The following is a 72,089-nucleotide window of genomic DNA, read 5'->3' on the forward strand; positions in this document are numbered from 1 at the left end:
ACATCAACAGAAGCAAAACGAGGATAATGGAATGTAGTCGAATTAAGTCGAGTGATGCTGAGGGAATTAGATTAGGAAATGAGACATCTAAAGTAGTAAAGGAGTTTTGCTATTTGGGGAGCAAAATAACTGATGATGGTCGAAGTAGAGCGGATATAAAATGTAGACTGGCAATGGCAAGGAAAGCGTTTCTGAAGAAGAGAAATTTGTTAACATCGAGTATAGATTTAAGTGTTAGGAAGTTGTTTTTGAAAGTTTTTGTATGGAGCGTAGCCATGTATGGAAGTGAAACATGGACGACAAATAGTTTGGACAAGAAGAGAATAGAAGATTTCGAAATGTGGTGCTACAGAAGAATACTGAAGGTTAGATGGGTAGATCACATAACTAATGAGGAGGTATTGAATAGAATTGGGGAGAAGACGAGTTTGTGGCACAAGTTGACAAGAGGAAGGGACCGGTTGGTAGGACATGTTCTGAGACATCAAGGGATCACAAATTTAGCATTGGAGGGCAGCGTGGAGGGTAAAAATCGTAGAGGGAGACCAAGAGATGACTACACTAAGCAGATTCAGAAGGACGTAGGTTGCAGTAAGTACGGGGAGATGAAGAAGCTTGCACAGGATAGATTAGCATGGAGAGCTGCATCAAACCAGTCTCAGGACTGAAGACCACAACAACAACAACAACATGGTATTAACAAAGTGCCGTTTTGACTCGAATCTTAGGCTCAGTTAGCTGATCGCCCCAGCGAAAGAGGACCGTGTTCGTATTTCAGTTCAGGAATTTTTTTTAATTTTTCAGGATGTTCCAGCAAACGCGTGGTTTGTGGTCTTCTCTCGATTCAGAAAGTTATTAGACTGAGAGAGCTGGTGCAGTAGTAACACATGCGTCTCATATTCGGCAGCGCGATAGTTCAAATGTAGCTTAAGGTCTTCCGTTCGTCTGTAGATAAAAACTGAATTTGTCGCTGAATAGTCTACATCATCATTCTGTAGACGAACGTGTCAACTGCGCACAATAGAAGCAGCACCGCGCGCTCCAAAGTAGAGTGTTAATGTGAGGCGACATATGAGATAAGGCGATAACGGGTGCTTTTCTGGAAAAGGCCTTCAGCTCCAGTGGCAGACGCTGCAGAGACGTTCTCATCACGGTATGATCTACTGTGAGAATTCCAAGAGCTTATGTTCCTAGAAGAGTCAACCAATATGTTGCTTCCTCCCAGGTATATCTCGCGAAAGGATCATTAGAGAGATTCGAGCCCACGTGGAGGCTTACCGGTAATCGCTCTTCTTGCGAATCATTCGCCACGGGTACAGGAAAAAGGGGGAAGAGACAGTGGAGCACAAAGTATCCTCTACCTCACACCATAAGGTGACTTGCGGAATACAAATGTAGATGTAGGTTATCGAGGCAGGCTTACACACCGATGGTGACAACAAGACTCCTGGATGGCAATGAATTTTATGTGCTTGGCTAACGATAACATTTGGTATACGCCAGTATTTCCAGCTCACTCACCCTGTTCCCAGCACAGATGCAGGGGGCCTTAAAGACGGCTCTTTCTTCGAAATGACCACCCAGCCTCCCTCATTCTGACGTTACAGTCTCTCACGTTTTCTCCTATTTGTCCCAAACGAAATCTAAAGAGTTTTTATGGTGCTCTGCGCGAATTCGCAGCCTTTCTTTGCCCGCTTTAGCAGTATGTGTGAAATTATGGAGCCACACACGCGGCAGTGAAGCTGCGAACTCGCGGCGAGAAAGTTGTGCTCGTCAGCCACTGCTGCTTCTCAACGATCTCGCCAATCGCCGCGGAGCAGCAGTAGTTGTGAGAGAATTGCACACATATTCGTAACCCTGGCAACAGCCAATGTCAGTCTGCCATGCATTCAGTCGGTTTGGATAATGATCTTGAGTTGAGAAGGTGAATAAATACCCTGAAATATAGGTCACATCTTGCAAGGAGTGTCCTCATTAGATTAAGAAAAGAGCCGGCTGGTTTTTAAGTGTGTGGAGACTTTTGTGATCGTTTTGTTTCAAAACCGGAAAAAGAAAGGTATGATATGGGCAAGTGCCGCTGTTAAACTATTCTGTGTTTGTTTTCTGGACGCGGTGTTTTTGCTCGATTGTGGCCATTCAACACTTAAAATAGCCCCTCACCCCGAGAAGACACTGAGAAGACAGCGTTATAGATTCTGCCCAAGTCTCTGACATCCATTGTTGTTGGTGATGGTTCTAGCAACCAAACCGTCGAAACTGAAACGTAAACAAAATAACTTTAATCTGGCCCAGCGAGCAATGTGTGTGGAGATGATGGCGGTAACGTGTAGCGTTGGATTCGGAGGCAAACTGACGAAGATTTTCTCGTAGCCATGGTAATTAAAACCAAAGCATGAGTCTGTTTTGCTCTTCTCGTAGGAGAAGGCATACAAAAGAAGATTTAACAAATACACTCTCATAGTGCTCTTATACTTGTTCCAGAATTTGTAAAATTGACAGTTAGTTCCAAGACGCCCTGTTCTCATTCCAGCCCACACGTCTTTTGGTTAAGACACAGGAAGAGAGACGGAAGTACTCGTAAGAAGTACTCCTGAGCTGAAGCAACAGAAATTGTTCAAACGAAGAATACTGGAGTAGACTACAATGATAAAATTATAATACCGCTGCTTTACAAGAATCACAATACTGTCAGTGGGGAGTCCAAGATTTTAAAAGGAGTCAGACAAGGACGGGGCTGGTCTCCACTATTACTTAATTTGCACATCGAAAATGCAGTGATCAAATTCTCAGCACATTGAGATAACAATTAATGGAGAATGTTTCAAAACGATCAATTTTGCAAATGGCAGCAGCTTACTGGGTAGAAACGAAGACGAAGTAGAGAGTGGCGGGGATGACTCCAAATGAACCGAGTCTTAATAGAGAAGTGCGAGATGAAGATCATCAGCAGCAAAATAAAAACCTCCGAACAACAAGAGAGAGGGAAAACAAAATCCAGCCATGGAGCTTCAAGGCGAAAAGCTGGTGTAAGTGACTATGATCAGGTACCTCGTAAGTTGTATCACAATGGATGGTACAAGTACGGCGGATGTATCCAGCAAAGAACGCTACTTACCCCACACATTGTCAGGAAACGATTTTTAAAGAGCACACGTATGTGTGGGCAGAAATCTGACGCTGAGGAATTCGGAAAAACTGCAAGCTTTCGAGATGAGGTGTTGAAGTAGAATGTTGTAGATAGCACAGATCTACATTGTGAAACGAAGTGATTAGAAGAGCAAGAGGGATAAGTGGCCTACCCAAAACAGTCATCATCGGGAGGAGGAACATGATTAGCCACTTATTCCGCTAATCATCCCCCTTCAATTTTTATCGAGACAGTGATGAATTGTAACGGTGTCGGCGGTTCAGGCACCGACACCAGGTATAGAAGTATTAAACCGGAATTTGGTTCCAATAATTACTCGTCTGTTGTTTGAAATTGATAAACAATATTTTATTCAAAATGATCTCCATCGCTATTTATATATTTCTCCCACCTCTCCGGCAGACTATGAACGCCACGCCAAAAAACAGTTCTTCTTTTGAAGCGAACCAGTCAGCGAGCCATTTTCGTACATTTTCATACGAATTGAAGCGTCATTCAGCGAGAACGTGTCCCAGTGTTGCAAATAGATAACAATCGGATGGAGCCAAGTCTATTATTTCCCAAGTGAACGCCTCGATCGTCTCCCCGACTCGTTTTGCTGTGTGTGTGATGGGGTCATCATGGAGCGATATGACTTCGTGTTGCCTTTTTCCATATTCCAGTCGCTTTTCACGTAATGCTCTATTGAAATCGATCATCTGCTGTTGGTAGCGATCAGTGTTAACGGTTTCACCAGGTTTTAGCAGCTGATAGTTGATGACACCCTTCTGATCCCACCAAACACAGAGCATTGTCTTCGTTCCAAAGCGATTTGGTCTTGCAGCGGTTGTCACTGTTTTGCTTCGATTCACCCATGACTTACGAAGCTTAGGGTTCTCAAAATAAATCCATTTTTCCTCTCCTGTCACTATTTGATGGTGAAACGACTTTCTTTTGTATCTGGCGAGCAGCATTCCACAAGTAGTCTTTAGATGTGCTTTTTGTCTTTCATTCAGTTCATGCGGAAGCCATTTTACCACTTTGTGCACTTTTCCCATGGCCTTCAACCGAAGAGAAACGGCTTTCTGCGTCACAGTCAATTGTTCTGCGAGTTCCTATTGAGTTTGAGTATCATCTTCATCCAATAAGGCCTGCAATTCGTTGTCTTCGAAATTTTCGGTGTTTTCCCGCGCTCGTCGTATCTCACTTCAAAATCACTACTTTAGAAGTTTAACTACTCGAAACACTGTATTTGCCCAAGAGCATGTTCGCCGAAAGCCTCGACAAGCATTCTATCCGATTCTGCAGCAGTTTCCTTCAAATGATAACAGAAAGCCAATGCTGTCCGCATATCGTAGTTCGTAAGCACAAAACTCGACATGCTGACGGGTTTGAAATAGATACCGATGTATGGAACTTGGGTTACGACATTCGTCGTCAGCCGTTACAGGAAGCAGATGGCATTGCAGACGCAGCCTCATGGGCCCTGCACTGACGGCTAGCACCATCTATACGGAAATTTTGGTTTCGTACTTCTACACCTGGTATTAGCCAGCAAGGCTTCTTCTTCCCAGAATGGTGTGTGTGAGAGCTGTGGACTGCATACCACCAGTACCACGGCGAGTGCGGAGTCAGGAGAGCTCATTAAATATATATATTTTGTATTCGTCATGACTTCCATACAAAACGTTGAAGTCGGCATCCCATCGGAGCGAGAGGTCATCCAGGGGGCAGGCACAACTCGCCTGCGGCGTTTGTGACCTCCAGGAAGCGTGTGTACATATTAGACAGTGGGTTGCTGCCTCAGTGGAAGAGCAGCAGCTGGAGAAGAGGCTTCACTGACGCAGAGAAGGCGTCACCCTGCAGCTAGACTAATGATGAAAAAGTCAAATTTAGTAAGCGACAAACTTCTTTCCTGTTATTATTTTGTGGAGTTGTAAGCGAAAAAATTTTTTGAAAACGTGGAAGTCTCTCATTATCAAATGCTGGATGAGTATTGTCTGGGTAATTTGTGCTCCATTTGAAGCAAAAGTAGTTTTTCAAACGTTTCAGCATTTATGATGTCATATCTCTTGAAGTGTGCGTCATGCAGTGACATAATTTTGCAAGCACATTCTACGGTGTACACAGTCCAGTCACATTAATGTGACCGCAGCCTGTGTTCGGCGTCAAAGTGAAGTAACCACTAACAGACGAGAGGTGACTGCATTAGCAGTGGATGGCATACGAAGCGTGTCGGAGGGACGCGGAAAATAGTGCAGTCTTTGTCATAAAGCGGAAACTGTGCGATTCATCTGACATCCCAAAAGAGCGTGATTATTGGCTTTCGGGCCAAGGGTAGAAGCATTTCCGAAACGGCCAAGACTAAACATTTCTCGTGCACCCGGAGTTAAAGTAAACCGTGCATGGCAAAATGCCGCTATCCAAAACTGGCACCGAGGCGAGTGTGGTGCATCAGGGGCCATAGATTGGAGGGAGATGTGGAGATGTGTGCGAATGGACGTGCGACTGTTGAGCAACTGACCGCCGATATGAACTAAAGAGCTGCCAGCAGTGTCTCCTCAACAACCTTTCACCGAACGTTGCTGCTTATGGGTCTCAGCAACAGGCGCCTGGTTCATGCACCCATGCTTACTGTTATTCATAGACGACGAAGGCTGGAATTTGCACGGCATTACCGCAGCTGGGCGTCCGTTGACAAGTCAGCGGCAGCAGTTGGCCTTTTCAGATGAATCATGTTTTATGCTCCAGCAGACAGATGGCCTTTGAATTGGTAGAAGGGTCCAAACTGGAAGAGGGATTGTTGTGATCTGGGGAAGGTTTTGTTTGCATTCCACGGGTAGTCTCGCCATTCTGGAAGGCACAGTGGATCATCACAAGTAATAATCTCTTCCTGGAGGCCATGTCCACCTCTACATGCAGTTTGTTCTTCCTCGGCACGATGGCATCTACCAGCAGGACAATGCACCGCGTCACACAGCTCGTAGTGTGCGTGCGTGGTTCCAAGAGCAGCAGGGTGAGTTTACCGTACTCCAGTGGTCACCGAAAGCTCCAGATTTAAATCAAATCGAGAATCTGGGACCACCTCGGTCACGCTGTTCGCGCCCAGGATCCTCAGCCGAGTAACTTAGTATGGTGGCGACCTGGGGATCGGTCCTATTTTGGAGAGGCACAGCAGAGTTACTTCTGGCTTTGTGGTGTGAGGAGCCATATAGTATGATTTCAGGCAACGACTGGTAGTGATTGGGGGAACTCTGACGCCACGTTGGTTATATCATTGGCATCCTGTGTCCTCACGTGTTACCTCTCATGCGACAGTATCGTGGTGCCATTGTCGAACACGATGGTGCCCTTTTCCAACACGACAAAGCTCGTCCACACATTGCGTATATCCCTACGAACTGTCTGTGTTATGTTGAGGCACTGCCGTGGCCAGCAGGATTCCCTTTCTCCCTGATAGACCATGAATCGGACCAGCTTGTAAATCGACTCTGTTCCACTGCCAGTATCTATATCAATGACCAATTAAACAGTTGTGGGCCAACGACCTTCTGGAGCGCTTGCAACGAGTTTGACACTCCAGCTGGATCAGTGCATGCATCCAGGCCAGAGGGGCACAAAGCCATAACTAATGAGTGGGCTCACACTGCTAAGTGCTTTGTAAATTTGACTCGATATTGTAATCTATGAAGTAACTTCACATACCGTCCCACCCTGTCAAGTTTCATTTCGTCTCCTCCTTTTCTTCTGGTTGCTTCACTTTTTTGGTCAGGCAGTCTATAATTTGCTGTCATTCCCACTTTCAACATAACACAGTTGCCTGGGATTTAATAATAACAACAATCAATTATTGCTGTAATAATTATAATAACTGACATACGCTAAAGCTTAGTACATCACTTTAGCATCACTTACGTCCGCAGCTCGTGGTCTAGTGGCTCGCGTTGCTGCCTCTGAATCACAGGGTCCCGGGTTCGATTCCCGGCCGGGTTGATGATTTTTCTCTGCCTGGTGTTGTTTGTGTCGTCCTCATCATTTCATCATCATCATCATCATCCTCGTTCGTGTCATTGGCTAGATTGGACTGTGTAAAAAAATTGGACTGTGTAAAAACTGGGACTTTGTACGTTAGCTGATGACCGCACAGTTGAGCGCCCCACAAACCAGACATCATCATCATTAGCATCACTTATGAAAATAATAATTTACACATTGGGTTCGTCCATCAAGACGGTAATGCAAGAGCACACTGCGCCCAGCTCGAGAACATCCTCATGGAGGAGGCAGAAATCAACCGAACAGAATGGCCTATCTATAGTACCTGCTACATGAACCCAATTTGCACGTTATATTAATAAAACCGAAGTGTGCCCGCTGTTATAAGTATTTCACTTAGCACTACAGCTGTGAACACGTGTCCGCGTACTTTGGAGACTGTCGTTCAGGAAGTCAGTCTCTTTCACTTTTTTTTATTAAATATAGTTGCTTTCCTTTCTGTCTTGCCTCCCTCAACTACCTGTGGTTTGCTAGGTCTATCGGTGGACTCAAGTACCGTGACCTATTTGTTGTTGACAGCAGGTGCGGCCAGCCTGTGCATGTGTGCCTTTATGGGGCTAGAATGTTCTCTGTAGCCAACCAGTCTGCAAGCCCATCCAAGTGGGTTAGCCCGCAAGCGAGCAACATGAAAAGTGTCGTGTGCTAAACAAAGATTGTAATTTTCTAGAATTCCTTGCCATTTTTAGATTGTTTTCATGGTACTTTATTTTGCGAATATTTATAAGAAACTTGGAAACTGATGTACTGAAAATTATAAACTCTTTTGGTAAAATGATTTCTATTCCCCACATTGGATCTGCGAATGAAAAGCGCGCACTCGTACTTGTTTTCGGGGTCAGAAGCTATCGTCCCACACTCGATTTGAGGTCGCACGGGACCCGTAGCAATGGTGCACTGTCGGGAACCTATTCAGCAATATGTTATGTTATTTTTAGGGTTCCGTACTACAATCGGTAAAACGGAACCCTTGTACATTCACTTTGTTATCCGTCTGTTTGTCTATTGAACATCCATTTTCCCAGCAACGGACAGACATATCAAGCTGAAATTTATGTCACGTGCTAATGTCTACGGTCCCTTGGTGGTGTAAAATCTGATGCTTCTAAGTCAGTACAATCACAAGATACGGCCATTTATATCATTATTTTCATACTCGGAAACCCAGTCATCAAAATCCAGAGGTTACTTCCCGTTCACGTAGAAGCAAGATATTTGACAAGAAGCAAAGTTTCACGGTACAACCTAAGGGGAAAAAATCTGAAAATTGTTAACTTCGAATTATATCACACGTAAAAAAGTTTCGTCATTTGTTTTCAGACGAATTGTTTGTCTGTCCGTCCTCCTGCCAAGACCACTTTCTCTCAGGAACGGGTATCGAGTTGAAATTTATGCCACATATAAAATCCCTTGGTGGTAGAGTAACGGTAAGCTTCTAAGTCCATGCTATCAAGAGATACGGCCGTCTGTGTCACATATTTTGATTCTCGGAAACTCTTTCTTCGAAAGCTATAGGGTACTTCCCGTTGACGTAGAATCATGAAATTTGGCAATATGCATCGTTTCACAGTACAAGCAACGGAAAAAATGAGAAAATTGTTAATTTTTAATTATACCACACGACAAAAATATTTCTTTTGGCATTTGTTATCCGACTTCAAACTTGAAATTAACACATCCACACATCCCAGGGACAGATGCTTGCGAGTGTCAATGTCGATAACAGGCAAAAATCGTCGATATTCTCGAATTCCGGAATGGATGAACTGCCTACACATGTAAGTAAGTCTGTATGGAAACTTCAGTGAGCGAGTCCTACTCGCACCTGGCCAGTTTTTTGAAGAATATTTTATTTCCTTATATTACTTGAAGAATATATCAAGTAATGATTTATTTAATTATTTAAAACACTAACAAATGCAAAGAACTTTGATATCTGGACCATTATTTGACTTTCATAATTAATATCAGTCAAGGCACTGAGACATACTGTCATAGGTGGCTACCAGAGACTTTTTGGCCGGCCGGAGTGGCCGAGCGGTTCTAGGCGCTTCAGTCTGGAACCGCGCGACCGCTGCGGTCGCAGGTTCGAATCCTGCCTCAGGCATGGATGTGTGTGATGTCCTTAGGTTAGTTAGGCTTAAGTAGTTCTAAGTTCTAGGGGACTGATGACCTCAGATGTTAAGTGCCATAGTGCTCAGAGCCATTTGAGCCAGAGGCGTTTTATCCACATGGCATATGTACAAAACTAATAAAGGCTAGTAGTGGGGCAACAGAGGCATCAGCACACATTACAGGTTACCTACATCAGGTCAAGTATACATTCAGTGGCAAACCTAATGTTCTTTTTTGATTGACAGGTGCTTAACCTATTGTTCTGCTAAGTGGATTATGACCTCCTGTGGATAATCTGTCCTCCCAAGAAATCCTCCCCCTTCTCCTACCCCACCCCTCTGGGAACTCCCCTCGCCGATACAAGCACACTTTTGAAATCGATTTGACTGACTAATTAATTAAATCAATCAATTAATTAACCCCTCTCCAACTGGGAACCCCCCCCCAGACCTTCCCCTCCCCTCCTCTTATCCACCTGGAAATTGGCAGGAAAAGGACTCAGTTGATTGGCCATTTGGCGGGATATCGATTGCAGTGTATGGAATATTGTTTAAACAATATAGACAATCTGAGAAACATTGTTTATTTAAATAATTTATGGGATTCAAGGTGTGTATGGAATATAGTTTATTTATTTGTAGGGTTTGGCGGGAAATCGATTGCAGTGTACGGAATATTGTTTAAACAATTTATGGGATACAAGGCAGTGTTAGAAATATAGCTTATTTATGTCGTTAAAGAATTTGTTGGGAAATTAACTGCAGTGTACGTAATACTGTTTATTCAAAGAATTTGTGAGTGATAAGACAGTATGGAATATTTAAACAGTTGTGGCACTTTTCGATTCTGATGTGCATGGAAACTCTGTATGGACTTACTTTATTTTTGATGCTAGAGTCAGGAATATTAAGGCTCTTATAATTTATTTCTCTCACTTTTCGAAGCACACAGGTGTCTAAGCACAGATGGGAAAGTTGGAACAATTACATATCTAAAAGTTCATGACATATTTCGAAACCCACAACAAATTGTTAGGAAGAAACACAAACAGAATTCGAATCACTCCTGTACATACGAGAAAAATAGCTGGAATTTTCGGTGAATTTTCGATGTCTTACAAATTCTGGTCATAAGATGCTCTAAAGCCACAATGGCGATTGAAAGGACATCATCTCGCCTGCCTGAACCAGAGGAGGCTGGTTTGCTTGGACTCATCTTTGAACAAAGAAGACATCATATGACTGTCTGACGTCACATAACTTTCTGTAGATACATTGCTCTGTCCCCGTCTCGTTTGAAACAGTCTGTAGAGACTCCTATGCCGCCCCCACAAGGGATGTCTTGTGATTCTATGACATAATGGAACTTCCTGTGAATGGAGCAGTCTGATTGGTTCTTATTGAATTTACCCGCCAATTTGCTGCTGCTGGTGTGGGAACATTGTCCACCTACAGATGCACAAATTACGAGAATTTCAGCGGCAAACTATTTTTTACAGATAGAGAAACATATAGCAGTCATACTTCACTGACAGTTAAAGCTTACAAAAGTAGTCTACAGATCATGAATGGAATGAAGTGCAGTATAGTAGCCACCATTTGGGATCTCTACATTTGCGTCTATCGCCAGGGCGCCACCCAGGAAGTCAAAACAGTCCAATGTCCTAATTACAGATCACGATACTACATACCAACGACCAAGGACCAAATATACGTCTCTTTTGATCTCACAGCCCCCAAACAAAACATCAAGTGGTGGTTTCCGCTGATGGAGAAATTCCAGACTCGCTTCCTGTCTCTGTCTTCCTAAAGAGCCCACTCCCTGTTTGTCTGTGTGAACCAACATCTCGAAACACGCAGACGGAGATTTTCGTTTCTTCTCAGAATACAGTATTCCAGTTCGCTAATGCCGGAGACAAAGGGAGAGCTGATGCAATTTCGATATCAAAGAGAGGGCGAAATAATCCATTTGCATTGCGCTATCAAATGAATTGTTTAACAATTTACAGGAGTCAAGTAGATCGCTTAGAACGCTTACCTTCACTTTACGATGACCCTTCTCCATAATGAAACATATTTTCAGCGTTTGAGTATCACACACAAACGTTATGTAACTCAAGTAAAGAAATTTGCATCACATACTGATTGTAGTACTAAATATATCTGAGGTCTTGTATGCACTGATGTTTGAGAGCACAAACACCCTTCCCTAACACAAAATTTCCACTAACTATATGAGGTGAAAGAATCCAATCAGTCACATAAACTCGCAATCGCAAAGTGCGCGGACTGCCAGGATCCGTAGTTAGTGTTAGGTTAGTGTTGTTTTTTAACGTCCCGTCGACAACGAGGTCATTAGAGACGGAGCGCAAGCTCGGGTTAGGGAAGGATGGGGAAGGAAATCGGCCGTGCCCTTTCAAAGGAACCATCCTGGCATTTGCCTGAAACGATTTAGGGAAATCACGGAAAACCTAAATCAGGATGGCTGGAGACGGGATTGAACCGTCGTCCTCCCGAAAGCGAGTCCAGTGTGCTAACCACTGCGCCACCTCGCTCGGTGCCAGGATCCGTATGTGGACCATTGGTGAGAGGGCAAGTCTTAGGATTTTTTAGGAGGTTGGAGTATAAGATGCGTAAATACTGTAGTAGAAAATCAAACAGCACATGGTTATGTCAGCAATATGACCATACACATATGAAAAACTGTGGAAAAGTATGAAAAATGACATAAAATCGACAAAATTCGAGGAAAACCTGGTATATCACGAAACATTGATGTGAGATATGTAAAAATTTAAGGTAATACCATAAAATATGTAATATCGCGAAGACCTAGTAAAATTATGAAAACTGACTGAGAATCCATAAAATTAGAGAAAAATGCCATGACATGATGGAGGAGAGCAGACTGATGCTACAGATACACACCTTAATAGTGGAAAGAGGAGGCATTCTAGACATCTGGCATCAAGGCGAAACAGCAATATTATCCCGCACATGAGCCAACCTAACATCGGACCATGGCTTCTGTGTGCAAGAGGAAAGTTACCAGCGGCAGTGGTGAACTGCGATAAGACTGTTACGTCTCCTCTGGCTACTGTTGCGAAAAGACCATAATTTCTTACCCATAATTGGGCTTGAACTTCATAAACAGCCCTTGGCATACACCTCTGAAAATCTATGTAGTGTTTGTATTATAAAACATTGTTGTTTTCTATGGTGCGCGAGGTAATAGTTTTATCACTTTACAGATAGTCACCATAGTTTATCGTAAAGAAACTTGCGTGGAGAATGTATGTCATGTGCTGGAAATATATTTCTTATATTGGAATATTGAGAGCATTGCATTCCACATTTAGCCATTGGAATTTGTTTATCTTCCACGATCATTTCTCTCTTTCTGATATCTTCTTGGTGTGGGCACCAGGCACTGGAACAATACTTCAGAATCGATAGCACAGTTGATTTGGGTAAAATGTTTCAAACTACAGCCGTCTGGAGCTCCATCATGCATAAATCACATGTTTCTTCTTAACTGTCTGTTGTATCATCACAGCATTCTTATATCTACTGAACACTGATAAGGGGTGCTAACCTCCTTAACATGCACAAATCTGGAGAGATCTTGTGCACTTGGATGGGCACTGTGAGTAAGATTGGTGGAGAACAGTCTTTCTGAATAGCAGTTAAGGACTCAGCTCACTGTTCATTGACAAGATGTGGAATGTAGCATTTATTGTGCCTTCCCACTTCTGATCAACTGAAAATCAAGTCGGTGACAGTGTTATAGGGAGGGCTGGTCAAAGTCAATGTGGGGAGATCTCCTAATACCCAACTTTATCCTAAGAAAGCGAGAATGCTCTGTGACTCCCATCCACATAGGGAAATATGGGCAGTCATAATCTTAAATTGTGTACTATGGTCGAAGTGCTAGAAATATGTAGATAACTAACTGCATTGGTATAGGGCGCTGTCTGGTATACTTTTAGTGCAGATGTTCGAGAATTAACAATGAATGGTCATATTGCACATTCATCTATCTACATTCGCAGTCTAGTGTATGGTACTCGCAGAGTAGTGGACAGGTGGTTTAGCGATGATACAGAAATTGTGAAGAACGTTGTCGTGTCATTCCTCAGTGCTGAAATTACGGAAAACTGGTAAAATTGCTAAAATTGATCGCGCTTTCAACTGTGGTCCTCATTAAAGTACATTGCACCGTAACGATAGTGTCTTTTCCATCCCATCCCTCCACTGGTATGCTGTTGAATAACACATTATGATTGACTGGTGCCATTTGTTAGAGATGGAGAGAGTCTTGGTGGGAGCAGCACCTTCCGAGTATGGCCTGCATGAAACAGTGATCGCGTACATGACTGCAATATGAGGAATCTATCGAAGCAGAACACCGAGACATCTACTATCCCATGACTGTAGAAGATGAGTTTAAATGTTGAGGTTATCAATCACATTTGGACAGCTGTTTGGATTGGATTGGATTGATTTGGGGGAAAAGACGTAACAGAGAGGTCATCAGTCTCATTGGATTAGGGAAGGATGGGGAAGGAATTCAACCGCGCCCTATCAAAGGAACCATCCCGGCATTTGCCTGAAATGATTTGGGGAAATCATGGAAAACGTAAACCAGGATGACTGGACGCGGAATTGAACCGTCTTCCTCCCGAATGCGAGTCCAGTGTGTTAATAATCACTGCGCCACCTCGCTTAGTTCAGCTGTTTGGAATCGCCCCACAACGCCACAAACTCATCCAGTTTCCATATGTTGTGATGTCTTCCACATTTTTTTGTCAATAAGAAACACAGCTTCTGTCTTTTTTTTCTTTCAATTATCCTATGTGTTGTGAGAGCAGCAGCAGCAGCAGAATTTACACTGTGAAATGTCCAACTTTCAATTAGAGCCAGTTGATCGAAATGTGTTAATGTCAGTTTAGCAAATGACACAGACCTCAATCATGTTAGAAAAACAAAATGTATGGCTGCATACATAGTTGCAGTCATACACTGCTTCGATGTGTTACTGCAAAAAATGCAAATGTATCAGACAACAACACAAGGATAGTCTGTAGGATATGGTCCTCCTACAGTACGGTCGACAAAACTTGACACTGGTCTGTGGAAGCAATTTCGATCACTGGTCGCCTGTTCGAGTGGACCAGGCCAGTACATGTATATTTAATGGGATCATCACATACCTTCAATGCCAGCACACAGATAGTATATTTTTTTCGATATCTCAGAAGACAGGGACGTGGTAATATCTTACCGAGTTCTGTACCGGGTGACAGTAGCGGCGTCTTTATAGTTTTTCTGTGTTAGATGGTACAAAATAATGAGGATAGAGAGAATGTTTAGCTGACCCTGAGAGATACAGATCTTCGAACTGCAGTACCAGTATTTAGTTTGGAGATGCACCACAATGCAGTAGCAAAATGCTCGTCATTCTTCCAGTTCATGTAGGATGTAGAGTCTTCATAATTTTCCCGATAAGAAACTCCACCGTAATTGCTTGTGTACTGTCTTTTCTACTATCTTCCATGACAGGAGAAAGCTTCGCTTGGCGCCATACACAGTTGGCAGAACTATGAAACGTGTTCCCATTTCTACCGAGTGGTCGAGATCCTGTCGCATTAATTCAGCCCACACTGTGTCTCCATTGGATGCAGAAGGTGTTAAATATAGCACTCTCCAGCTTCCGTTCAGTTCTGAGTTAAATTAGAACGATCACATGGACAAAGCTTCATGGGAGGTGGGACAGAGACTGGGGAACGGTTACAAGGTGCAGAGGGACTGTCTAAAATATAAAAAAAACCATGCTGGAGACTTGCTCTATGGAATTGCTTGGCAGATAGATTCGAAAAAGGTGACTCCTTATTGAAATATGAGAGTGGCAGGAATATGATCCATCAATGGCTGTAATCATTAAAAGACATCTCCGTAGGATCCAGCACAAGTAATTAGTTGAATGATAGACTTGACTCCAAATCGCAGGCAGCATTTCTAACCAAAAAGCGTAACTCTTGTGTACGCCTGTGGAACCAAGACGACTTTTTATGCAGGGTGACGGTAAGATAGTAGTTGTGATCGTGTTTTTAAAAGCGTGTTGCTTACGTGAAATGTGTGTTGCCGGCGGTAGAGTCCTCCTGCGGTCAGCTTCAGTTGTCGGTTCTCGACAGTGTTCCTCAAAAAGAGCGTCATCTTCCCTCTAGGGATTGAGCTACCTGGTGAGTGTGATCCTACTGCTGAAAAAGAAAGATAACTCGCCATGTGAAGTGACTCTCATGATCAGTTTAATTAATTTGTCTATCAGTTTGATACCAATGACAGGGTGGAAGCGATGGCTAGGGTACCACAGATATGATTCTTGAGTTCGAGCGGAAACCTGGCGTATCATTTAACGAAATTTTCATCTCCCACCTTCACAGGGAGAAACGACCATCGTAATAAAATGAGATGTGTTGCCGAATTCATGAAGTGAGTGATACGTAGTATAAGCCTGATATTTACAGCTTGCCTGTGCTGTTACCTTAAGAGACTTCGTATATGACATGGCATTTGGTTACTTTAAGAGAGAGTTCGAAAGTGAGGAGGCATCCTGTGACGGAGGTACAGCATGCTCCGTCATGAGCCAAAAATGATAATATTCTAGCCCTGTTATGCAGGACATAACAGATAAGAAAAGAAATTTTTGTAGCTGAATATAGAATACTTAGAGAAAACTAGTGTATGCCATTGTTACGATACTTTAGCGATGTGAAAAAGTGTGTAAGTCCAGAGTTCTTCTCTCTTCGAAAATAACTTGTATAAAAGTGAGAAATCTAAAATTACATGTGAAAAATTTGAGAGTATGATAAACAATGCTATTTTCTTGGATTAGGTAAAATGAATTTTTTAAACTAAGGGTTTATGTTGGGGTGGAATTTGTTAGAACTACAGTATACATCTAAGCCACAAGCTGATTTTTTCGCACTGCACCGCAGCTGTCTGCAGGGGTGGTCAGGAAGAGTCAGCAACCGGAAGTAACGGATTAGCTCAGTCTGTGACTAGTAGATAGGTACAAAGAATGCACCGACCTTTGTGGTGTTGGTCGCAGAAGCGGATGCTAGCAAAATGACCAGTGTGCTGGGTGAGTGGCGATAGAAGCAGATGTGTGTGTTTGTGCGAGAAGGTTAAAATGATGGGTGTTTACACTGGATGATTATTCCATCCATGTAAATTGATTGATTGACTGCTTGATGACAGTGTATCTCTGACCTCTGAGCATTTGGTAAGGTAGGTGAGTCGACGCTGGGGGATGGGCATGGAGCTGCTGGCATGGCGGCTGTGTGTGTAAATCTCTTCACACCGGCGCTCGTGAGAGGGTGCGATGTCCCTGCTGGCGGCGGATGGCTCGCCCATAGCTCCTGGTAGTGGGTGCAGTGGTGGCGAGGGATGTTTGTGATCTCAAACATCGGTGCATACAAGATCTCCGATATATTTATCACTGCGATCTATTTCTGGCAGCAATTTCATTACTTGATTGACAAATAAAGTCTACGTGTGATATGCAAACGTTGGAAATAGGTTTAATTTTGAAGAAGGATCATCATAAGGTAAAGGTGAGTCCAGTGTAAACAGATTATTTCACTCTATTTTTGATATCGAAATTGCAGCAGCTCCCCCTTTGTCTCCAGCATTAGTCAACAAAAACACAGTGTTCTGAGGAGATATGAAAACCTATTTCTGTGTGTTTCAAGACATTGGCTCCCAGAGACTAACAGGTAGTGGCCTCTTGAGAAAGACGGAAACAAGAGGCGAGTCTGGAATTTCCCGAACAATGGATGCTTTATGTTGGGGCTGAGCGATCAGAGGAGACTGATATCCAGTTCTTGGATGGTGGTAGTTAGTAACGTGATCTTTAATTGGCACATTGGACGGTTTTGACTTTGGTGGCCGCGTTCTCACGGTAGACACGCATGCGGGAGACCCAAAAAGGGTGCGTAATATACCACACTTCATTCCGTTAATGATCTATAGATTGCTTTTGTAGGCTTTAACTGGCAGTGCAACATGACTGCTGTATGTTTCTCGATCTCTGCAAAATGGTTTGCCGCTAAAATTCTCGTAATTTTACATCTGCAGAAAGTGGTAGACAGTGCTCAGACACCAACAGCAACAATTTGGCGGGTAAATCCAGTAAGAACCAATCAGAATGCTCCATTCGCAGGAAGTTCCAGGATGTCATGGTGTCACAAGATATCCTTTGTGGGGGGCGGCATAGGAGTCTCTACACACTGGTTTGAATAAGACGGGCGCAGAGCAATGTAACTAAAGAAAGTTCCATGATGTCAGAGTGTCACATGACATCTTATTCAAGTGTTCAGAGACAAGTCCAAGCGAATCAGCCTCCTCAGGTTCAGGTCGGTGGGATGCTGTCCCCTCAACCGCCATTGTAGCTTTAGAGCGTCTCCAGATCAGTGTATGTAGGACATCGAAAGTTCACCGAAAATTCCAGCCAATTTTTTCGTCTGTAGGCAAGTGACTCGAATTGTATTTGTGTTTTTTTCTTCTTAACGATCTGTCGGTGGTTTCGAAATATGTCATGTACTTTTAGATATGTAATTCCTCTGATTTTTCCCGTTTGTGCTTATACACCTGTGTGCTTAGAAAAGTGAAGAAAATAAAAAATATGAGCCTTAACATCCCGGACTCCAGCGTCAAGTATAAACTAAGACCACTCATCCTTTCCACGCATGATCAGAATAAAAAAGCGCCGCAATTGTTTAAATATTCGCTACTGACTTGTCAGCCACAAATTGTTTAAACAATCTACACTAAGTGATCAAAAGAATCCAGACATCTGGCTGAAAATGACATACAAATTTGTGGCGTCCTCTATCAGTAATGCTGGAATTCAATGTGGTATTGGCCCACCCTCGCCTAGATGACAGCTTCCACTCTCGCAGGCATACGTTCTGTCAGGTGCTGTAAGGAATGACAGCCCATTCTTCATGGAGTGCTGCACCGAGGAGAGGTATCGATGTCGGTCGGTGAGGCCTGGCACGAAGTCCGCGTTCCAAAACATCCCAAAGATATTCTATAGGTTTCAGGTCAGGACTCTGTTCAGGCAAGTCCATTACAGGGATGTTATTGTCGTGTGACCACTCCGCCACCGGCCGTGCATTATGAACAGGTGCTCGATCGTGTTGAAAGATGCAATCGCCATCCCCGAATTGCTCTTCAACAGTGGGAACCAAGAAGGTGCTTAAAATATCAATGTGGGCCTGTGCTGTGATAGTGACATGCAAAACAACAAGGGGTGCAAGCCCCCTCCGTGTAAAACACAACCACACCATAACACCACCGCCTCCGAATTTCACTGTTGGCACTACACAGTGTCAGATAACGTGCATCGGGCATTCGTCATCGGATTACCACATTGTGTACCATGATTCGTCACTCAGCACGTTTTTCCACTGTTCAGTCGTCCAATATTTATGCTCCTTACACTAAGCGAGGCGTCGTTTGGCATTTACCAGCCTGATGTGTGGCATATGAGGAGCCGCTCGACCATGATATCCGTTTTCTCACCTCCCGCCTAACTGTCGTAGGACCTGCAGTGGATCCTGATGCAGTTTAGAATTCTTGTGTGATGATCTGGATAGATGTCTGCCTATTAGACATTACAACCCTATTCAACTGTCAGTGGTCTCTGTCAGTTAACAGACAAGATCTGCCTGTACCCTTTTGTGCTGTACGTGTCCCTTCACGTTTCTACTTCACCATCACATTGGAAACAGTGGACCTAGGGATGTTTTGGAGTGTGGAAATCTTGCGTACAGACGTATGACACGAGTGACACCCAATCACCTGACCATAATCGAAGTCCGTGAGTTCCGCGGAGCGCCCCATTCAGCTCTCTCATGATGTATAATGAATACCGAGGTTGCTGATATGGAGTACGTGGCAGTAGGAGGCAGCACAGTGCACCTAATATGAAAAAAGTATGTTTTTGATGGTGTCCGGATACTTTTGATCTCATAGTGTATATTTCAAACACTGCCTTGTATCCCATAAATTGTTTAAATAAACTATTCTCCATACATAGCCTTGTGTACCAGAAATTGTTTAAACAATATTACATATACTACAATCGATTTCTCACCACATTCTTTAAATAAATAAATACATAAACAACATTCCATACATTGCAATCGACTTCCCTATGGCCAATAACTCAGTCTTTTTCCCACCAATTTCCAGGCTGGTGAAGGGAAGGGGAGGTCTGGCGGTTTCCCACAGGAGGAGGAGTTAATTAATTGAAGGAGTTAATTAATTGATTGATTTAATCAATTACTCAATTAAATTTATATTGAAAGTTGCTCATGTAGGCGAGGGGAGTTTCCAGAGGAGTGCTGGATGAGGTGGGTGGGACAGGAGAAGTGGATGTTTGTTGGCTGGAAGGATTATCCCTAGGGGCTCATAATTCACTTAGCAGAACAGGTTCAGGACTTGTCAGTCAAAAGGGAACAAGAGCTTTGTACCTGAATGTATACCTGCCCCTGACATAGGCAACCCACAATGTGCGCTGATGCTCCTGTTGGCCCACTACTGAGGCTGACCTCGAGAAAGGTCATGCGAGGCAATACTGACCATGTGATTCATCTCACAAAGCAGTCTAAAGGAAGGACAACTTCCGTTTGTAGCATTTGTATATTTGAAGAAGCATCTGACACTGTTGATTGGATTACACTCTTGAAACTTTGAGGGTAGCAGGTAGCAGATAAAATACAGAGAGTGAAAGTTTATTTACGGCTTGTACAGAAACTAGAATGCAGCTATTAAAGTCGAAAGATAAGAAAGTCGAAAAAGGAGTGAGCCATGGCTGTAGTCTACAGCCGATGTTATTCAATCTGTTCACTGAGCAAGCAGTGAATGAAACCAAAGAAACATTTGGAGTAGCAATTAAATTCAGGGAGAAGAAATAAAAACACTGAGACTTGCCGATGTGCTTGTAATTCTGCCACGGATTACCAAATATATAGAAATGCAGATGAAAGGAGTGGGTAATGTCTTGAAAAGGTATTATGTGATGAATATCAAGAGAAGTAAAGAAGGGTACTGGAATGTAGTGGATTTAAATCAGGCGATGTTGAAGAAATTGGATTAGGAAATGAAATACAAGGGTGGTTTGTAAGTCCGGCAAAAAAGCAAGAAAAAATATTTATTTTGTAAACAATGCACCTTACTTCTCAACATTGTCTCCTTTGCGGGATATACACTTGCTCCAGCGATCCTCCAGCTTTTTCATGCCGCTGGAAAAATAGGTTCTGTCAAATTCTGCAAAATACTCGTTGACTGTGACTACTACTACCTCATTTGACGAAAATTTTTTCTCAGCAAGCCAAAGTTTCAAGTTATGGAACAGAAAGAAGTCACTTGGTGCTAAGTCTGGGAAATAGCGTGGATGAGAAACCAGTTCAAAGCCCAGAACTTTCGCCCTTCTTATCACTGATGTGTGGGATGGTGCATTATCTTGGTGAAAGTTGGTCTTTTTTAGCCAATGCAAGTTTCAAACGATTCATCAGTGAAGCATAATAGGGTACAGTTATGGTTCTGCCTTTTTCCAAATAATGTCTGAGGATCATTCGTTGGGAACCTCAAAAAAGTGGCCATCACCTTACCAGCTGAAAAAAATTATCATTATCTTCTTCAGTGCACTTTCAACAGTCTTTGTCCATTCGTTTGACTGCTGTTTTGACTCTGGTGTGTAATGATGAATTTCATCAAAAGTCACAAATTGGCTCAAAAAATTTGCAGATTCAGATGAAACATCACCAAACATCCTGTTGAAATGTTGTTCCGTATGCGCTTTTGATCGACTGTGAGAAATCGCGGCATTCCCTTCAAACGAAAATGTTTGGGAACATCACAAAACCCAGTTTTCTCCATTTTCAGTAGCAGCGGACACAATGGCCAATTCATACGGCTGTCAACAACGAACAGTACACTGTACGTTGCTGTAATTCTTTATACGATCCTTGGAATAATCGAGCTTACCAACCGTGGAGGCGCTACAGAAATGTACAATTCTTTCCTGGAAATTTACCAGACTTATAAAACCACTCTCGTACTAAAAGTAGTCGACGGGTGTGCTATCTGGGCAACAAAAGAACTGGTGATGGCTGAAGTGGGGAGCATCTAAAATGAAGACAGGCAATAGCAAGAAAAGCGTGTTTCAGAAAAAGAGAAATTTATTAACAGCAAAACGTAACTTTAAATGCTATGAAGTCTTTCCTGTAGGTAACTGCCTATAGTGCTGATTTGTTTGGAAATGAAACATTGAAAATAAATAGTTTGGAGAATAAAAGCTTTTGAAATATGATGCTACCGAAGAATTCCGAACATTAGATGGGTACATCGAATAATCAGTGGAGGAGGTACTGAATGGAATTGGTGAAAAGATAAATTTGTGGCACATCTTAACTAAAAAGAAGGGGTCAGTTGATAGGAAGCATCCTGAGGCATCAGGCTGTCGTTAGTTTCGTAATGGAAAGAAGGGTGCGGGATAAAAGTTCTGGATGGATACCAAGGCTCGAATACAGTTGGCAAATTGAAAGGGATGTAGGTTGCAGTAATTACGCATGAAATGAATAGGATTGTGCTGGATAGAGTAGCCTGGAGAACTGCATAAAAGCAGCCTTTTGACTGAAGAACACAACAGGCGCCTGACAGCACATACAGAACACATCGCAGGCCACGTGCTGCACTGCTCAGTTTATCAAAATGTTCAAATGTGTATGAAATCTTATGGGACTTAACTGCCAAGGTCAGCAGTCCCTAAGCTAACACACTACTTAACCTAAATTATCCTAAGGACAAACACCCATGCCCGAGGGAGGACTCGAACCTCCGCCGGGACCACCCAGTTTATCGTGCAGCACTTTGTAAGAAAAAACATTAATACTATTTAAGATAATGTAACAATCCTCATGCAGTTCAGTAAATTAGGAAACATTTGGTTACAATATTGTTGGGCTGCCGGTGGTCGGCAGTGAAATGAATGACAGTTTGGCACTATGGGCCGATACTGCCAGTACACGTACTTTCTGAAAACAGAAGAATGTTGTTGGCCAGCAAGTGGTTTCGTTTTGAGGGATAAAGCAGCAAATTACGTTTGTACACTTCAAGAAAAAAGAAAAAAAACTGTCCAGGTGAGTAGGACTCGCGCAGTGAATGTTCTGTACGAACTTGACTATGTATATAGACTTTTATCCATTCCGGAAGTCGAGGATATTGTCGTTTTTTGCTTGTTATCGACATTGATACTGACAAGATATTGGTCCCAGAGATTTCAAGACTTTCGAGAACTTTTTAATTTCCAGTAGGAAGTCGGATAACAAATGACAAAAGAAATAGTTTTTTAAAAATAAATTGACACAGTTTCAGAGACTTTATTGGTTCATACAGATATGATTTTATGTAGATAGACTGAAGCGGCGAGTGTTAATTTGTACCGAAGCCAGGAATCATATCCGAATTTCTTGCTTACCAGGGAGGTGCATTAGCCACTAGACCACGTTGACACAGCGATGCACACAACTGCACGCATTACCCTGGTCCGCCTCCCTCCTCGATCAACTTTCTCACTGCTGCCCCAGTCTACTTTAAATTCCCCCTTACACACGAACAGAATTGCCGAGGCTCTCTATCTTCTCGAATAGTATCAAGAGCCTAGATGAATAAATGAAATGGATGTTGTGGGGAAAACTGATCAAAGACTGATTTATTGGTGGAACATTTAGAAGATGTAACAGAACAGTTTGGACAAGAAGAGAATAGAAGCTTTCGAAATGTGGTGCTACAGAAGAATGTTGAAGATTAGATGGGTAGATCACATAACTAATGAGGAGGTATTGAATAAAATTGGGGAGAGGAGGAGTTTGTGGCACAACTTGACTAGAAAAGGGATCGGTTGATAGGACATGTTCTGAGGCATCAAGGGATCACCAATTTAGTATTGGAGGGCAGCGTGGAGGGTAAAAATCGTAGAGGGAGACCAAGAGGTGAATACACTAAGCAGATTCAGAAGGATGTAGGTTGCAGTAGGTACTGGGAGATGAAGAAGCTTGCACAGGATAGAGTAGCATGGAGAGCTGCGTCAAACCAGTCTCAGGACTGAAGACCACAACAACAACAACAACAGTATCTCAGCATCGACCGTACATAGGGATACAGCCTGAAACCCTGGAGCGGATACTTATATAAATGAAATGAGACGGCAGTGAAAATTTTGATCGAGAATGGAGGCGCACCAATCTAATCCATGCAGTTGGGTCAACTGCTGTGCCAAGGTGGCTTAGTGGCTAATGCACGTGCCTAGAAAGCAGGAGACCTGGGTTTGATTCCCGGCGTTGGTACAAATTTTCACTCTCCTCATCAGTCTTTATACATGAAAAATTTGTTTTTCTTGTGATATTAGTTAAAATCAACAATTTCGGATTTTTTTTCTTTCCTTGTACTGTGAAACCCTGCTACTTGCCGAATTTCATGATTCTCAGGTAACGGGAAGTGCCCTATAGCTTTCGATGAGTGAGTTTTCGTGTACCAAAATACATGACATAGGGGACTATCTTTTCATTTCATTGACTTACATGCTTAAAATTTCTGCACCGTCAAGGGAACATAGACCTTAGTATGTGATATGAATTAGAACTTCACGTACTCGTTCCTGAGAAAAAGGATTCATAACAGTCGGATGGACGGATAACAAAGTGATCCTATAATGGCTCCATTCTTACAGACGGAGTTGTTGGATGTCCTGAAGAACATCGTGCCAGTTGACGCGTTAGATCGTCAAAATCCCGAAATGGTTGGAGAGCCCCGTCCATAATGCTCCAAACGTTCTTAATCGGGGAGAGATCAGATGACCTTGCTATGGCGAGGGTTTAGCAAACACGAAGACAAGCAATAGAAACTCTCGCCATGTGCGAGCGGGCATTATCTTGCTGAAATATAAATCTAGGATGACTTTATATGAAGGACAACAAAATGGGGCGTAGAATATTGTCGACATAACGCTGTGTTGTAAGCGTGCGCCAATTGGCAACCAAAGTGATCCTGCTGTGAAATGATATGGCATCCCAAACCCTGATTGTCGGGACATACGGCGGGCGACAATCAGGTCGGCATCCCACCGCTGTCTAAGGCATCTCCAGACAAGTCTTCGCTGGTCATCGGGGCTTAATTCAAGCGGGACTCATTGCTGAAGACAATTCTACCCCAGTCAATGAGATTCCAAGGCGAATGTGCCAGATACCAATGCAAATGGGCCTGTTGGTGTACGGAGCTAAATGTTAGTTGGTGGTAAGCTCAGAGCATCTTCTGTGACCCGGTTATTAATGGTACTTGTAGACACTGAAGCATCAATTGCACGATGGATCGATGATAATGCTAAATCGAGGACTCTGTTTCTCTGACGACTGCTCGGCCCTCTCCTTCTGTCGTCCCTCTAGGTCGACTGCTTCGTTCTTGACGCCGTGTTCGGCCACAGTTCCCCCATTCCTGCCAACATCGTCGAATAGTGACGTGTCGTATTCAAATGTCAAGCTATTCAGCAGTTACTCCAACCGACTTCTTTGAATCCAACTATACGCCCACCCACTTTTAGATGCTGGCATCTGTGTATATTGCTCACGCTCCTGTCTGGGAGGCATAGTTACTGTCCAACTGAATACACGGGAATGAAATTCGTAAAGATTTTATGCCCTGGTATCGACATGTCCCCTGCGCGGTGAATTCGCGCTGCAGCATCATACATTCCTTCATCGGCTGCCGAAGTTTACAATTTTGCATTTTTCGTGGATACCTGTACGAATATTAGTTTGTGACCAGTTTACATAGCTCCTTCGCGGTGCGTCGCTTTTTTGTTTTAGCGTGTATTATTTGCATACGGAGGAGCTCAGAAAAATGTCGACTGTCTTAGATAGTTATTATCTTTGGAACGAAATGACATATTGTTTCAATTTTATGCGGTAGCATATTTCATCGTTGGTAATTTCCAAAAATGATTGCTAATAAGTCTCGGGGTGCAAACGATACATATCGAACGTGCAATCGTAAATCGATCATGCGACTCCGGTGGCCGGTGTTGTGACAAATTATTTGTGATCGTCGTTTTTGTGTTTTCCGTCGTTCCCTTAGTTGCTCCAAATTACATACCTCCGCGAATTGTGAGTTGCTAGGGAATCCCAGACATTTAAGGTCGTTAGTGAGTGGGATGTCTGGTGTTCTTGACGTTTCTTCGGCGTCTTCTCTCACATGGATAAACCTAATCCCATGTTTATCCAGCGTAGAAAATTATTAGACTTTTTGTCGCAAATATGGAGTACTACCGGACGAGGAAAGAAGGGACTGTGTAGACTGTGGTGGTGCGAAGTGTGTAAAAGTTTCGATGCTGAAATATCGTTAAAATTTATTGCGTTGAGTGCGGAAAACTAACGAGTATCAGGAAGAATAAATGGTTCTACTCTTCCAAATTATCCATCCAGACGACCGTAATGGACTTTCACATCAAGACAACACCGACTATGAGTAAGGTAAGTTGTCTCCTTTGCAATTACAAGTATTTTTGTAACGCTCTTGTTTTGTTGTTGCTGCAGTGACCACTGTAAACATACAATACCCGCCACCGAAGTCGCACGATCGATTTACGATAGCACGTTTGATGTGTATCGTTTGGACACCGCGACGTCGATTTTACCCCATTGTTTTCTCAACATATCTTGGCGCGCGTTTTCCAGCAGATGGCAGTGCAGCGATGACTGAAGTAAGATTGTCGTTTCAGCAACGCAACGCCATATTGAAGTGGAACTAGAGGTACGTAAACATCACGGGGTACAACTGTACGGAACTCAACCACCATCGCTAACAACAATTTATCATATTCGAGATAAATTTGAAGTCAATGGCACTTTTCAGGATGTGCGTAAAGAAAGGTCTGGCCGACCAAAAACATCATCAAGTCCATCTTTCAGTGCTGCTGTGCTGCAACATTGTACTGCGTCACCTCAAAAATCTCTAAAGCAGGGTGCATGTGAAAGCATGGTAAGCCGATCAAGCTTATGACGAATTCTAAAGACTGCGAAGTGGGAACTGTACATTCCAAGATCTTTGCACGCTATGAACAGGGATGACCCAGATGGAAAGATGGAGTGGTTTGAACATATGTTTCGTGAGGCTGACCGGTTTGCAGGTATGGTTATTTGGTCTCCAGAGGCGCAATTCAAACTGAACGGCACTGTAAACCACCATAACTGCGTGTACTGGGCTCCTGAAAATCCTCACATTCACGTGGACAAACATGTTAATATATCGGTTCTTAATGTGTAGTGTGATTGGTCCATTCTTCTTTAAAGGTACCGTAACTGGTGAGGCGTATTTTCATATGCTGCAATCATCGATTTTTCCTGCCATCCGAGAGATATTTGGAAACAAAATATTTTTTCTACAACAATATGGGGCTCAGTCCCACTACTACAGAGACGTAATAGCCTACATGGATGAAAATCTACCTTGACGGTGGATAGGTCGAAGAGGAGCTGTTGAGTTTACACCAAGGTCTGCAGACTTTACACCTCTTGACTTCTGTCTAAGGAGGACGTTGAAAAAGAAGTTTATCAACAGAAACTAGATACACTGAACGAGCTACGAGAAACCATCGAGGAGTCCTGTGCGGCTATCACACCAGTAACACTGACAGCCGTAATTCGGTAAAGATTTCAGCGGCATCGACGTTGTTTGGCTGCGTATGGGGGTAACTTTGAACACATAAAATAACCTTTCCCTGTACAATAATTGTAGCGGTGTAACATTTTGTTCCATTAAAATTGACTATCGAAGGGTGTCTACATTTTTCTGGATCCCTTTGTACATGTTGGGCTAGCCCGTGCAATTGAGAGGACCAATGTGTCCGGATGCTTAGTTGTCAGAGCATCTGCCTACCAAGCAGAAGACCTGGGTTCGAATCCCGTTCCGGCACAAATTTTGAAGTTGCCAAATTGATTTCAGTTAATGTCCAGTTGCAGCCAATGTCTGTAATTTCTTTGTGTCTGAGTGTATTATTTGCCTAAGAAACAAGTAACGATCCGTTTCCTGAGTCGCCCTAATAATTTTCCATTTCATATCGATTATCATAAGTATGAAATGGAGGCTTGTTGAATATTGTCGTGATCTTCGGTCGGAAGAATGGTGTGATGGAGCTCTCTACGCTAGTCTTTACTATCTAAGCCTTCACATCTTTTTAGTCTCCCTTTACGACTTTTACCTCCTACCGCCCCCCCCCTCCCCCCCCCCCCCCCACACACACACACACTCTTCCCTCCATTGTAGACTGCTGACCGCTTGATACCTCAGCAACCGACCCCCTCTTTTAGTCGGGTTGTATCATAAATCTCTTTTCTCCCAGATTTAATTCAGTACCTCTCCATTAGTTAACCGATCTACCCACCTAATCTTCAGTATTCCTTTGTGGCACTGCTATACAAAACCTTCTATTTGCTTCTTGTTTAAATTGCTTATCGTCCACTTTTCAGTTGAGCACTAGGCTACACTCCAAACAAATACCTACAAAAAAGGCTTTTTGACACACAAATTTATATTCGATGTTAACAAACTCCTGTTTTCAGAAATCCTTTTATTGCTGTAGCCACATTGCATTTTATATGCTATGACTCTGAAAGGTTAAAGGTTAATTTCAGGGACGAATTTGGGAGAGGACGCAGAATATGGTTTTGCATAAAGTGAGGTAGTAATAATTTATGAATCAGATGAGACACATGAAAACAGATTTCAGAGATCCCTATCATTATTCCATTTCTTTTTTATGGATGTCCTGAGCATGTTTCATCTAAACAGAATCACTAATAGTTAAATATATCCCTGGGGGGTCAGGGATTTTCTCTGCCTCGTGATGACTGGGTGTTGTGTGATGTCCCTAGGTTAGTTAGGTTTAAGTAGTTCTAAGTGCTAGGGGACTGATGACCATAGCTGTTAAGTCCCATAGTGCTCAGAGCCATTAGAACCATTAGTTAAATATACACATTGATGTATGAGTGTTGAAATCTATCTGCGTATTACTGAAAGGGCGTATTACTGTAAAGGCGTATTTTTTCAAACGCCTCCAGTTTGTGTAAAGTGTAACTGTGTAAGAAACGCTTATATAGCCCACGAATGCCTAGACGAGGAGAGGTAACAGCATGAAAACCACACTGGAACTGACCTGTTGAATCGTCTCATAACGACCTAGAGTTTATTTAACATTTATTTCATGTGATTCGCCCAGATAGCCGCTTCTGTTAGCACACTACATCCGGGACTTATAGAGGTGCGCCGGTTCCGGAGTGAATCTGCACGGTGGATTGACGAGAGCCTGTTTCTGGCCAGCCTGGTTGACGTTTTTAGGCGTTTTCCCACGTTCTACTAGATGAATACCGTGCTCGTACCACGCCCTGGCTCAGTTACACGATACGCAAACATTTTGAAATCGTTCGCGCACTTTCACGTGGGATAAAACTGGACGAAGACAGTAGGAGTACACAAATTCCGCCCCCTGTGGGAGGGGATGGCGACAGGAAGGGCATCCGGCCTCCCCTCCCACTAACATTGCCAAACCCTTCCCCCACCCCAGGGGGTCCACAACTCTTTTGTGGATACGTGCGTGGCGAGCACGGGGCCCCGAGCCATTGCAGCCTTCTTTCTCTCCCGGGCTGCATTTCCTTTCCCTTTCCCTCCTTTCCCCTCCATGCTCCTTTCCCCTCGCCCTCTCCTCTCCCTCTATTGGTGTCCTTGCTTATGTTGGCCCCTGCTATCCTCCTGGTTCTGTTGTTTTTACACTCTGGCTTTGTTGCGTACTCATCTCCTCCTTTTGGCATTCCTTGGTCCCCCTCTGGGGTTTGACCTCCATTACAAAATTTCTCCTCCGTAGTGTGAGCCATCTGGGGAAGAGCACCCTACCTAGTGTCTCCGACGTGCGCCCTCCTAGTACATTCCACCTTCCTTTCATGTCGTCGTCTGATGCTAGGGTGCATAGCCAGCACGGTAGCCAGCCCGTGTGGTGGGGTCGCTATGTACCCTTTTGGTTGAGCCCCCTGAACACACAGGGATCACACTTCTGATACCTGAGCTGTGACCTCCTCATGCATGCCTTGGAGTGGTTGCTCGTCATCCTGGAGCATGGAACTCCCGACAATGGCCGCCGTGCCAGACGGCCCTTGCTGTGGCTGGGTGGCGCCCGTGAGGAGAGCCCCTGATCGGAGTGGGTGGTATCAGGGCGGACGCTATGCAGGTGAAACGCATGCGGGTCCAAAACTCTGGCCGTTCTTCTGCGGCCGTCTCTCTGTGTGGAACTGATTCCTCAAGTGCTGCTTCTCTTGCCCCTTCGGCCTTCCCTTCCATGGCTACCCCCTGGGAAGAGGGTCAGGCCCGTCGTCTAGGGGCAAAACCTTTCCCCCATCATCTAGTTTGCACCAGGACTGATGGAGATACTTTCACCAGTGTCAAACCTTTATTCTTTGTGGGACACATTGAAGACAAGTTTGGCGAAGTGGACTCCCTGAGCAAGATGCGGTCGGGTTCGTTGCTGATAAAAACTGCTTCAGCTGCCCAATCTGCGGCCCTTCATGCCTGTACCCATCTTGGCACAATTCCTGTGTCCATTACCCCTCACCAGTCTCTAAATATGGTACAAGATGTGATTTTTCACAGGGACCTCATCCTTCAAACTGATGAGGAACTTCGGGACAATCTCGGACGGCGGGGTGTTCACTTTGTTCGGCGTGTTCAGAAGGGTCCTAAAGATAATCGTATTGATACTGGTGCCTTTATCTTGGCCTTTGAAGGGGATACCCTCCCTGAGAAAGTTAAGATTATGATTTATCGCTGTGATGTGAAGCCGTACATCCCACCTCCTATGAGGTGTTTTAAGTGCTTGCGTTTTGGCCACATGTCTTCTCGCTGTTCCCAGGCCCCTCTCTGTGGTGACTGTGGACGTCCACTCCATGAGGGAAGTCCCTGTGTTCCCCCTCCTGTATGTGTAAATTGTCATGGTAGTCATTCTCCACGTTCACCAGATTGCCCAGTGTATAAGAAAGAAAAAAAGATACAGGAGTATAAGTGTCTCGATCGTTTAACCTACACAGAGGCCCGTAAGAAATTTGCACAACTGCACCCTGTCCATGACATCTAGTTACACCTTGGTTACATCTTCACCCCTTCCTCCCCCTTCCTTACCCCCATCCCGGACCCCTCTCCTCCCCCCCTCCCCTGCGGCTACCACACCTTCTCCTATGGGCGCTGCTCCCCCTCCCCAGCCGGAGAAGTGTCCCACTCCTTCGGCGTCTGCCGGTCAAGGGCGCCTCTCCCGGGATGCCCCTTCCCGGCACCTTCCAGGTCAAAGGTCTGCTGCCGCGCGACGACCGCGAGAGCCGCGGTCTGTCGGCCCCCAGGTCGCCCGGTCTCTTTCTGTTCCTGATCTTGCTGCAGCTGGCTCCTTTATGCCACACAGCCCTCCTCGATCTCAGCCTGAAAAGAAGAAGAAACATAAGTCCCGGGACAAAGAGCCTCTGGTGTCACCAGAGGTCCCTTCCCCGACTTCACAACGGATTCTGACCTGTTGTTCATGGATGTCGCCCCCTCCTTGTCGGTGACGGGTGGGGATCCGGCGGTATGACTGGATTTAACGTGTTCAGCCCTCATTTAAACCATCGTTCTGTGGTTCTCCAATGGAATTGTAACGGATACTATCGTCACCTTCCGGAATTGAAATCCCTTCTTTCGTCCTACTCTGCAGCTTGTGTGGTTCTCCAGGAATCTCGTTTTACTGATGCTCACTCACCGACCCTCCGTGGGTTCCGTGTTGTCTGTCGAAATTGGGTCGGACCCTTGCGGGCTTCTGGTGGCGTTTGTACGTTGGTCCGTACAGACATTGCTAGCACGTGGATTCCTCTCCTAACTACATTGGAAGCGGTTGCTGTTAGGGTCCACTTAGACTCTGCAGTCACAGTTTGCAATCTTTATCTCCCTCCTGACAGGACTCTTACACCTGCTGCCTTAACCACCCTTCTTCAGCAACTTCCTCCTCCCTTCCTCCTCCTTGGGGATTTTAATGCTCATCATCCTTTGTGGGGCAGTGCCTTTCCATCTAGACGAGGTCTTCTTATAGACCAATTTATTGCAGACCACGACCTGTGCCTTCTTAATGATGGCTCCCCTACTCATTTCAGTGCCGGTCATGGTACCTTTTGTGCCATTGATCTTTCTCTTTCTTCTCCCTCTCTCCTCCCTTCATTACACTGGTCGCCACACGACGACCTTTGTGATAGTGACCATTTCCCGTTGATTATCACGCTCCCTTCCCGCTTCCCGATGGACAGGTTACCTCGTTGGTCTTTCCACCGCGCCGATTGGCCTCTATACACTGCACAGGTCGTGTTTTCTCCCTCTTTGTCGGGATGTATTGATGACGTCCTACATGACGTGTCTGACGCGATTGTTCGCGCTGCTAGCCTTGCTGTCCCGCGCTCATCTGGACCATTTTGTCGTCGGCAAGTCCCGTGGTGGAGTACGGCCATTGCCATTGCCATCCGTGATCGCCGTCGACCTTTGCAACACTTTAAGAGGCACCCATCCGTAGCCAGCCTTACTACCTTTAAACGCCTCCGTGCTAAAGCCCGTTATTTAATCAAACAGGGTAAGCGGATATGTTGGGAACGATTCGTTTCTTCCCTTGGGTCTAGTGTCCCTCTGTCACGGGTATGGGCTACACTTCGTTCTCTCCAAGGTTGCCATCGGCAGTCCACCTTCCCAGGCCTTCACCTCCCAGATGACATTTGTACGGACCCATTAGTTCTTGTAGAACATCTTGCGACTCATTTTGCAGTGGCGTCAGCGTCAGCCTCCTATCCAGCTGCTTTCCTTCATCAAAAACAGCTGGCTGAAGCTTCCACGTTATGTTTCACCCCTTGTGAGTCAGAATCTTACAACGAACCTTTTACTGAATGGGAATTTCTTTCTGCTCTATCTTCTTGTCATGATACGGCCCCTGGCCCAGATTCCATTCGTAACCAACTGCTTCAACATCTCAGTGCTCCACAACGGCAACGTCTTCTTCGGGTGTTTAACCGTATCTGGCTCCAGGGTGACTTCCCTTCTCAGTGGAGGGATAGCATTGTGGTTCCTGTCCTTAAGCCTGGTAAGAACCCCCTATTGTTGACAGCTATCGGCCAATTAGTTTGACCAATGTCGTTTGTAAGTTACTTGAACGGATGGTAGCCCGTTGGCTCAATTGGGTCCTCGAATCTCGGGATCTATTGTCGCCTTACCAGTGTGGTTTCGAGAGGGACGGTCTTCAATCGATCATTTACTACGCTTGGAATCCGCAGTTCGGCAGGCTTTTTCCCAGCGCCGCCATTTGGTTGCAGTGTTTTTTGACCTTCGCAAGGCCTATGACACGGCCTGGCGCCATCACGTCTTACTTACCCTTCATCAGTGGGGTCTTCGGGGCCCACTCCCGATTTTTATCCGCCAGTTCCTGATCCATCGGTCATTCAGAGTTCGCGTTGGTACTGCTTTTAGTTCTCCACGGACCCAGGAGACGGGCATCCCACAGGGTTCTGTCTTGATTGTCCTTCTTTTCCTCATTGCTATCGATGGACTTGTAGCCTCTGTCGGTCCCTTGGTCGCCCCTGCCCTGTATGTGGATGATTTCTGCATTTGGGTTAGTTCCTCCTCGATGGCATCTGCAGAGCGGCAGCTCCAGGTAGCTATACGGCGTGCCTCTGCATGGACCCTCTCACACGGGTTTCAGTTCTCTCCTTTAAAATCGCGAGTGGTCCACTTCTGTCGCTGTACTACGATCCACCTTGATCCAGAGCTCTATCTCGCTGCACAACGATTGCCTGTGGTCCCACAGTTTCGTTTCCTGAGTCTTCTTTTCGACAACAAGCTCACTTGGCTGCCCCATATCAGACTCCTGAAGGTAGGATGTTTCCGTAAACTCAATGTCCTTCGCTTCCTTGCCCACTCCTCTTGGGGTGCGGACCGTTCCCTCCTCCTCCGTCTTTATCGTGCTCTAGTTCTGTCTCGCTTGGACTATGGTTGTCAAGTTTATGGTTCAGCTGCTCCTTCCACACTGCACGTGCTGGATCCAGTCCACCATCGTGGTATCCGTTTGGCCACCGGTGCCTTCCCTACTAGCCCTGTTGATAGTCTCCTGGTTAAAGCTGGGATCCCCCCTCTTTCTGTTCGGCGGTCCCAGCTTCTGGTGTCTTATGCACTCACTATCCGTTCCTCTCCCACTCATCCTTCCTATTCTACCCTGTTCCCACACCATGGACGTCGCCCACCCGACTCCCGCCCTCGGGCGGGTTTACTGGTTGGGCTGCGCATTGCGTCTCTTTGCCGTGATTTTCAGCTTCCTTCTTTGTCCTGTCTTCCTTGCTCCCTCCCCTCCACCCCTCCTTGGTTAGTTCCTTGGCCTCGACTTCGGATGGATCTCCGCCGCGGTCCGAAAGATTCCATCCCCCCGGTGGTGTTCCGTTCCTTTTTCCGCCAAATTTTATGGGAGTTTCGGGATGCTGTTGTTTTTTACACTGATGGCTCTAAATCTGCTGACCGTGTTGGGTATGCCTTCACGTCCTCTGTTGGAACGGAAAGTCATCTGCTGCCACCTACATGTGGGGTGTTTACTGCGAAATTGATGTCAATTTCCCAGGCCCTTACCTTTATTAAACAGTCTCAACACAACCGCGTTTTGTTATGCACGGACTCGATGAGTGGCCTTCTTGCTATTGACCGGTGTTTTTCGCGCCATCCCTTGGTCTCTGCCATCCATGACCATCTCGCTGATATTCACCGTGCTGCTTGTTCTATTGACTTCCTTTGGGTCCCTGCCCATGTGGGTATCCCGGGTAATGAGCTCGCTGATCGTTTGGCTGGGGGAGCAGTTACTTACCCCCCGTTTTCTGTAGCGCCTCCTGCAGCGGATTTACGGCTTCACATCAAATCCCACTTCGCACAGTCATGGGCCAATTCTTGGGAGGCTACTCCCCTGTCTAATAAACTTCGTGCAATTAAGGTGACACCAGGCCCGTGGCATTCTTCCTTTCGCATCTCCCGAAAGGACTCAACCACACTGTGTCGTCTCCGCATTGGCCATACTCGGTTGACCCATGGTTTTCTTTTGCGTGATGAGCCACCCCCACTATGTGGTTGTGGAGCCTTCCAGTCAGTAGCCCACATTTTGGTTGAATGCCCCCTTCTTTTGGCTCTACGTGCTAAGTACAGGCTCCCCCACACTTTACCTTTGATGGTGGCTGACGATTCCCGGATGGTCTCTCTGGTTCTCGGTTTCCTCCGGGAAAGTGGTTTTTATTCTCAGTTTTAAGGTTTTTAATCTCTCTCTGGTGTTGGGGCAGGGTGGTGAGTGTTTGGGTGTCTCCCACTGTAAGCAGTGTTCGGAGATTCCTGATTCACCTCCCTGACCGAATTCCTCTTTTCTTCCCCTTTTACTCTGTTTCTACCCTTTTTTTTTTTTTTAAGGCTTGGTTAGTCTTTCTATTCCCATACGTAGTTTCTACATTATAGCAGTTGTACCTTTTAAGTCACAAGTGGTCTTGCCTATGCTGCTTCAGCATAGTGTTGGGTTCGTTCTCTTACCGACTTCCTCATTTTGTTTTTTACCAATGACAACATGACTGCCTTTTTACGTTTTTTTCTCTTTTTCCGTTTTATTGTTCTGACTTTACTGAGTTGTCCCGTTAGCGGAATGGCGCATATTTGAAACAAGGGACTGATGACCTTGCTGTTTGGTCCCTTAAACCTCAACCAACCAAACCCTTCCCACTAACATTGCCAAATCCATTAATTGACATGCCGAACCAGCGAAGATACGAGATAAAGAACAGAAGAAAGAAGAAGATGGCGAGATTAGGGGCTTCAGAGTCTATTACACACCTAAGCAGACTTCCTCCGGGAATAAGCGTTACGGACTGTATGGTGCATGATTAATGTTTGATCATAGCGATGATGATAAGAATGACAGTATTTCTTTCTTTCTTTGGGCCTGTATTCCGCTGCCACGCGGGGTCGGCCGTGTTAGTACCGATTTGGCAGTGTTAGTTGCAGAGGGTGGCCGTATGCCCTTCCTGTCGCCACCTGTAAACCCCCGGGACGTAAGTAGTGTACCCCAACTGTCTGAAACTAGTGTAAGCCATGAAATAGTGCGAACGTTTTCAAATGTCTGTGAGTTGTATAACTGCGGCGGAACGTGGGGATCAGCCCGGTATCCACCTAGCGCGATGTGGAAAACCGCCTAAAAACCACATCCAGGTTGGCCGGCATACCGACACTCGTCGTTAATCCGCCGGGCGGATTCGATCCGGGGCCGGCGCGCCTACCCGAGTCCAGGAAGCAGCGTATGGCGCTCTCGGCTACCCTGGCGGGTGTAAGAATGACAGCATGTGTCGTAATAAATACACTCCTGGAAATGGAAAAAAGAACACATTGACACCGGTGTGTCAGACCCACCATACTTGCTCCTGACACTGCGAGAGGGCTGTACAAGCAATGATCACACGCACGGCACAGCGGACACACCAGGAACCGCGGTGTTGGCCGTCGAATGGCGCTAGCTGCGCAGCATTTGTGCACCGCCGCCGTCAGTGTCAGCCAGTTTGCCGTGGCATACGGAGCTCCATCGCAGTCTTTAACACTGGTAGCATGCCGCGACAGCGTGGACGTGAACCGTATGTGCAGTTGACGGACTTTGAGCGAGGGCGTATAGTGGGCATGCGGGAGGCCGGGTGGACGTACCGCCGAATTGTTCAACACGTGGGGCGTGAGGTCTCCACAGTACATCGATGTTGTCGCCAGTGGTCGGCGGAAGGTGCACGTGCCCGTCGACCTGGGACCGGACCGCAGCGACGCACGGATGCACGCCAAGACCGTAGGATCCTACGCAGTGCCGTAGGGGACCGCACCGCCACTTCCCAGCAAATTAGGGACACTGTTGCTCCTGGGGTATCGGCGAGGACCATTCGCAACCGTCTCCATGAAGCTGGGCTACGGTCCCGCACACCTTTAGGCCGTCTTCCGCTCACGCCCCAACATCGTGCAGCCCGCCTCCAGTGGTGTCGCGACAGGCGTGAATGGAGGGACGAATGGAGACGTGTCGTCTTCAGCGACGAGAGTCGCTTCTGCCTTGGTGCCAATGATGGTCGTATGCGTGTTTGGCGCCGTGCAGGTGAGCGCCACAATCAGGACTGCATACGACCGAGGCACACAGGGCCAACACCCGGCATCATGGTGTGGGGAGCGATCTCCTACACTGGCCGTACACCACTGGTGATCGTCGAGGGGACACTGAATAGTGCACGGTACATCGAAACCGTCATCGAACCGATCGTTCTACCATTCCTAGACCGGCAAGGGAACTTGCTGTTCCAACAGGACAATGCACGTCCGCATGTATCCCGTGCCACCCAACGTGCTCTAGAAGGTGTAAGTCAACTACCCTGGCCAGCAAGATCTCCGGATCTGTCCCCCATTGAGCATGTTTGGGACTGGATGAAGCGTCGTCTCACGCGGTCTGCACGTCCAGCACGAACGCTGGTCCAACTGAGGCGCCAGGTGGAAATGGCATGGCAAGCCGTTCCACAGGACTACATCCAGCATCTCTACGATCGTCTCCATGGGAGAATAGCAGCCTGCATTGCTGCGAAAGGTGGATATACACTGTACTAGTGCCGACATTGTGCATGCTCTGTTGCCTGTTTCTATGTGCCTGTGGTTCTGTCAGTGTGATCATGTGATGTATCTGACCCCAGGAATGTGTCAATAAAGTTTCCCCTTCCTGGGACAATGAATTCACGGTGTTCTTATTTCAGTTTCCAGGAGTGTATATGGACTGTAATCAATGTCTTCCCTTTTAAAAATAAGCAATTTCCTCATTACTTTCTCATCGAACGTGTGTAGTTACAACTAAAAGAAATGTATGACAACAGTAGAGAAGGCGTAAATGCAGTGAAGTTGAATGGTCAGAGGAAGAGCGAGATATAGTAACGTAAGATGAAACAGGAAGAAGAAATAAATAGAAACGGATGAGAAAATCGTAGATAGCTGTGGTGGCTACACAGTAACGTGTCAAGCCTGTCAAATAGTGGAGGTAAGTGCTCTCTCGATCTGTGCTTTCGTGAGCGCGATAAGCCTGAGTTACCCTTTGCACAAACAGGAAGAATGCGAAAAAATACTTTTGTATCCCGCCTGGATAGACGGCGCGTGGGTCTGCTCCTAAAAACTGAAGTGTAGGCCGAATGTAGGAAGCTAGGAGGAGCAAAAATGGTTCAAATGGCTCTGAGCACTATAGTACTTATCTTCTAAGGTCATCAGTCCCCTAGAACTTAGAACTACTTAAACCTAACCTAAGGACATCACACACATCCATACCCGAGGCAGGATTCGAACCTGCGACCGTAGTGGTCTCGCGGTTCCAGACTGAAGCGCCTAGAACCGCTCGGCCACCTGCGGCCGGCTAGGAGGAGCAGGTGAGGTAGAACATTTGGTAATGCAACTAAAATTGGTTTTACTATGTACTTAACTTTGGCTGAGGTGAGCACGTAAGTGCGAAGCCGTACAGATATCAACGCTAACAGCTACTAGTAGTTGGACAAGATATCATTGAAGTAACAAAGTCTGTAATGGCTAGCCCCCTATGAAGCAGAATCTAAGTTGCTTGGTCGTCGGCTCGGAATCAAATGGGCTGAATCTGGAGCGGCGCTCGTAGAGCTGCACAGCGCCGGCTAGGGGGCTCTGTCGTCGGTGTCGGTGTCGTAGTGCCAACCTAAGAACTTGCAACTACGCCATGGCATCGTAGCTATCGATACCACAAATACCTCTACATTAAAACACTAATACGTAGATAAATTTCACGAGCTCGTACGTAGAATCCTTTTAACCAGATCACATCGTTTTAAGCAAAACGCACAAAGGAGTCTGTACAAAACAAAAAGGAATAAATCAGATTATGGCTATCTGCATTTCGTGTTATGTTTCTGCGCGCTCTGATGAGGAATTAACCCTCCTCGCCCATGCATTGTCATATTCTACTTCTGCTCTTCGAAATTCCTACCAGAAACTAACTTTTTAAATTTTGAAGTCATTTGTTGAACAAGCTTCTGCGTCATTTATCACACAACTGATATTAAGCGAAAATCCACAAAGCAAGCTAAATTATCACTCACCTTATTTCAAAGTGGATAGCTGTCAGACGTTGGGAGTATTCTGGAACTCCTAATGTTTCGAATAGTTGGCTACTTCGTTTGGTGCGAGAGTCTATCAGCAAACGATTTTAGACAAGCTTTGCCAACAATGTAAAGCAAACCATCTCTCTAGAAAATATTTTAGCCCTAGTTTGTAACAATGCTCAGCCGACCACAGCGGAACAGAAAGATGTAAATGAAACTCTTATGCCAAATTATAATACATAAAATGTGGTTTAATGAATTAAAATGCGATGAATGTATTCATAAGTGTGAAAATATGCACAATTTTGTCTCTGTCCATTTTCGATATTTTAAAAATACTGATTAGTCGTGCGCCCATATTCCAAAACAATGTTATTATTATTATTATTATTATTATAGGTATCATTGAAGTTCGGGCTCTAGTAGACCACGCGATGCACAACAAACGTCATTTTTAAAGTTTTGTATTCGCTTTTCAGTGTGGCCTTAGTACTTCCATTCGTCAGAATGTTCTCTTTTTAGTCTCGTCAGACCAAGTTGTTCTGGTCTTTTTGGGTTTTTCTGCCAGGTCATATGTCCAGTCGTGAATTTTCTGCCAGAAATGTATCCTTCTGCTGTATCAAGTTTCATCTTTTATTGCATCGATCCATTTAATTGGTTCAATTTCAGCTTTGCTGCGACTTCTGTAGACTTCCACTGTCTAATAATATAATTGGTTCTATTCTTTTACTATGGCCATAGAATTTTACCTTCGTTTTTTCATATCTGAATTAATGTTGGAATACTTTTCAATTTCCTTACTTGCTTTTAGTCTTTGTGTTCCTTCATCAATATAATTTGGACCTAAAATTTTTTGTTTACTTTCCGTTGTCTTTTGGACTTCTTCAGTTTTTCTCTATTGAAAAGGTACGTATCGGACCCATAAAGATACTCTGGAGTGATGACGTTGTTTTAGTGTCTCAGCCATGTTTATTTTGATATACACTTTTTGTTATAGATACTTTTGTAAGACTGAAAGCGGCTTCCATTTTGTGGCAACAATTTTTTTAACGTATCTCTTCCAGGCCAGACTCCTAAAACTTTTCGTCGAAATATTTGAACTATGAAACTCTCTCAGTTATCCCATAATTTATTTTTGGAATTTTGGGCGCCAGGTTGTTGCTAGACGTGTATTTCTTTTTTTTTTCTTTTGTTTCAAATGCTACTTAGAGATAGACTTTTTTGCTATTTCTTTCAGAATATCTATTTGTTTTTGTGCTGTTCGAAAGTCCCAACATCTAACGGTAGGTCGTCTGCAAAGGATAAACAGTATATCCTAATACTGGTTCAGCCTAATTTGGGTGGTTCGTCAATTTTAAGCTCCGATTTTAGTTTTCTTGTAAGACACTGTTGAAAAGTAATGGAGAAAGTCCATCCCCTGTCCCACTCTTCTCAAAATGTTCCGAAACTTCTCCCTGAATTTTACCTTTTATTGTGTATCATTCAGTATTTTGCTCATAACTGCAGTGGTTTTAAGGTCTAGATCTCGTGCTTTCAGTATTTGAGAGAGAGATTTTCTTTCCAGTACATCATAAGTTTTTTTTCGAAAAGCAACAAAGGTAAAAGCGTATTTCTTTTCACAAAGTTCTTTTTTTTGTCTGAGAATAAGTATGTGTTCAGTGAAGATCTATATGGTCTGAAACCTGCATGATGTTCGCCAATTTCGCGTTCAATTTGTTGTTTTATTCGGTCCAGGACACCCTGAAATACACTGATGTAAAAAAAATTACAGCACCAAAAGATAATTAATGTAGATTTTGAAATTTCGGGAATGCATTTGTTTAGGTAGCATATTTAAGCGATTAACATTGCAAGTTAACGTAAGCGCGAGGTAAGCCATTGCAAATCCGAAATTCTGGTACGTTATAAACCGGTGTAACCGCCAGAATGTTGAAGTATGCAAACGTGCGTGCATTGTGTTGTACAGGTGCCGGGTGTCAGTCTGTGGGATGGAGTTCCATGCGTGTTGCACTCGGTCGGTCAATACAGGGACGATTAATGCTGTTTGCGGATAACTCTGGAGTTGTCCTATAATGTCCCATATGTGATCGAGCAGACCAAGGCAACATGTCGACACTCTGTAGAGCATGTTACGGTACAACAGCGGTATGTGGGCCTGTGTTATCCTGCTGTATAGCACCTCCTGGACTGCTGTTCGTGAATGGCAGCACAACATAACGAATCACCAGATTGACGCATAGTTTTGCAGTGAGGTAACCAAGAGGGTGTTCCTGCTGTCATACGAAATCGCGCAACATACCATAACTCTAGGTGTCCAGCAAGCAGACAGGTTGATTGTGGGCCAACAACTGGCCTCCTCGCCGGCCGTGGTGGCCAAGCGGTTAAAGGCGCTACAGTCTGGAACCTACGGTCGCAGGTTCGAATCCTGCCTCGGGCATGGATGTGTGTGATGTCCTTAGGTTAGTTAGGTTTAAGTAGCTCTAAGTTCTAGGGGATTGATGACCTTAGAAGTTAAGTCCGATAGTGCTCAGAGCCATTTTTTTTAAATATTAAAATTCATATAATATTGTGGGGTGTACTCATCCGTTCCTTTTTGTCGATCCGGTGCTGCAACAGTCACTGAGTTACTGTATGTCCACTGTAACTTGTTTTTTATGCCAAGAATGACTAAATCGAACATTATGTTTCAGAACTTCTTTTTATTATATCACCTAGCTTTTAACCTTTTTATGTACACTGCTGTAATGATAGATCAGTCTTCTTACATATTCCATAGAATTTGGCAAGTCCGACGTGCCTACTGCACGAATTTACATAAAGTACTCACGTAAGCAATTACATGCTTCTAGCACAAAATCTCATAAGACACTGACGTACACCTTACTCCACTGAATGATCGTAAAGTACTGACCTCTTGTGCCAACATGGCTGCCCCTTTCATATACAATTCCGAACAATCCTCTTTATTATTATAAAGTGCTTTTTATTCAAATTACAATTAAAACTGTTACCACAAAATTAATGACTCATTTAAACAGTTGCACTAGCTCTTATAGAGCAAATACATAGATGAATTTTCAAACGTATAACATTTTAAGAGTGTACGAATGCTCAAAATATAAAGTATTAATAATATTTTTACTATTTTTATTAAATACAAAAGATACATGGTTCCGAAAACATTCCTACCAATGTATATGTTTCAAAGCCTCCCATTGAATGTGGCAAAATAGGTCTTTTATCTATCGTTGACGAAACACCTAAAGAACTGCCTATGTTTACACGCCACTTATAACATTTTCGCTAATTACATTTTAATTTTCTTATCAATTTTGATTCTCTCAGTTGGTTTTTCCCATAAATACCACAGACTTTAATTTAGATACTGTTTTAACACAAATCCATCTCAGTTGCAAAGAATTTACTTTGACCATTGTACTCGATCATTTGTTCCAGATTTCACCTAATTACGTTAATCCTAAATATTCCTACCAATTACGGGACCTATATACCTCATTACAATTATAATTTAGTAACCAGTTTCATTGTACCAATTTTATAAGTATAGGTTTACCTACACCACTATCTTTTGTTTACATCAGTGATTCGTGTTTATTTCAAATTGGATCGAAAAATACTTGTTTTCAATGGGTTTCAATGGACTGTTACGTCTCACGCCGAGGCAGAAACAGCTTCCATCAGAAAACACACCGGACACCCACCTTTCCGTACAGTGAGCTCTCGCTTGACACCACAGAAATCGCAAACGACAGTGGTTTGGAGTCAGTGGAAGGCACAATAGAAGGCATCTGTCTAGGGCCTCTCCTTGATTTGTAACATTTTGCGTTGGCACAGTGGTGCCAACTGGTGCTCAAATTGTTGCTCCAGATGCAATACGATGGTCCAGAGCCGTACACCCAACGCAATGGTCTTCGCTCTCGGTAGTGCCACATGACCGTCCGGAGTCTGATCTCCTGATCACCGCTTCCAGCAATCGTGTTCAGTGGATACATTCCTGCCAAGCCTTTCGGCAGTATCGCAGCTTGTCGAAGCCCTGTTACACGACCTGGTTCAAACACAATGAGCTGTTGACAATGGCGACTTTGTTTCGTTATAGGCATTCTTGACTAACATCAACTCACCACGCCCAGTTTCAAAGGTATCTAACGCTCACGACCATTACAGCGTTTATTTAAAGCAAACCTGATTTGCATCCTCCATAGTGGCCACTCTTATGCGACTGCGAGAATATTTGAATAGACATAATCTTTTAGATGTACAAACACACCTATCAACTTTCGTTTATGTGCAAAATTTCTTTTTGGTATTGCGATTCTTTTCCGTCAGTGTATAATTTCGTGTGGGACAGGAAGAACGGAGATCCATGTATGATTATTAACACAGTTCTATCTCCCTTAGCGGATCGTGGATGCCGTTTACATTCATTCGTAATTTCTCAGTTTTGCATGCAAATACAGCGGAATTTCTTTCAAGCTTTTTGCGCCAACTCATATCAGGACTCCTCAATAATTTCGACTTCACCAGATGCTTTGTTGTTTTTTAGCCTTTTGTCCAGCAGTTTCCTCTTAATTTGGTACTTGTGAATCAGGATTGCTTTTCTCCGGGAATTTCTTGTGAAACCTTTCTTAGTTAAGTATCAGTTCTCCATTTTACTTCTTGAAGCAGAGATTTTGTAACTGATGCCCACTTGTCTTCGTTTTAGACATTTTATAAAAAGTCCTGGTGTTGTTTTGTGGAAATCATCTTTTGTTTCAGACATCTGACTGAAGAATATTATTATTTTCGATGCTGCTATCCCTTAAAATCTTCCCCAAAAATATTTCAGTGAGAGTTCAAAAATGGTTCAAATGGCTCTGAGCACTATGGGACTCAACTGCTGAGGTCATCAGTCCCCTAGAACTTAGAACTAGTTAAACCTAACTAACCTAAGGACATCACAAACATCCATGCCCGAGGCAGGATTCGAACCTGCGACCGTAGCGGTCTTGCGGTTCCAGACTGCAGCGCCTTTAACCGCACGGCCACTTCGGCCGGCCTTCAGTGAGAGTGCGGGGCTTCCTGACAGCGCGGAGCCCCGTACTATGTGTACGTGGACACTGCCACGATTGAATCCTGACTCACCTCACGCCACAGCACTCAAAAAAGAGCGTGGATCCGGGATTGCCGCCGATGAATGATCAAAACATGGAAATAGATCGCTGCAAGTTGGTGCATATCGGCGGGCTAACAGGGCATATTTCAAACAGTTGCTGAAAATATCCTCGAGTGGTGCATGTTTGCACGGCTCCTGACAACTGAGCTATCTTCTTTGTCTCGAACGACACAGGGAACCGCTGCCCTTTCATCTACGAGGGGCATACAGTAAGTAATGCAACACTTTTTTTCTGAAGGCAGGGTGGTTATATTTAGGATTACGATACACCGTATTATTCCCCACTAATTTGGCTACAAAACCTTGTTTTCCGACATAATCTCCGTTCAATGCGACGGCCTTGCTCCACCTTAGCGGGAGGGTCCGTATGTCCGCACGGTAAATCTGTACTGGTCGACTTCGGAGCCAACGTGATGTATCAGTAACCTTTCCATCAGCCACGTACTGTTTCCCGCGGAGTGCATCCTTCATAGACCAAATGGATGGAAGCCGGAAGCTGCGAGATCCGGCTGTAGAGTGGATCCCAGGGAGCACATACCTTTGAGTACTCCAATTGGTGGACGAGTGTGTCAGCACTACAAACAGAGACGTCGAATTGTGCAGCGAGGTGTTCGATTGTGATCCGTCGATCATCTCGAATGAGAGGGTCCGCACGTTCCAACATTGCAGGAGACGCAGCTGCGCGCGCACACGGGAGATCGGACAGGTCTGCACGACCTCGCTGCGATGATGACAGACGTCTCGCCCAATGACTCACTTCTGAAAGCGTGTATGAATTTCTGCGATGTTCTGGTTTTCCGCCCAAAGAAACTCAATGACAGCTGTCTGCTTGGAACGCACCTTCGTTTCAGAAGCTATTTTGAACACTACGTGTAGCGCCGCCACCTATCGGAACTTAATGAAATTACAGGGGCTGAAGTGGGTATGGCTCTGAGCACTATGGGACTCAACTGCTGAGGTCATTAGTCCCCTAGAACTTAGAACTAGTTAAACCTAACTAACCTAAGGACATCACAAACATCCATGCCCGAGGCAGGATTCGAACCTGCGACCGTAGCGGTCTTGCGGTTCCAGACTGCAGCGCCTTTAACCGCACGGCCACTTCGGCCGGCTGAAGTGGGTATATTGCAGGTTGTCCCACAAGAATTTCCGCATTTTTGCAGGCGAAATTGGGTGAGAAAAGAAAATGTGTTGTATATCTCGTATATTACTAAGTGATTGTCACGGAACCCGAAACCCAGTACCTGTTGCACGTTGCCTTTCTAAGGGCTTCCAGAGGTGACAAAAATTTGATTTTCGTTATTTCACGTAATTATTGGCCGAATTTAAAAATTTAAAATGCTGAAATAATCTTCTCATTAAGAGGTATAATCTTTCAACTGTTTACGGCAAGTCACGTATTACAATTAGAAACCGCGAATTTGTCTTGGGGCTGCGTAACTGACGTCACGCAAATATCTGGGCTGTGATCAGCCGGAATTTGATAAAGAGAGCAGTTATCGACTTCCAACAAACTTTGCACATAATTACAAACCTTTTCGAAACTTTTTCTCGCTGGTACCCCCCTCCCCCGCCCCCCCCCCCCCCCGCCACAAAATCATGAAAGGAAGAAAAGCTTATCGCTCACCACATTTCGGTGTTCATGGAGTCAATCTGCAGCATAAGGTATGACGCTTTAATTTATTACTTCTTTTCTACTCACTATATTCGCAACACAGTTTGCAGATAGTATCCACACATTCCATTGAATGTACCTGCAAAATTACATCATCGTACGACACTTGACACACAGTTTAGGAGGTATGAAGTCATAAATATTTAGATCCGTGAGGAACAAGCGTTTGCTTAAAATGTCACGTAATAAAATTTCAACAGCACGCAGAATGCTTTAATTGATAACTTCTTTATCATTCTACGATACACGGTTCAGGAGATACGAAGCCATAAACGTTTAGATGCTTGATAAACTACCTTTTGCTTAAAATGGATCCCAAATTACCCAGACTATATTCATCCTGAGATTGACAATGAGAGCATCTAGTGACTTCCAACCATCTTTAAACATAATTTTGAACCTTTGCTAAACTTTTTATCGTTTAAATGCCTAAAGTAAAATACTGAACACATTAATTCATTTACAAAGAAATCAGACGTTTGAAGCAGTTTTATGAGTGGGAGTTCCATTCGTTAAAGAATCGGGGGATTCCTGGTATTTCTCCACCTGTATTACTCTGCAGACAGTGCACCTTCTGTCAGAACGGTTCGCAGACCACTCCAGGAAGACGAGGAAGCTTGTATGACCCCACCACGTCATATCATCTTAGGTCCGTAATACACTGTAAAAGAGCTTTCTTAAGTATCTTTCATACAAGACGTTTTATAAAAACTTCGACAGTTTACTGCACTGCCTTTATTATGTCTTTTATAAAATATAGATCTTGGTCTTAGCTGTGGTGAAAGATTTTCAAAGAACTTTGGCAGTGTAACACGGCCCCAGTCCTATTGGGCATATGTAAGACGCCATGGAGCGAGAAATGGCGCTCTCTCGACTCTGCTCTAGCCAGCCTATGTGAACTCGGGCCAATCCCTGCGATTGAGCGAACAAGGACCTGTATGAGTCCATAGTGTTTCGGTGTCTCGTGGAGTCCAAGCCGTAGCCCATCGCCGTCCTCAGAGTATGAAATCGTGCTCCACAGTTCTACGTAGCTGTCTCTAATTCAGTTATTAGTAAGTGTGAGTCACAATTTTTAGAAATGTTATACTTTAAAACTACAGTGGAACGTCGCATAGCGAGCATAATTCGTTCCAGAATCTTACTCGTGGTGCGAAACACTCGTTAAATGAATCAGTTTATCCCATATAAATTAATGTAAGATAGGATAATGCGTTCCATGCAGAAAAAGTACCAGAAGTTTTATCTTATTCGTCCATTTATTCTAAGAAAATGATACATACAGGGGTGTGTACTTTATTATTCCGATACATAACTAATTCTTTTTTGCTAGGAAGCTATCTATAGTCATTTGTTTCTGCCGTCGCTTCATCACTTGGCAAAAATGTGACACGGCATTATCATCAAATAAATTTGTAGCGTGCATAGCCACTGCTGTATTTGGGTGATGATTCTCAATGTACGATGCAACCGATTTCCATACTTTCAGCATTTCTCGTATTGCGCCAGAAGATTGCTGCTTTGCTGCTGCCGCCTCCTCTTTTTCCTCCTCTGAAGAATTCCGCTCCACAACTTCTGCTGTGAAACACATTTCAACTCTATAAGCTCTTCGGTGGTCATTTCTTGGTTGTGATCTTTCACAATCTCATCGATATTATTGTTATCCACTTCTAGTCTCATGCTCTTGACGAAAGACACAACCTCATTGACTACAGGCTCCACAGGTACCGATTCAACTGCCTCAGAGTCACGTTCGACAACGCACTCCAGGCAAAGCTTCTTCCAAGCGGAAGTGAGAGTTCTCTTGGTAAACCATTCCCGCGCCTTTTCGATCATCTTGACGCAGGCAACGATATTGAAGTGGTATTTCCAAAACTCTCTGAGAGTGAGCTTGGTTGCTCCAGTCAACTCAAAGCAATGCTCGAAGAGTGCTTTAGCGTGTAGCTTCTTAAAGTTAGAAATAATCTGCTGGTCCATAGGCTGGAGTAACGGAGTGGTGTTGGGAGGCAGAAATTGGATCTTGATGAATTGAAATTCCTTAAGGAGGCTGTCTTATGGGCGTGGAGAATGGGCAGGAGCGTTTACCATAACAAGCAAGCCATGGAGTGGCAGATACATCTCAAGCAAATATTTTTTCACCGAAGGAGCAAACACTTCAATGATCCAACATAAAAAAGGTCACATATCACACAAGCCTTGTTGTTGCACCCCCACATCTCATTTAACCTACTGTTCTGGACATTACAGTTCTTGAAGGCTCTTGGAGTTTCTGTATGGTAAAAAAGCAGCGGTTTAATTTTCAATTCGCCCGTTGCATTGGCACAGAATAGCAGTGTGAGACGGCACCCTCGTCTGCTGTTAAAAGGTGCACTTCGGCATCTTTTTTCCAGAACAGACCCATATTGTCACAATTAAAAATCTTTGCGGCAGATAACCCTCAGAATCTACGAGCATCTTGAAGTTGTTGAAGAAGTTCTTTGGTGCCTTTGTGTCGGAGCTGGCTGCTTCGCCGTACTTCACAACGTCGTGGACGCGGCTTCTTCTCTTAAACTTCTCGAACCAACCACAGCTTTTTTTAAATACTGCTTCGGCCACTGATAATCCTGGCATCCTCTTAACGAGATCTGTGAGGATTATTCTCGCCTTCTCACAAATGATGTTGTCGTTAAGAGTGTAGCCTTGCAATTGCTTTTCATTTATCCATATAAGGAACAACCTTTCGACATCGTCCAGAATACGAAACCGTTGTTAAGATGCTCTTATCAGTCTCTTTGAAGCATCTATCTCCTTAATCTTGTCCTTTTTCTCGAGGACACATTCAATGTTGTGGTTCAAACGTACATTCTCAGAAAATTCTTCCTCCAATTAAGGGCTATGTTTGGAACTAGTAGACTTGTGGCCAGGAATGCCCTCTTTGCTTTGTGTGTCGTCCTTGCATCTTCCGTCATGAGTTTGTTCATTTCCAACGCAGCAGAATGCCTTAACTTCATCTGTTTCGTGATCTCCAATTTTTATGTTATGCTCATTTCTGCTACTTCTCATTACTTTCCTCTTTCTTCTGTTTCCTATCTATCCATATTCTGTACTCATTAGACTGTTCATTCCACTAAACACATCCTGTAATTCTCCTACACTTTCACTGAGGATATCAGTATCATCAACGAATCTAATCATTGATATCCTGTCACCCTGAATTTTAAATCCACTCTTGACCCTTTCTTTTATTTCCGTAATTGCTTTTTCGATGCATAGATTGAACAGCAGCGGCGAAAGACCTGCCTTACACCCTTTTTAATCTCAGCAATTCGTTCTTTGCCTTTCAGTCTTACTGTTCCCTTTTGTCTCGTGTATATTTTATGTATTACACGTCGTTCCCTATACTTACTCCCATTTTTCTCAGAATTTCGAACACCTTGCGTCATTTTACACAGTCGAATGCTTTTACTAGGTGGACGAATTATAAGAAAATATCTTTATTTTCTTTCAGTCTTGCTTCCATTATCAACCGCAACGTCAGCACTGCCTCTCTGGTTACTTGTCCTTTCCTAAAGCAAATCTGATCGTTATCTAACAGCTCCTCAGATTTCTTTCCATTCCGCTGTATATTATTTTTGTTAGCAACTTGAATGCATGAGCCGTTAAGCTGATATGCGATAATTGTCGCATTTCCCTGCTCTTGCGATCTTCGGCACTGTGTAGATGATATTTTTCCGAACGTCTGATGATATATTTCATGTCTGTTAGACTATACGTACAATCTTAAATAGTCATTTAATTGCCACTTCCCTCCAGTGATTTTAGAAGTTGCAGTGAAATGTTATCGATCCCTCCTGGCTTACTTATTCCAAAGCTTTTTTAAAATCTGGTTCTAATACTGGAGCCTCTATCTATTCCATATCGACGTAGTTTCCTCTGCACCTACTTCTGTATGACTACTCTGCAATTCGCAATTAAGTGCCTGGCAGAGGATTAATCGAACCACCTTCAAGCTATTTCTATACCGTTCCACTCTCGAACAGTGCGCGGGAAAAACTAACGTCAGTCTTTCCGTGCGTGATCTTATTTCTCTTATTGTATTACAATGATCAAGTCTCCCTATGTAGGTGGGAGCCAACAAAATATTTTCGCATTCGGAGAAGGAAGTGGGGACTGAAATTTCGTGAAAGATCCTGCCGCAACGAAAAACGCCTTTGTTTTAATTATTACCACCCCCCCCCCCCCCCCCCCCCCCACTCACGTATCCTATCCTTGACATTCTCGCCCGCAATGATACGTAACGAGCTGCCCTTCTTTTATGTTTTTCGGTGTCCTCCGTCAGTTCTATCGGATGCGGATAGAAGAAGAGGACGGAGAAGCGTTGTGTATACAGTCTCTTTAGTAGTTCTGTTACATCTCCTAAATGTTCTACCAATAAATCAGTCTTTGGTTAGCCTACCCCACATCAATTTCATTTATTCATATTAATTTACAGCCCTAAGATTTGTGTGGTTTATTGTGTAACCGAAATTTAGCAGATTCTTTTATTACTCATGTGGATAACTTCATAGTTTTCGTCATTTAGAGTCAATTCCCACTTTTCGCAGCATACAGATATCTTCTCTAAATCATTTTGAAGTTGGTTTGATCATCTGATGACTTTACGAGATGGTAAATGACAGCATCTTCTGCAAACAATCTAAGAGGGCCGCTCAGAATGCCTCCTAAATCGTTCATATAGATCAGAAAGAGCAGAGGTTCTATAACACTTCCTTGCGGAACGCCAGATGTCACTTCCGTTTGACTCGATGACCTTCTGTCAGTTAGTACAACTGTGACATTCTTGACAATAAATCACGAATCCAGACGCAGAGCTGAGCGCTACTCCGTAGGCGAGGAATTTGATTAGAAAACGCTTGTGAGGAAGTGTCAAAAGCGTTCTGGAATCTAAATATATGGAATCAGTCTGATGTCTGCCGTCGACAGTACTCATTACTTCATGAGAATAAAGAATTAGTTGTGTTTCACATGAACGATATTTTCTGAAACCGTACTGACCATTTGACAATAAATTGTTTTCTTCGAACACAGTATATCTTCCACAATCCTACTGCAAATCGACTCTGCGGATCGCTCCTTTCTTGAACACTGGTGTCACCTGAGCAACTTTCCAGTCTTTAGCTACGGCTCTTTCGTCCAGTGAGCGGTTGTTTAGGATTGCTAAGTATGGAACTGTTTGACCAGCATACTCTAAAAGGAACCTAATTGGTATATAGTCTGGATCGTAGGACTAGCCTTTATTACGTAATTTAAGCTGATTCGCTACACTGAGGATATCCATTTCTAAGTTAATTTATGTTGGCAGCTGTTCTTGATTCGAATTCAGGAACATTTACATCGTCTTCTTCGGTAAAGGAATTTCTGAAAACCTTTAGTAGTAACTACGCTCTAGTGGCACTGTCATCAGTAACATCACCATTGTTATTGCGTAGTGAGGCTATTGACTGTGTCCTTCTGCTGATGTACTTCATATACGACCAGAATCTCTTTGGATTTTCTGCCATATTTCGAGGTGGAGTTTTCTTGTGGAAACTATTAAATGAATCTCGTACTGAAGTTCGCGCTAAATTTCGAGTTTATGTAAATCTTCGCTGATCTTAGCGTTTTGCGTTCGTTTAAATTTGGCATGCTTTTTTCATTGCCTCGGCAACAGTTTTCTGACCTGTTTTGTGTACCAAGAGGGATCGTAGTCTGTTTGGAAGGTGGAGAGGTGTGGAGACTGTCCCTTAGGAAGGTGTCAATTGTAACAATATTATGAAAAGGATAGTTGCTACTCAACATATAGCGGAGATGCTGAGTCGCAGATAGGCAAAACAAAAAGACTATCACAAAATAAGCTTTCTGCCAACAAGGACTTTGTCAAAAATAGACGACACAATCACACACACGCACACACACACACACACACACACACACACACACACACACACACACACACACACGCAAACGCAAACGCAACTCACACACACATGACCACAGTCTCTGGGAGCTGAAGCCACGCAGCTGCAGTCATGTGTGTGTGTGTGTGTGTGTGTGTGTGTGTGTGTGGTATTTTTGACAAATGCCTTGTTGGGCGAAAGCTTATTTTGTGACAGTTTATTCGTTATGCCTATCTGTGACCCAGCATCGCTTTTTCATAATATTGTTTCATTCCATCCTGGATTTTCCATTGTTTGACGGTGTCAATTGAATTTTTATCTGCTATTTTGTAAAGATATATTCTGCGTTTAGTTTTTGGTGAAATTGGATATTACGGTATTTAGTCTTGCTACAATAACCTTCTGGCACTCGACCCTGTATCCGCCATGATGCTCCCTATTTGCTCAGGATTAGTTGTTGCTAAGATGTCAAGTATGTTTTCATAACTGTTTGCACTTCGAACGGCTCCTGAGCTAATTGCACGGAATAATTTTCGGAGAACGCATCCAGTACAATTTTACACTATATATTATGTCTACCAATGGCTTTGTAGATGTATTTCCGCCAACATGTTGAGGGTAGATTGATGTCACCACCAACTATACCTATTTGAAATAAGCATCAAGCTTTTTCTAAACTGGTCAACAACTGGATCATCTGAATCGGGGTTCGATAAAAGGAACCAATTAATTCATTCCAGTTGTGAAGTGTAATGATTTGAGATTCAGTGCTTTCTATTAGCGCTTGGAGCTCAGGGTTGGTGGTTTTTTTTTTCCCCAGCACAGCTATGACAACTTACAAATACAATACCGATTGTTTCTAAGCCTACATTGTCCTGGGTTTTCCCTGCATTCTTTTAATGTGACTCCCTTTCTACAATTTCCGGAGCCCTCTAACGTAAAACAAAACAAAACGCACAGGCCGTTCTACACAGCCCCCGCTATCCGTGTAGCCGCTTCGTGTGTGTTGTGGACCTCTGACGTATTGATCAGGACCGGATACCCAGCCACTCTATGGCGCAAGTCGAGGAATTTCCAACCTATACGCTCGTGTCCTCCTGAGAGATATCATGCCGAATTCTGTCCAACTGGCGCGTTAGATCGTCCAAATCCCGAGTTGATTGGAGGGCCCTGCTCATAATGCTCCAATCGCTCACAATTGGGGAGGGATCCTACGATCTTGCTGGCGAAGGTGGGGTTTGGGTAAAGAAGACAAGCGGTACAAAGTCTCGCCGTTTATGAGACGGCATCATCTTGCTGAAATATAAGCCCAGGATGGGTTGCCATGAAGGGCAGCAAAACTCGGCGTAGAATATCGTCGACGTGCCCCTGCGCTGTAAGAATGTCGCGGATGACAAGCTATGAAAAGAAAGTCACCCCAGACCCTGACTCCTGGTTGTCGGGCGACAGTCAGGATGGTATCCCACCGTTGTCCTGTCCGTCTCCAGACACGTCTTCGGCCTGGAATTTCATTGATTGGAGTAGAATTGTCTTCATTGGCAAGACTCAGTTTGAATTGAGCGCTGCCTCAGACCGCGCACACTTGAATAATGAGCTCGTGAAGACAAGAAGTTAATTCTGTAGTAACTGACAATTAAGTTAATGTTACACCCTAAGGAAGCCTATTTCATCTTATCTACTGAAGGTTTCACTTGTTTCAACGTATTTCTCGTAAATAATATCCTAAGGACCGGTTTCTGCGTACTTTAGACGTAGATTTTCACACAAATTTAAGACGTTGCCGTAAGTATTAAGTGTAGAATTTAGACGGTTTTCGTGACACGTATATTTATTTACCAGTGCCGTATATACTCTGGGAATTTATGGTTTTGAATTCTGTCTTTTCAAGACGCGTAAAGTCCATGTCGCGCATACATGATTTTAGGTCTAATTTTTCCGGTATTAAGTATTGAGTTTTAACGTTGTTTTAAGTGCATTACATTACTGTATTAATAGTAAACACGTATATTTGTGCTCCACATAACTTTAAGGACTCTTGTGATCCGAATTTAATAAAATATTACTGTTATTGTCTAGATAAAATTTTTAAAAAAATGGTAAGCAACCATGACCGAGAATTATTTGAACTTCCGTAGGAACGTTAGTTCTGGGGTTCTATGCAGTTGCTGTGACAGTGTATACATTGGGGGCTCTGTAGTGGTATGGGAGTAAATGAGTCTCATTCATGTTATTGCAAAATATGTTCAAGGGATAGGAAAATAGCTGAACAGGAAGGGAAGATCAGAGCCCTTAAGGCTGATTGGGTAATGCTAGGGAGGAACTGATGAGGTTAAGGGGGGAGAAGGGCTAAGACAAATAGGAAGTGTTAGCAAGGAACAGGGGCCACAGAAAGTGAACAGTATCTGACAGTTTGATCATTGGCACAAACAATACACTTGCTACCTTAGTTAATTAAGGAAGAGGCTCACGTATGTAAGTGTAGTTATACTCAACAGACTTTCACCAAGAAACTGTTTCAAAAAAGTACAAAGTAGGAGGGAAGTTCTGTTGTTAGGTAGCAGCTATGGAAGAGGTGTGGGCCAGATCTTGCAGGAAAAATTAGGTGTCAGGTACCAGGTCACAAGTCGTTTCAAGCCAAGTGCATGTCTTAGGTAAAAGATAGAGGATGTAAAATCATTTTGCAAGAATGTTACAAAGCAGGTTCATGTTGTGATAGTGAGTGGAGCAGGAAATAGTATTGACAGGGATCAGAGCTACAATATTGAGTGTGACCTAGTAAAAATAACTTCTGCAACGAACCATACAAATGTTGGCTTGGTTCCTGCTTTCATGCAGTAAGACCAACCGCAATTGATCAGCTCTGTCGAGGTGGTCAATATGGGGATAGATCAGGTGCTTTGGGCGGCTACATTGTCAGGCATGGGATTGTTCCTATTGATGCTGTTGGTAGGTGGGACTGCACAAGACATGACCTGCATCTCAATAGGGAAGACAAGGATAAATTAGCCACATTGATATAGGAGTACTATGCCTGTCTGAACACTATACAGTCACAGGTTAATGTAGATGGATATAAGCTTTCAGCACATGTTAAGTGGAGATACTATGGTGGAAAGGAGGAGTTGCCACGTATGTTAAAATTTATCACAGTGCGAAAAATTTAGAAACTACATAGAGCAAAATACAGAAGCATAGGCCTGCGAGCTTAAACTAAAGAATAGTACTTTTATAACTGCATCTGTATATAGGTCCCCAGTGGGAAATTTTCAGCTGTTTCTGAAAAACTTGGATTCCTTGTTTTGCTGTCTATTAAACCGAGGGAAGCAAATTATCATTTGTGAGGATTTCCGTCCAGATTTTCTGAAAAAGTGTGATACAAAGAATGACCTTGAAGTATTACTTGGTTCTTTCAATTTGATATCAGTTACTTGGGTAGCACAGGAAAGCAGCACACTGATAATGTTTTTATAGACCAAGAAAAAATTTAATAAAATAAAAACTTTTCCTGTTAAGAATGGTCTTTATGATGATGATGCACAACTGGTTACTGTATATAACATAGCTCCGTATAGTAATGCAAAACAGTGTTCCAAAATAGTGCATTCAATTAACAATTTAATAACGGCAAATTTTAGGGAAAGCTTGCAACAGTTAGACTGGGCTGGGGAAGAAGTAATGATCCAGAAACAGTTAAACGTTGTAAAAATTATTGTGTTGTATTAAGAAAAGTTATTAAAAAGTCCAGAAGTATGTGCACTGTATTTGAGATAGCACCTCTCTAATAAAATTAAAACAGTTTGGAATATTGTTAAAAGCGAAACAGGGCAACCGAGAGCACAGGAAGATGTATTCCTAACAGACTCTATGAAAAATTTGTTAATAAAAAGTCAGAAATGGAAAATATTTTTAATAATGATTTTTTAAGTGTTGCAGAGGAAATGGGATCCAGCTGTTCATTGAAAATGCACGGATGTATATGACAGAGGCAATACATGTGCAGTTTGATAAAATTGAAACTCAATCCACCTCCCCAACTAAAATTAGGAAATAATAAATTCACTCAAAAGCAAAAGCTTGCATGGGATTGATGGCATTTTCGATAGAGTACTAAAAGCTTGTTCCCAACACATTAGTAGCATTCTCAGTCACATTTCTAGAAACTCAGAGACTGAAATATGGTATTTTTACATCATTGCATAAAAAGGGGGGACAGGTCTCATGCTAAGGATTACTGCCCAATCTCACTTCTGAAAACATTATCCAAAATTCTTGAAAAAGTAATGTATTCAAGAATAGCTTCACTTAATGGTAAAAATGACGTGCTAACAAAATGTCTAGCCGGCCGCTGTGGTCTAGCGGTTCTAGGCGCTTCAGTCCGGAACCGCGCTGCTGCTACGGTCGCAGGTTCGAATCCTGCCTCGGGCATGGATGTGTGTGATGTCCTTAGGTTAGTTAGGTTGAAGTAGTTCTAAGTCTAGGGGACTGATGACCTCAGATGTTAAGTCCCATAGTGCTTAGATCCATTTAACGAAATGTCGAGGTGGTTTTCAGAAAGGCTTTTCAACAGAAAGTGCTATACATGCTTTGACTGATCAAATATTAAATGCCCTGACTAACTGAACATCACCTATTGCGATTTTTGTGCCCTCTAAAAGATTTTTGACTGTGTGAATCATGAAATTCTTCTACTTATAGTTAAGTAGGATGTGGGTTGCAGTAAGTACTGGGAGATGAAGAAGCTTGCACAGGATAGGGTAGCATGGAGAGCTGCATCAAACCAGTCTCAGGACTGAAGACCGCAACAACAACAACAAAGTTAAGTATTGTTGTATGAGTGAGTCAGTGCACAAATGATTTAATTCATTTTTAACTGGAAGACTGCAGAAGGCTGAAATTAACAGTACAGACAGTCTGCAAAAATCAGCAGATTCCACTAACTGGAGAGATATCAAGAATAGTGTCCCACATGGTTCAGTCTTGGGTCCCTTATTGTTCTTAATATATATTAATGACTTGCCAGTCTCTATTCATAAAGATGCAAAGCTAGTTTTTTTGCTGCTGATACACTATAACACCCAACAAGCAAGAATTAGCTGAGGAAATAGTAAATAATATTTTTCAGAAAATTATTAAGTGGTTCTCTGCAAGTGAACTCTCACTAAATTTTGAGAAAAACAGTACATACTATACTGTACAGTAAATGGAATAACGCCATTGATAATTATAGGCTTCGAACAGAAGTCTTCTACTAAGGTAGAAATTAAAAATTTCTGGGTTATGCATTAATAAGAAATTGAATTGGAAGAAACACATTGACAATCTGCTGAAACATTTGAGTTCAGCTACTTATGCTATTAGGGTTATTGCTATCTTTGGCGATAAACATATCAGTACATTAGCCTACTACAGGTGTGCCTAATTTCATTCAGTGCTTTCATATGGCATTATCTTTTGGGGTAATTCACATTAAGAGAAAAAAATATTTTTTGCACAAAAGCGTCTAATCAGGATAACAGCTGGAACCTACCTGAGGTCACCTTGCACGCATTTATTTAAGGAACTAGGGGTATTCACAGTACCACTGCAATACATATATTCACTTGTTATTAATAACCCATCCCAATTCAAAAATAATAGCAAAGTGCATAGCTACAACACTATTCTGTTTTAAATCTGACTTTGGCACGAAAGGTTTTGGTCATTTATAAGACAGCATTAAAAGTCTGACAGATAGCGAACCAGCATTTAAAGACACATTAGAAGAATTTCTGAATGGTGGTGGTGGTTGGTCGTGTTTAACGTCCCGTCGACAACGAGGTCATTAGAGACGGAGCGCAAGCTCAGGTTAGGGAAGGATGGGGAAGGAAATCGGCCGTGCCCTTTCAAAGGAACCATCCCGGCATTTGCCTGAAACGATTTAGGGAAATCACGGAAAACCTAAATCAGAATGGCCGGAGACGGGATTGAACCGTCGTCCTCCCGAATGCGAGTCCAGTGTGCTAACCACTGCGCCACCTCGCTCGGTAATTTCTGAATGATAACTCTTTCTATTCAGTAGATATACGAGGGCTGTTCAATAAAGAATGATCATAATATTTTCTGACAACATACCTTTACTCATCCCCATAATTTTGATGGTCCTTCTCAAAGAAGTCTCCCATTAATGCGATGCACTTGTCCCCGCGTTTCTCCCAGTCTTCATATACATGCTAGAAACCATTTTTTGAGAGGTCCTTCAAAATCGCCTCCGGAGCCTTGACCACTGTTTCTGATGATTGATAATACCTCCCACGAAGGCATTTCTTCATGTTGGGTAGAGTCAACCTACACAGTGGCCGTCCATCTTGCTCTAGGTCCACCCTCTCCTTGTAATGGACTACCGTGTTCCTTTCATGACTCTTTTGGTCGTCATTCCTTCTGCCATACTTCCTAACCGTAGAACCTCTTTGACCTGATGAAGTTAACTGTATCTTCCCCTTCTGATGAGCCTCATTCGATCAATTCTTAAATAACGTTTAATCGTCTGAAACCGTTATCAAGGTGGTAGCGGAAGTAAGTGGGTTAGGTTCTAAGAAAAACTGCGCAATTTGTGACTGGTATGTTTAGTCAACACGAGAGTTGTCAGTGGAATGCAAAGTGAAAAGCGTTGTGCATGGCGAAGAGCTTCTACATCTACATGATTACTCTGCAATTCATAAGTAAGTGCCTGGCAGAGGGTTCATCGAAGCCCCTTCAAGCTAATACTTATCGCTCCACTCTCGCACAGCGCGCAGGAGAAATTAACACTTAAATCGTTCCTGCGAGCTTTAATTACTCTTATTGTATTATGTTAATCTTTTCTCACTATGTAGGTGGGCGCCAACAAAATATTTTCACTCTCTGAGGAGGAAGTTGGTGATTGGAATTTCATGAGAAGATCCTGCCGCAACGAAAAACGCATTTGTTTCAATGATTGCCACCACAATTCGCATGTCATATCCGTCGTTCTCTCTCCCCTATTTCACGGTAATACAAAACGAGCTGTCCTCCTTTGAACTTCTTGGATGTCCTCCGTCAATCGTATCTGATGCGGATCCCATACCGAGCACCAACACTCCAGAAGAGGACGGACAAGCGTAGTGTAGGCAGTTTCTTTTATAGACATGTTGCATTGTCCAAGTGTTCTGCCAATAAATCTCAGTTTTTGGTTTGCTTTCCCCTCAAAATTATCACTGTGATCATTCCCGTTTATGTTATTCGTAATTGTAATCCGTAAGTATTTACAGCCCTCAGATTTGTGTGCTTTATCGTGTAACCGAAATTTAGCAGCTTCCGTTTACTATTCATGTGGATGACTCCACATTCTTCATTATTTAGAGTCGATTACCACTTTTAACACCATACAGATGTCTTGTCTAAATCATTTTGCAATTCTTTTTGTTCATCAGATGTCATTACAAGACGGTAAATGACAGCTTCATCTGCAAACAGTAGAAGAGGGCTGCTTGGATTGTCTCCTAAATCGTTTATGTAATCAGGAACAGCAGAGGCCCTATAATACTTCCTTGGGGAAGGCCAGATATTACTTCTGTTTTACTCGATGACTTTCCGTCAACTGTGACCTTTCGGACAGGAAATCGCGAATACAGTCGCAAAACTGAGACGGGCACACAACTGAAGTCGCTTGTTTGAGGAACGGAGTCGAAAACCTTGTGGAAATCTAAAAATAAGAAATCACTTTGACAACCCGTGTGGATAGCACTCATTGTTTCCCGAGAATAAAGAGGTAGTTGTGTTTCACAATAACGATAGAATCTGAATTCGTGTTGACTGTTTGTCAGTAAATATTTTCTTCGAGGTAATCCATTTGTCCGAGCACAGTATATGTTCCAAAATCCTACTGTGAATCGACGTTGGTGATAGGGATCAGTAATTCATTGGCTTACTCCTATTTCCTTTCTTTGTTATTGGTGCGATTTGCGCAACTTTACAGTCTTTAGGTACGGATCTTTCTGCGAACGAACGTTTGTGTATGACTGCTGGGTATGGAGTTATTGTGTCAGCATACTCTGAAGAAAAAAAAAAAAAAAAAAAATGACTGGTACATAATCTGGACACTTTATTAGGTGATTTAAGCTGCTTCGCGACATCGAGGATATCTACTTCTAACTCATGCATGTTGGCAGTTCTTCATGATTCGAATTCAGCAACATTTACTCCTCCTTCTTTGCCGCGCCGGATTAGCCGAGCGGTCTAAGGCGCTACAGTCGTGGACTGTACGGCTGGTCCCGGCGGAGGTTCGAGTCCTCCCTCGGGCATGGGTGTGTGTGTTTGTCCTTAGGATAATTTAGGTTAAGTAGTATGTAAGCTTAGGGATCGATGACCTTAGCAGTCAAGTCCCATAAGATTTCACACACTTTTGAACATTTTTTTCCCTCCTTCTTTGGTAAAGGAATTTCTGGAAACACTATATAATAATTCCACTCTATGGCACTGTCAACAATAGTATCATCATTGTCAATAAAATTTTTCTGGGTTTGTGACCACATTGTCGATATGTAAAACTACAGACGTTTCGATCACTGTTGCAAGTGGCCTTCTTCAGGGTCGTTTTGTTTACTGCTGAATGAGAAAACCGTTTTTTATATACCTGCAGACGTGGCTGTTAACTACGTTTTCTTATGAAAAGAAATAATAAAAATACCAATAAAGAACTTCTAAGCCACGTCTGCAGAAATATAAGAAACAAAGTTTTCTCATGAAGCAGTAAACAAAAATACCCTGAGGAAGGTCACTTGCAACAGTAACCGAAACATCCGTAGCTTTAATTATAGACAATGCGGTCACAAACCAGAAAACTTTTTTGATTGTGACAGTGGCCACAGAAGCCAACGTTTATAACGTCGCAAGTGTTATTGCGTAGTGAGGCCGTTGTTGACTGTGTCTTTCTGCTGGTGTACTTTAAATACGACCAGAATCTCTCTGGATTTTCCGCCTGATTTCGAGAGTTTTCTTGTGGAAACTTTTAAAAGGATCTCTCATTGAAGTTCGCGCTAAATTTCGAACTTCAGTAAAACACCGCCACTCTTGAAGATATTGCGTTCTTTTAAAATTCGCATGGAAATTGGAAATTTGTGGTAAGTTCTTGTGGGACCAAACTGCTGAGGTCATCGGTCCTTAGGCTTACACACTGCTTAATCTAAATTACACTAATTTATGCTAAGGACAAAACAGACACCCTTGCCCGAGGGAGGACTCGAACCTCCGGGGGTTGGGGGGGGGGGGGGGGGGGGGAGCTGCGGCAACCGTGGCAAGACTCCTAGACCGCGCGGCTAAACCGAGCGGCAAATTTCGCATGCTTCCTTTCTTTCTTAGGAGGGAGGGCATTAGAGTGGATGGAGGTGCTGTATGCGAGACCATTCGTGGGCTTCAAAGCTCAAAGCTTACTTATAATTGATAGTCCACTGCGAATCGACGGCAGGTTTCTGGGAGCCGTGTTTTCTTGCTGGTAATCGCGAGAATACGACGTTTGTTTAGGCTGTCGCAGCAAAGACTGAAATCTAGAAGCTGCCCAACGGCATCAGCAGAGAGGACGGCTAAAGGCTCCGACGTCCTGGCTGTCAGCGGACCCAGCACTGCGGCACGCAAGTTGTCGCTGGGAGCGGCTTCTCCAGACATTCCAAATAAACTGCTTACGCAGAAACGGCGCTGTGCTTCCACAACTAACGGAAAGACAAACATGACCCCTCAAAGCTTGTCACAAATTCGCAGTGGGATGCTAACTATCATTAAACTGCAAAATCTAAGAATAACCTTCCACATTCCCATCTTCTGTGCTGCTACGGCCTATTAATATTTTAGGGCAAATAAAATCTTAGAATGTTTTCGTTAGTGATCTTTTGGCACTATTAGAGACGCAATAAATAGAATTACTCAGTCCCTTTACCACACTACCTATTGACTCATAAAAGTGCGGTAAAATGTTTCACCACCTCATAGGAATCAATGCCCCACTCAATTATCCTATAATTCTCAGCAGTCAGCCATTTCTTGAGATCGTCGGTAAGGCTTCATAGTCCTTCTTCTTCTTTTTTTTCGACTTCTCAACCATTCGCTTCCATACAGCTCTGTTCTCTGATTTTCTCCTCCATCCTCACATCTCTTACCTTGGTAAAGTCAGCCAATCTATGACCATCCGTTTCGCTCTTTGTCGGCCCCTCTTTCTGATGAATACAATCCTCCTTTCTTGATTATCTTTCCCTTCAGATGAGCCTTATTCTATCAATTCTTACTCAATGTTTAGCCGACTGAACCGTTATAAAGGTGATTAGCAGAAGTGAAGGGGTTAGATCCGAAGAACTGCACGACTTGCGACAAATTTGTTTAGTCAGCGCAAGTGTGTCAGTGAAATGCTATGAGAGAAATGCTGTGCCTGGCGAAGATCGTCATTTTCAAAATTCAGAGAACCATTTTCCATTACGAGTCATAAAACACACTCGTACTGACTTCCTTCAAAATGCATCTGTCATGTGACCATGACATCACAATTAGGAGAATCTGGGCCCATCTAGAGCCTTACCAACAGTCGTTCTTCTCTCATTCTCTTCTTAGGTCTCCAACGATCAGGTTGGTTACCAGCAGCTCGCCATGCATTTCTGTCTTCGGCTTTGCTCTTGAGAGCACTATAGGTGGTGCAGCTGGTATCCACCCTGCATGATCTGATTGATATATTCCAGTCTCACGCTTATCACGTGCAAATTGAGCTGCAAGAAAGAGAAGACGAATCTTGTGCATTCAGTAATCTACGTCCCGTGACATAAGGTAGGTTGTGGTGTAAAACTTCAGTGCAGATGCCAGACACTTGCGTGCCGCAGTAATCTCTTTAATTTTTTCCCCTTTGTTGTTGTTTCATTCCCCTCGCACCATATGTGCGAGTGGGGCGGGGCGGGGGGGGGGGGGGGGGGTGCCAGCGGATACATGTCGCGGACACATATCAGAGTCAAAAGTTTAAACATATGATAAAACTTGGCACGGCTGTTGACAAAATGTATGTTTGGCGTAATAAAAAGATAAACTACATAATTTAAAATAATAAAATTTGATTAATTAAAATACTGACACAGATGAAATGGCAAAGGAATGGTTCACAAAAGGTAAGACAGGGGGACAGTTGCATGAGTTAAAAAGTAAGAAACCGCTGTATTGATTGATCAACATAGAGACATAGATGAGTGAAGTGATGAGTGGGCCTGAAATGTCAGGAAGAGGGGTATCATGGGAACGTAGCAGTTTGGGTAGTGCGTAAGAAGGTGTTTGTGTGGGCGGATGTTTGAAGGACGAGTTCAGGAGAATGAAGAAGGATGCTGTTCTGTACGAAGCCTTAGAATGTGGGTTGACGGTAGGACAGATATATACTGAAGTGCCAAAGAAACTGGTATAGGCATGCGTATTCAAACACAGAGATATGTAAACAGGCAGAACACGACGCTGCGGACGGCAACGCCTATATGAGACAAGTGTCTGGCGCAGTTGTTAGATCGGTTACTGCTGCGACAATAGCAGGTTATCAAGATTGAAGTGAGTTTCAACGTGGTGTTATCGTCCGCACACGAGAGATGGGACACAGCTTCTGCGAGATAGTGATGAAATGGGGATTTTCCCGTACGACAATTTCACAAGTGTACCGTGAATATCAAGAATCCGGTGAAACTTCAAATCTCCGACATCGCTGCGGGCCGGCCGTCGTGGCAGAGCGGTTCTAGGCGCTGCAGTCTGGAACCACGCGACCGCTACGGTCGCGGGTTCGAATTCTGCCTCGGGCATGGATGTGTGTGATGTCCTTAGGTTATTTAAGTTTAAGTATTTCTAAGTTCTAGTGGACTGATGACCTCAGAAGTTAAGTCCCATAGTGGTCAGAGCCATTTGAACATCGCTGCGGCCGGATAAAAATCCTGCAAGAACCAGCGACGACTGAAGAGAATCGTTCAACGCGACGGAAATGCAGCCCTTCCTCAAATTGCTGCAGTTTTCAGTGCTTCGCCATCAACAAGTGTCAGCGTGCGAACTATTCAACGAAACATCTTCGATGTGGTTTTTCGTGGACCCTGCATGTCAGCAGGGGACTGTTCAAGCTGGTGGAGGCTCTGTAATAGGGTGGGGCGTGCGAAGTTGGAGTGATATGGGACCCCTCACACGTCTACATACGAGTCTGACAGGTGACGCGTACGTAAGCATCCTGTCTGATCACCTGTTTGCATTCATGTCCATTCCGAAGGACTTGGGCAATTCCAGCAGGACAATGCAATACCCCATACGTCCAGAAATGCGATACCCCACACGTCCAGAATTGCTACAGAGTGGCTCCAGGAACACTCTTCTGAGTTTAAACACTTCCGCTGGACACCAGTCTCCCCAGACATGAACATTGCCTTGCGACGTACTGCTCAGAAGAGATCTCCACCGCCTCGGACTCTTGCGGATTTATGGGCAGCCCTGCAGGATTCATGGTGTCAGTTCGCTCCAACACTAATTCAGACATTAGGAGAGTCAATACCACGTCGTGTTGCGGCACTTCTGCGTGCTCACGGGGCCCCTACACGATATTAGGCAGCTGTACCACTTTCTTCTGGTCTTCAGTGTATATCAGGGTGGTTTTCATGGTCGAGTAAGGGAAGGCTGTTTCGCTGGGAGAGGATGTGGAGACTGTAGGTGTAGCTTGGAGTAACGCCGTGGTAGAGGTGCGGCAGAGTATCAGGAGCAAAGAGCAGGAGAGGAACGAGGGAGTGGTGCTGTCGTGTTTATGGATAACGTAGGATATTCGGATGTGTTCAAGAGGGAAGAGGAGGGAGGGGAATTTTGTAAGTTGGTAGACGGTGCGGATGGGGAAGGGTAAGTGAATTCGAAAGCCTAGGCGGACCTCATGGCGTTCGAGGCTCTACCGGGCGTGATAAAAGGAGGGCGGAGCGGAAGTCCATGCCACATGCGCGTAGCAGAGGATGGGTCGGATTAATCTCTGTAGTCGCCTAGTATCATTTAGTAATTCGGATTAACGTTTTCAAATCGGATTGTACTTATAGTGCTCGCAACCCGAAGAGCAAGGTCGCGATGTGGGTGTAAGGCTCGCAATGTGGATGGACACGAGCAGGCCCTCTGGCGTGCAGGCAGGCAGAGACGGCGGCGGCGGCAGTGGGCTGATAGCAGCTGACGCAATTCCTGTTTGGCCGGCGTGACACACATCTGCGGCTGCGGCTGTGGCTGCAGCGGCCGCCAGCGGCCGCCAGATGGCAGCAGCGGTCGCGCCTGCCGTTGCCGGTGGCGGCTGGCGGCCGCGTGCCATCCGGCCCTGAGGACTCGCCGCCGCCGCCGCCGCCGCCGCCCGACACACTGCCATATTGATTTTCCTGGGAGCTGCGGCCCTCCGGCTCGTCCACGTTGCCGGCTCGCAAGGTACCACGGTCGCAGCATTCGCATCCAGCTTTGCTAGTGTAACTCGAGTCGTCCATTTCCTGTGCTGCCCTACCATCCTGCGTCGCCCCGTCTCGCGATCTCGCTTCAGCCGCAGCTGGCTCCGTCCGGTTAGTCCGTGCGCCGGTGCGTGCGCTATGGATTATATCCGATGGCCACCTAACCTCTAAGGGCGTTTCAGCTCCATTAACACACCCGTGGCACACATTTCTTATTTTTAAGTGAATTCGAGCACAACTTCCTCAACATCTGTCGTTAGGCTACGGTGTTGCGACACTTATTTACTTGAGAAAGCTACGAAGTAAGTTACTATTCTATAAATTACATAACAGTTATTTTATAGAATGTCCGTAGAGTAAGTAACTCACCAACAACGTCAGTAAACAAAAATCATTATTGTACAGCAATATGGTGGTGTAAGGAAAGTAAATATACGAACATTTCGCAAGGCAGCTGTATTATCTGATGTAAAGTGAACATCATTTAAGACACAATTCCTGCCGATCTACGGACGCACGGGACCGGCGTGATACATTCCTTAACCTGCCTGGGCAGCCACGTTTTGATCTTCGACAAATCCGCACTCGAGTAGCGTAGCCTCTTGTTTGTTCCGCGGTTGCTCTTCAAAGTACCACTAACACATCTGCAACGCGTTTTCTCGTTGTTAATTACCTTCTGACAGCAAGACAGACTTGTCGCCAACGAGAGTCATTTTAGAGCCAAGTGAGTCTGTTCGTATGTTTCATCGTTCTGGACTAGGTGTCCAACATTTCATTTTTCTTAAAAAAGGTGACCTTTTACAAAGTTCACATCGAAACCTGAGGCAATTAAGGAAGAAACGGGACACAGATTGTATCGACAAAATTTAATGGACATAAAAGTTTAACTTTGCATCGTGCACTCAAATGATCCAAATGACTTTACAATTATTTCTCTGCACTTTCACCGCACTCTTTTTTTCTTTTATGTATTTTATCAAGAACTGCATACGCTTTTGACACTTGGTCCTAAAAATGAGCATGTGATACCCCACGAAAGAGTGTTTTGTCAGTGAGCAACGCCTTCACTGTTTCAGCTTTCATTCTTTCTTTTCCATCTCACCACAGAAAGTGCACTAAGGGAAACACGTACCACATTGAACAGTTTCTGCACTACCGATGATAAACGGATACCCACTTTTTGTATTCCTTTTAAAATTGCACTTTAGTTTTGGCATAATGAAACTGATTGTATAGGTTTAAAATTGTTATTTATCCACTGTAACGTCTTCAGACTGCTTACCGCAACGGAAATCTTAATATCTATACCAATCGAAAATACAACTCAACGTGAATTCGTACTATCAACAATGAAAAAAGTTTATAAAGAAAGATTGTAGAGCAAGTTGTACAAATGGCGCTTCATGGCCTATGTACTTGCACAGTAAATTGATAGTGTAAAATACTTTAGCTAAGGGGCGTCACAAGAAAGCGGTACGTTCCGGCGGCCCATAAAAAAACTTTCGGAACAGCGTACCATTTTGAAAAAAACTAGTAAGAAGAGGTACAGTCCTGGGCAAAACGGGACGAATGGACACCTTATTCTGAAGCTGGAAGCCTCGAATTTTCCAGTTTTATTATTATTTTTGCTATTGCCATAATAGTTGCCAGTCTTTGTAACTGGTTTGATGAGGTCCTCGATCTCTTTAGTCAATCTTTTCATCTCTGTATACCTGAACCATTCCTTACAGCGCCAAGTGACTGCCATAGCATATGTATCGTTCACCTGCCCTTTCTTCTGGTAACGATGTTTGGTAGACATGTGTCCTCGCCTATACTTTTCAGTACCGATGTATGTTTTCCAAATGAAAATTCCCCAGGTTTCGAGTAGATTTTAGATTGCCTGTGATTGTCTGTGTGAGTATCCATAAAGGCAGTAATAACAAACTCTCACCGAGAGATGTGGTTAACATCTACAGATCATATCAAGAGCCATCCTGCTTCAGGGTTTCCATGTTCGTAGTTAATTAAATACCGATATCACCTCACTAGACCGAGCGGGGTGGCGCAGTGGTTAGACACTGGACTCGCATTCGGGAGGACGACGGTTCAATCCCGCGTCCGGCCATCCTGATTTAGGTTTTCCATGATTTCCCTAAATCACTCCAGGCAAATGCCGGGATGGTTCCTCTGAAAGGGCACGGCCGACTTCCTTCCCAATCCTTCCCTAATCCGATGAGACCGATGACCACACTGTCTGGTCTCCTTCCCCAAACCAACCAACCAACCAACCAATCACCTCACTAGTTACGTTATTGGTGAAATAATAGTATTTTTAAATCATTATCGACACAGTTGCTGTCTTTCGAGGAACATCGGTGTCCAGTTCCAATTTATTATTATTATTATTTAATAATAATAATAATAATAAATTATTATTATTATTATTCATCGCCTCAGTGAATGCAGTAGTGCTTTTTCCGACGGGACAGCGATGAGTTTGTTCTCCCTTCCATTTTGTTGTGCGTCTCTAACGACGTCCATGAGGCATTAAATTTTAAACATTATCCACACGAATGTTCTTCCATTTTCCGTCTGATCCTGAAGCCTGCACCACACACCGTACAGTAGTTCTTGCAGCACATACGAAGCACTGAAAACAATAATGGCCCAAAGCATCCTGTCGTCGGCCCTATATGGAAGTGAATATCAGAGAAATCGGCGAGACAGCATTTCATGAATGTTTGTGTATACAATGTGGGCCCACAGCACAGATAAACTTGGCTCACCATAAGACCAACAGACATCATAAGCGTGCATTTTTGCTACATTGTCAAAGTCTACGACGGCGTGCTTTATGGCCTTACGGTTCTCAGCGCCTCATTCAATTATGTTGGTGTCAATTTAGGACCGTGCGAAAGAGAGTCTGAGGTCCATGTACCAATTTTCGTGGGGTTTGTATGGTAACCTATTTAATACACAGATTATTTCTTATTGGAATTAAGACAGGCACCAGTCGCCGTACTGTGGGACCTTCTCTCCATTCTGTTATGTACAGAGAAATGTGAGTGCCCCTGTGTTTGAATAAGTTTATTTTGTTATTTTTTGAACAGTTGTCACTTGGAAAATTCTGCGAGGATGCTGAGAGACTAACGTCTTGCTTTGTGCTATTTCAGATTCTATAATGCGGAAAAAGAAAACGTAAACAAAATATTTTATTGCATTTTCGACGGCACGCTCGAAGCCGGTTTTATACGTAGCTCAACACATTGGCGATTTAATTTACTTATATACATATAAGATTTCAAAAGAGACTGGATGAAACATGAGAAGATAAAACACTGAGCTTCGAAACCTCTAAAGGCTCTTATAATTGCGTGGGCTTCCGCCGCCAGAGTCAGTCGGCTCCTCTAAAGGCTCTGTTTTGTTCCAATAAACAGAGTAAACACAGTGAACTATTGAACCCGGCAGTGCTTCGCAATTGATAAGTATGTATTGGAATTGGATTTTCGTCGTAAAATCCGTCTCTCCCCTCTCTGTCAGTTAGTTAGTTAGTTGGTTGCGTGTTCCATTGATCAATCGCACTGTACGGTAGCCGTGCTTGTGCACTCGACACGTCCCACATCATGTGGGACGTGTCGAGTGCACAAGCAATTTACGTACGAAACAAGATTTTTTAATATATATATATATATATATATATATATATATATATATATATATATATATATATATATTACAGTACAGAGTTAAAGATTAATATTTCTATTATTTACCCCATTCCCTTAAAAGGCACAAAATGCATATACTATATTTATAGATTTATTTATTCCAATTCAAGAATTCATCTATGGTATAGAAGGAGTTGTCAAGGAGATATAATTTCAATTTATTTTTGAAGCTATTACTGCTGTCCGTCAGACACCTTATTTCATCTGGTAATTTGTCGAAAATTTTTATAGCAGCATATTTTACCCCTTTCTATGCCAAAGATAGATTGAGTAAAGGATAGTGTACGTATTTCTTTTTTCTGGTATTATAATCATGAATGTCACTGTTGTTTTTAAACTGGCCCATGTTGTTGAGAACAAATTTCATTAGTGAGTAAATGTACTGTGAGGCTGTTGTAAGAATTCCCAGTCTTTTAAAAAGATGCCTACAAGATGTGCTACTATGAACCCCACACATTATTCTAACCACTTTCTTTTGATCAGTGAATACTTTTTGTCTAAATGTTGAGTTACCCCAAAATATTATTCTGTATGATATCAGAGAGTGAAAGTATGCAAAGTATGTTAGCTTACTAATTTCTATATCCTCAAAAATTGGCAATTATTCTGATTGCAAAAGTTGCTGAACCTAGTCGCTTTAGAAGATTCAAAATATGAATTTTCCAATTAAGATTCTCATCTATATGTACACCCAAAAACTTAGTATGCTCTAACCTGTCTGCTTCTGTTGATGTGTTATATTGAAGGAGCTGTACTTTTTGCAGCAGAGAATTGGATGTACTGTGTTTTTTCAAAGTTTAGAGCAAGCCCATTTGCAGAAAACCAATTAACGACTGTTCCAAAGATCTTGTTTGTATCATTTTCAATTGGAGTTCCTTTTACTGGATTAATAATAATGCTTGTATCATCAGCAAACAGTGTCAGTTCAGCTTCCTGTTTCAGATAGGAAGGGAGGTCGTTCACATATATTAAGAACAGAAGAGGACCCATAATTGAACCCTGTGGAACACCTAATGTAATTTTACCCCAGTTAGTTGAAGTGACAAACTTATTTAAATCACTTGACCCATATAAGGAAACTTTTTGCTTCCTGTTCTGTAGGTATGAGTTAAACCACTCATATGCTATTATATTTATACCACAGAATAGTAATTTCTGTAACATGTCATGGTTCACACAATCAAATGCTTTGGATAAGTCACAGAACATTCCTATTGGTGACATTTTGCTATTTAAAGACTCTGTTACGTGGACAGTGAAATTGTATATTGCTGTCTCAGTGGAACAGCATTTTTGAAATCCGAACTGTGATTTACTAAGTATCCCATTACTGTTGAGATGGCTAACCACTCTTGAGTACGTTACTTTCTCGAAGATTTTTGAAAATGCTGTAAGCAAGGATACTGGCCGATAATTATTGACATCTGTGGTGTCCCCCTTTTTGTAGAGAGGCCTGACAATGGCATATTTTAACCTGTCTCCTCCCCCTCCCCCTCCCCCTTCCCTCCCCTTTCTCTACTCATCACCTCCACCTCATTTTCTCTGTCGTTTTCCTCCTCTCATCTCTGTCCTCCTTCTCCTCCCCATCTCCAAGTTCATTTCCTCCCCCTCTCCGCCCATCGCCTCTTTTCTTAGACTCTGAGCCTTGTTTATAGGTATTGCAAAGGAGTATTTCGCCTTCTTTTAATCTGAGAACGGGTACGATTACAAAGTTTCGGACGATTCATGTTCGGTAGTAGTATACTAATCATATGCTAATAAGCCATAAATACAATTTTCCTGTTGTCTGTTAAAACCGACTGCGAGGAATAAAATGAAACAGCACATCGTTGTGCATACAAATTTTGTTTAAAATTATATATAAGGAGAAAGAATTCACTTATAGGAGAAACAATATGTTTGATAGTTTAATTCCCTGACATCGTAATTCAAATTGACCGTGAGAAAGAAAACTAAACCACAAATGTTCACAGCACAGCATTTTTTTTCTCGCTGTCGCTTTTAACGGTAAACCTCTCCAATGTTGTTTAAAAAGAAATACAGGACCTATTTCCGTGTGAATGTTTGTTAGAGTATTGTGCAAAAATTTGAAGTAAATCGATCAAGAACTTTTTGAAATTTTTGCTAAGATCAGTTCTCTATTATATCTTAAATATATCCATATATTATACATTTAAAAATATACAATCTACTAGAGTATCGTGTAAAAATCTGAAGTAAATCGGTCAAGATTTTTTTTACATTTTTGATAACAACGTTTTTCCTTTATATATAATCATTTCTGAACAAAAATTTAACCTATACATCCACAACGATACGATCTTGCTTCTAGATGCCTACATAATGAGCATTTGTGGCAAGTTACAACTTTGCAGCAGACCTGGACTGGAAACAGGAAAGTTTCCGTCCGTCGAAAGCGCTTCCAGTTGAACTTATTTGGAAGATGTGCAGGCTAGAATCCCGACCGGCGCATATTTTTTAATCATTACGTCCAGTATAAAAGTGAAAAAAGATCCATCTTTGATGTACCACACCAGTATTCCACAAACTTTGTCCAAGGCGCCGGTAACTGCCGGTATGAACCATCTCACGATCAGAAATTGAATGTATAAGTCGTCAGTGTTGCTTGTCAGGTTCGAGACCAATAATGGCACTGTGTTGAATAAATAGAGTACATAATGGCAGATTAGAAACAAGATACGGAAATGAGACGCAGAAGTAGTAGAAGAGTTTTGTATTTGGGCATCAGAATTACTGATGATGAAGGCAGGGAGCGAAAAGGATGTAGATAATAGACTGGCAATAGCGAAGAAAGCTTTTCTGAAAAGAGAAGTAAGTTAATGTCGAATATAAATTTAAGTGTTTAGAGGATAGATCTACATCTGTACTCTACAAGCCCTGTTATGGTGTGTTGCGGGGGTTGTTGATGTACTGCTGTCACATTCCCTTTCCATTGCATTTTTGCGCGGAGAGAACAACTCTTGGCAAGACTCATTTGAGCAAAGATGTCTCTATTTTTACGTTTACGATCTTTTCGCGATATATATGTAGAAAGTTTAGAGTACCAAAGAACATTACAAATCTTGTAAAAGTTGCACTTGAAGGCTCCAAAGGGGTAGTGAAAATGGATGGAGAATATTCCTTGGCTTTTGACATAAAAACAAAAGTCAGGTAAGGAGACAAAGGAAATGGAATATCATCACTCTTGTTCAGTATATTAATACAGGAAGCACTGGATGCAACAAGTGAAACAGAAGAGGGAATTAGCATTTGAGTAAAATGAACGCACAAGCCTTTGCGGATAATGGGTAACATTAATAGCTGAAAATTTACATGAGCCTGAAAATATTGGCAAGATGGCTGTTTCAAAAATCAAAGGATATTGGATTAAAGGTAAATGACGAGAAAACAAAATTCATGAGGGCAGAAATAAATTACAAGACGAAAGGGAGACACCAAACAGATTGATGACCACTTGTTTGAAGAAGTAGAAGAGTTTAAATTTAAATCCACGAGGATTGAAGTAAATCACCGAAATGATGAGAAACAAGAAATAGAAGCGAGGATAAAAGCGGTATCCAAAGCTTCA

The sequence above is a fragment of the Schistocerca serialis genome, chromosome 2 (genome assembly GCF_023864345.2).
Source record: "Schistocerca serialis cubense isolate TAMUIC-IGC-003099 chromosome 2, iqSchSeri2.2, whole genome shotgun sequence".
NCBI classification, from domain to species: domain Eukaryota; kingdom Metazoa; phylum Arthropoda; class Insecta; order Orthoptera; family Acrididae; genus Schistocerca; species Schistocerca serialis.